The sequence below is a fragment of the Tachypleus tridentatus genome, chromosome 1 (assembly GCF_004210375.1).
Source record: "Tachypleus tridentatus isolate NWPU-2018 chromosome 1, ASM421037v1, whole genome shotgun sequence".
NCBI lineage: Eukaryota > Metazoa > Arthropoda > Merostomata > Xiphosura > Limulidae > Tachypleus > Tachypleus tridentatus.
This window is the reverse complement of record NC_134825.1, coordinates 33,134,800-33,195,379: the sequence shown is the minus strand read 5'-3', so window position 1 is coordinate 33,195,379 and position 60,580 is coordinate 33,134,800. Positions and strand designations below refer to the sequence as shown.

At 33.4% G+C, this 60,580-nt stretch overlaps 4 protein-coding genes across 6 annotated transcripts; all 4 read right to left on the bottom strand.

Moving 5' to 3' along the window:
- Nucleotides 1-790: 790 nt before the first annotated feature.
- Nucleotides 791-6,991, bottom strand: LOC143246303 (glutamate receptor 3-like). The gene is made up of 4 exons (XM_076492841.1): nucleotides 6,759-6,991; nucleotides 5,881-6,095; nucleotides 4,622-4,887; nucleotides 791-1,136 (listed from the first exon to the last, which is right to left on the bottom strand). The coding sequence occupies exons 1-4, from the start codon at nucleotides 6,844-6,846 to the stop codon at nucleotides 854-856; spliced, it is 852 nt and encodes a 283-aa protein (XP_076348956.1). The 5' UTR covers nucleotides 6,847-6,991; the 3' UTR covers nucleotides 791-853.
- Nucleotides 6,992-8,407: 1,416 nt separating this feature from the next.
- On the bottom strand, nucleotides 8,408-11,260 carry LOC143246254 (putative glutamate receptor). Its single transcript, XM_076492712.1, has 3 exons — nucleotides 11,192-11,260; nucleotides 10,791-10,881; nucleotides 8,408-8,805 (listed from the first exon to the last, which is right to left on the bottom strand). Exons 1-3 carry the CDS (start codon nucleotides 11,236-11,238, stop codon nucleotides 8,539-8,541), a joined length of 405 nt encoding a protein of 134 aa, XP_076348827.1. The 5' UTR covers nucleotides 11,239-11,260; the 3' UTR covers nucleotides 8,408-8,538.
- Nucleotides 11,261-19,116: 7,856 nt separating this feature from the next.
- On the bottom strand, nucleotides 19,117-25,322 carry LOC143232329 (glutamate receptor-like). The gene is made up of 4 exons (XM_076467608.1): nucleotides 24,875-25,322; nucleotides 23,995-24,209; nucleotides 22,736-23,001; nucleotides 19,117-19,252 (listed from the first exon to the last, which is right to left on the bottom strand). The coding sequence occupies exons 1-4, from the start codon at nucleotides 24,960-24,962 to the stop codon at nucleotides 19,117-19,119; spliced, it is 705 nt and encodes a 234-aa protein (XP_076323723.1). The 5' UTR covers nucleotides 24,963-25,322.
- A 1,032-nt stretch (nucleotides 25,323-26,354) lies between these two features.
- LOC143246159 (putative glutamate receptor) lies at nucleotides 26,355-50,118 on the bottom strand. Of its 3 annotated transcripts, XM_076492399.1 has the most exons (7): nucleotides 49,500-50,118; nucleotides 46,011-46,198; nucleotides 44,444-44,581; nucleotides 41,283-41,435; nucleotides 29,335-29,408; nucleotides 28,902-28,992; nucleotides 26,522-26,923 (listed from the first exon to the last, which is right to left on the bottom strand). In XM_076492399.1, exons 4-7 carry the CDS (start codon nucleotides 41,361-41,363, stop codon nucleotides 26,657-26,659), a joined length of 513 nt encoding a protein of 170 aa, XP_076348514.1. In that variant the 5' UTR covers nucleotides 41,364-41,435; nucleotides 44,444-44,581; nucleotides 46,011-46,198; nucleotides 49,500-50,118; the 3' UTR covers nucleotides 26,522-26,656. The 3 variants fall into 3 exon arrangements, with proteins under 3 accessions (XP_076348696.1, XP_076348601.1, XP_076348514.1); XM_076492581.1 differs by lacking the exons at nucleotides 44,444-44,581; nucleotides 46,011-46,198; nucleotides 49,500-50,118 and adding an exon at nucleotides 43,331-43,464 and having other exon boundaries at nucleotides 26,355-26,923; XM_076492486.1 differs by lacking the exons at nucleotides 44,444-44,581; nucleotides 46,011-46,198; nucleotides 49,500-50,118 and adding an exon at nucleotides 42,784-42,930 and having other exon boundaries at nucleotides 26,355-26,923.
- Nucleotides 50,119-60,580: the final 10,462 nt, after the last annotated feature.

Sequence of the window (60,580 nt, the reverse complement as noted above, 5' to 3'; positions counted from 1 at the left end):
CCTAATTTAATCTTAATATCCGTGTGCCTTTGAAAGGGAACAAACTATTAGTTTTTATAAAAAAAAATCGTAATTATCTTGATAAAAATCTTTAACTCTAAGCCAAAGGCATTACAAATGAAAGTATATGTTTTACAGATAAAGAACTAGGCATTTGTGATAAGGCAGAAATGAAGCTATATTTTTTTAAACAACCCACTTTCTACTTAAGTATACCTTCCTTTTGTTAAATATATATAAACTCATGGATTGCGTTTCTTTCTTTTGCTATCTCATCAGAAGCATTGACGTTATTTATTTTTTAATCAGTTTGATAGTTCAAACCATTCAATGAAACATAACCCCATCACTTCAGCTTTTTCACATAGCCGTATACAGTATGATCAAGTTATAACTACATACAACAGGAACTTGTATAACTTAAATATTGTAATTACATCACGCTTTTTTGTTGTTTTAACCGTACAGCAGAAGTAGTTTCTAAGTGCATCTATATGAAGTTGTAATCACCGCATAAATACGTTTGAAAAACTGTAAAGTGATGTGGAAATAATACTTGTGAATAACAAAAAGAATATACTTTTGTATAAACAGTTATATAAAACAACAAAACTATGTTCTATGCCAGTTTGTTCATGAAACTACAACCAGATGCTGTTTTACTAGGCTTTGAAGTCAGTATATTAATATTAACATTTTAACAATTTTATCTAACGACTACTTACAAAATATTTTAGTGCAAAAGTTTTGTGTTGAGTGTTCATTTATCTTATTTTAATCAATCCAGGCCTTACTAGTGGTGTTAAACTTGTTACGATTAAAATAAAATAAGTGAGATAAAACGGTTACAAGCCTAAAAGTTAGAAATCTTATTAACAGAATTCTGTGAATATTTCATCCTTTTATTTTTGATTTTGAACAGGCAAGCCTCAACAAACAAACAAAAGAGACCGGTGGCATATCCAATTACTAGGATGATCATAGCGACACCTAGATCATTTAAAGACAACGGCTTGAGCACGTCCCTTTTAGGCTTTCGCATGTCGTTAGGGTTACATGGGCTTGAACGGCTGGTGAAATATAGGAACCGGTTCTGCCAAAACTGAATTAGTCCTCCTTCTTTTAAACGCTCGATTCTGTAATCAATAAATTTTAGTTAATAAACAATCCTTCCAAACTTTTTAAATTCAATATCAAAATCAGAATTTAAACAAGATTCGTGTCCTTACCTTGGCATGGCCAAGCGTGTTAAGGAGTGTGACTCGTAATCTGAGGGTTGCGTGTTCGAATCCTCGTCGCACCAAATGTGCTTGCCCCTTCAGCTGTGGGGGTATTATAATGTTACGGTCAATCCCACTATTCGTTAGTAAAAGAGTAGCCCAAGGGTTGGCGGTGGGTGGTGATGATTAGCTACCTTCTCTCTAGTCTTACATTGCTAAATTGGGGACGGCTAACACAGATAGCCCTCGAGTAGTTTTGTGCGAAATTCAACACAAACAAACCTTACCTGTGAATATCGGTTTTTTTTTGTTATACTTTATCCTACACAGATACATTGTTATTTTTAACATGAATGTACCCGCGGAGATTCTTTACTCTGATGGTTACGCGATCAAACTAATATTTGGTGAAATATGTTTAATTACCAAATTGAAGAAAGATTTTGAAACAGGTTATCTCGTCTTTAAAAAGAAAACAGTAATGAAGATAATTTAATGTTTGGCACGATACTCGTGAAATATAAAATTGTTTAGGTACTTGTAACTGTTACCTGTTAAAATACAGAGTAAAAATGTCAATATGTACTCAAATATTAATCTTTAGTTTGTATTTAAACTTACTTACAAATGTCGTTAAAATATATTTTATAAGCTGGGTATTTGTGAAAAAAAATAGTAATTCTATCAATGAAAGAAGCAGCATTTTGAAGTGTTTTTTTGTGTTCATAAGCAAAGAAAGATGAAAGACATTGCAAAGGGTTGAATGTGGCATACAACAGTTATTTTGAATATGCAAATACGTGAGTCGCGAGACAACCACAGTCAGTATAAAATTATGGCTGAACATAATGCACAATAATTACATTTTTCACGTTGTTTGCTGTTCGTTGTAGGGCTGCGACGGTTATTTATATAATCGAGTCAGAAATCAATTTTAAAAATGTTTGTCGTATCTATTCATCAATAGAAATAATAATTTTGACTGAATACGAAAGTTTATCCTTGAGCATAAAAACAAATTAATCTTAAACAATTACAATAATATTTACATGTCACAATTTACGATATGTATTACTCCTACACACTAGATTGCATTTTAATAATCACGTGTTTTTTTGTTATAACAAAGCCATATTGGGTTATTTGCTTAGTCCACGCAGGGAATCGAACCGCTGATTTTAGAGTTATAAATTCGTAGACTTATCGCTGTACCAACGGGGGATCTTAACTATCATTCACTTAATACAAATTGATTCACTAAATCAATAAAACATTCATACAGAGATATTTATGTAAAAGGGTATATTCTATTTGTGAGCTTCACTTCTCATTTTGACTATGTTTATATTTTCATAATGATTAAAATGTTGGGTACAAAATGGCCAACGATATTTGATTTGATTTTATGAAAACTGTTAAGTGACTTTAACATCGTCACAGTCCTAGCCGTAGATAAGTGTGATGCTACCTCTTTTTGGGAAGGGTATGCTATTATGAAAGAGTATGTGTGTGTTTTCTTATAGCAAAGTCACATCAGGTTATCTGCTGAGCCCACCGAGGGTATCGAATCCCTGATTTTTAGTGTTGTAAATCCGTAGACTTACAGCTGTGCTAGCAAAAGATTACACGTGTTTCTCGGTACTTTGCATTTGACTTCGTTTGTACCCTTTTGTACTTGAGTCTTGTTGTTGTAATTTTCCTGTACTTATCCCATAACTTTATTGACTTTGTCTTCAATCAAATTTGTTTTTATTTTAGTTGTTTTTTTTTGTTTCTTTTCAAAGAAGCTTTATTACAGAGAATATGAAAATTAAAGTTGGGAAAAGACTTCAGCAATGCATTTTTGGACTAAAGGATTGTGTCATGTTGGCCAAAAGAGACAGAGAATTAACCATAGGAACTCACTCTGCATAATCAATGAATTGTGGAAATACGTAAGGATATATCCTAAATTTCCCCAACTAGGTATTGTTTTTAAACATTTCTACATATTACATACATATTATTTTAAAGTTTATTTCCAAATCTTTGGCGAAAATAAAAGATATATGTTTTTATATCGTCTTTTGTAAATGAAACATAACGTTTACTGTTCTTTCACTAAATGTTTTTACTTAATGTTGTGCTTAGACTTGAAAACATTGACAAGAAGAGGTTTATTAGCTTCCATTTATTAAAACAGTTTATTTAAGATATACTAAAAAAAACAAATATTTTTACTCTACAAGTAGACTTATAAAGAAATTGTAGGACTGATACATAAATGTTTTAAATCAATACTTAATTACATTTTAAAGTTATAAAATGTTATTTTGTACTTTATTTACGTACTGTTCGACATTACCTAAGGACTATACCAAAACACTATTTTATACTTTATTTACGTTCTGTTCGACATTACTTAAGCACCATATAAAAACGTTATTTTATACTTTATGTACTGTTCAACATTACTTTAGTACTATATAAAAACTCTATTTTATACTTTATTTACGTACTGTTCAACATTACTTTAGTACTATATAAAAACTCTATTTTATACTTTATTTACGTACTGTTCAACACTACTTAAGTACTATATAAAAACGCTATTTTATACTTTATTTATGTACTGTTCAACATTACTTAAGCACCATATAAAACGTTATTTTATACTTTATGTACTGTTCAACATTACTTTAGTACTATATAAAAAACTCTATTTTATACTTTATTTACGTACTGTTCAACATTACTTAAGTACTATATAAAAACGCTATTTTATACTTTATTTATGTACTGTTCAACATTACCTAAGTACTATATAAAAACGCTATTTTATACTTTATTTATGTACTGTTCAACATTACCTAAGTACTATATAAAAACGTTATTTTATACTTTATTTATGTACTGTTCGACATGACTTAAGTACTATATAAAATCGCTATTTTATGCTTTATTTACATACTGTTTGACACTACTAAAGTACTATATAAAAACGCTATTTTATGCTTTATTTATGCACTGTTCCACATTACTTAAGTACTATATAAAAACGTTATTTTATACTTTATTTACGTACTGTTCGACATTACTTAAGTACTACATATAAACGTTATTTCATATATGCTTTATTTATCTGAAGAAAAAATGAATTTGAAAGAAGAGCTTTTACTGAGAAGAAATCTAATAAATTCAGTATTTAAATTATATCTCTTTCGCTTTCTTTTTTATCTTATTGTACATTTCATAACCTATCTTTAAAATCTTTCTTGTGGTTATACCTTCCTTTTCAATACACTGGAATTTTCTGAGTTTAAGATTTTTTAAAATATTTCAATGCAGTATTTTTTATTATATGCTTAAAATTTAAAACAGATTATAGATAGTTGATTATCTGAAACACTATTGAAACCTACCCTTCACTTAGAGGTACTTCCAAGGGACTTCCTTTACTCAGCCCAAAACATATGTATTCAGGTTTCATACGTTCCGAGGATAGGTGGAAAGAGCAAGTATCTTGTCTTGTTTCTCTTTTCAAAATAGCATATATTAACCACTGAGCCTCACTAATGAACACATTGCCCTCTTTAACTTTGGTGAAATATTCATTGAAAGATATCGGTTTTTCATTAGATTCTATATTTTCCTCGTAGGCTCTTCTGTAAGTCTCAAACGGTGTTTCCTGTAGAAAGGAATATACAGTCAAAACAAAATGTTTACAGTTTAGTTTGATAATTTGTACATAAATTAGATTAGCATAAAATATAAAATCTCCCCTTCAAACAAAAGATCAGTTCTTCCGTTAAAATAAATTCATACGTTGTTGGATCGAAATCAGTGACAGATAAAAAGAAACCCAAACAAGCTTAGACAATGTCACATATGGATCTAGCATCAAAATCAAACGTACATGTGGTTATATACATAGATTTATCTCCAGAGTTATGTGTTAGGTTTCGGACAATGCAGGGGATTCAACAGAAAATAGTTTTTTGGGGATAAATCTCTATTCTCTGCCTTTGACTGAATGCTGAAAATAAATAATCTAGACGCAATGCAAAGTAATGCGAAAATAGTCTTTATTAAAGATAAAAACCAATCAGTTTGCTAATTACTCATTTATGATTCAAAACAATACGGTGCATGGTAATCTTAGGTCATCAGTTTTACAAATGAAAGTAATAATTAGTGTAAATTTCAAATTCAGTTATATATAGGCTTTTAGTGTAAAGTTGGAACAGAATTCTAACCTTAGTGCTTGTTTATTTTTTAATTGGGGTTCGATGCTTTTAATAGTCATATATTTTCTGACGCTCTGTCTTGTCTCTGTCAACTTGATATTTTTAAGAGAGAAAGTGTGTAATGGATATTGTTGCCGTTGTAATCAGATACGTATGAGATTATACCCAGTAGAACATTAAGGACTAGCTTATATCTGTTTCTGAAAGCAAAAATTTATTTGGAGTCTAATATTCGATAATTGACAAGTGACAGAAATGAAACTACTTTGGAAAAGTGTAGCTTGAGTATTGGATGTGTGTCAGAATCATTGGTCTGGTGTAAAACAAGTCAAAATTTCATGGCACAGTGTACTACAATGAGATTTCTTATTTATCCATGACATTCTCTCACTCCATTCACAAAAATATTTTTACTATTTTAAATTACTACTCGCCTTCAAGAAAGCTGCAAGTGGGTGTGATGTGGAAAATAAGATTTCTACACCAGCATCCAAAGCTTCTTTGATTGTGTTCAACGGTTTTTCTGTAACTCTAAAGTTTAAAAACGCCCGGATATTGCTTGAATACACGCTCAGTACAATGAAGGAGACAACGAGCCAAGAAGCCAGAATGATCCGGGTTGCAGATACAGAGGGTATGTTATCTGCTCCTGGAAAAGTGAAATATATATTTTCATATATGTGTGTGTGTGTATTAATATACAGATTTACGTAAAATCGAATTATGAAAATATATTCTAATATTTTAGTAAAATTAAATAATTACATTTTAATGAAGTTAAATAAGTAAACAAAATCATGAGGAAGGACTGCGTTAAAATCAGCAAATCCCAACCTTTGATTAATTATATTATAAACATAAATTTTTAAGTCATAAACAAAACACATTAAAATTTAAAAAAATACGTTGCATGTTTTAAAAAAAATCCTTGGGTACAAATTCCAACGTGGGATTATAAAATGTATTCTAGGTTTTAGAGGTGACTGCAGAAGTAGGACCCACATTGCGGTGGGGATACACCGTTTATCAGTCTTAGTCTCTAATTTGATAGTCTCACATAAGAAGATTAGAAATTTAGGAGAGCAAGATGTGGGTGCTCACACCCACAACGTCTCACATCTATGTCACCTTTAACTGCCTGCAGACAATTATAGGAAGGTGACTGCTCTCCCAATTTAAAATAGAATAAAAAAAAAGGAAAACATAAAACGATGAAAATTAAATAAATAAAATAAAAAATAAGGAAAATGTATAATAAATTTCCTGTGTTTTCGTAACTTTACCTTTTAGTTTTACTATATTTCATACTTGCCTTGCCAAAACGAAGTTTTAACAGCTGACCAAACTGACCAGTTAAAGATGTAGCTTGTAGTAATCTGTGAATGACCTCTTTGTCTCATTTTCACGATTATTCTTTCATAGATCTGCCAGCTAAAAGCAATGGTTAAGCCTGACAGAAAAATAGCCCCAGTATATAGAAGCCATACCTAAAAAGTGAAAATTAAAATAGGTATATTATTTCGAAATATTTTAGTAGTCTTTGCGTTTTTATCAATATCCTTATCATGACTAGTATTACCATTTTATTCTTATATATACATAGGTTTACAGTAAAATGGAAAAATAATTCTCCGATTTGTTTGAAGTTATATAGTGAAATTCATATCACGTTCAACAAATACTCACGTCTAAGCGAAACAAATGAAAATAAGTGTAATTATTAACTGATAACTGGTTTGTCGAGCTCAAATGTAAAAATCACAAATTTTAATTGGTCAAATGCACAACCATAAAACTAATATGTAGATATATTCATGGTCTTTAAATGAACGAGAACGCTAATTCAAAGATTTTTAAATTAACTCAAAATAATTCGTGTGTTAGTTGTGAATGTTTTTGAAATAATTTAGTAAACTAAAGACTGCACAGGAAAGTTTTAATTTGATTATTTGAAGGTAAAATCACGTTCAGTGTGATTCAGTAGTGATTTAATTGTATATCATATCAAAAATGTCAACTACGAAAAAGATTTTGACTTCAAATTATATTCTAATTTGTACTCTTAAAATAAGTAAAGATGTTCGAAAATTTCAAAACAGTGCATCTTTAAATGTTTAAGGACAATGTGTTTGTTCAAAGCTTGATTTTGAAAAGAAAATGCGAGTACAGGATGTTATATTTTTTTCCTATAATTTAAAATATAATGTTTTTTGTATACAAAAAGAATATTTCAATGAATGAAGATCAATTGGCTACTAGTTAGATCGTTTACTTAATCTACCATCTTCGACTGTCTTTTGTATTAAAATGCTTTTGAGCTGTAAGGCTATATAAGACCTGAGTTGGAGTAAAACACGTTCTCACGAAGGTCCCTCAGAAAGCACATTTTGTTTGTTTTTCAAATTTCACGCAAAGCAACACAAGGGTTATCTGCGCTAGCCGTCCTAATTTAACAGCGTAATACAAGAGATAAGGCAGTTAGTTATTGAGTAACACATTCAAGATGTTTTATAATGCGAAGCATATCCAATGATAATTTAGCAATGTAAGACTGGAGGGAAGGCAGCTAGTCATCACCACCCACCGCCAACTCTTGGGCTACTATTTTACCAGTGCCTTAACCACCTGGCCATACCGAGCCTAACTATTTTTTATTATTATAAAACAAATTAATACCAGTATATTTAACAATGAGAAAGCTACTAAAATTGTTCTCTTTAATAGGTTAAAAACAATTATATATCTTACAATGTATAATTAATGTACCGATGGCTGTGTGGTTATTGATCGAAAATTACGAAAACAAGTGTCACAAAACTTCTAATAGAACATCAAAGACAATAATAATAATAACGTAAAAATTCTAGTTAATTTTATATTTTAGTTCTTTGCAGTTCCCCATTTGTAGAATTAACCATCTTTTATTTGTTACATTGTCTTCAAAAATGTGTCTTTCGTACAATGACCTCATTTGGCTATTAACATTTCATTCGTCCATGTATGTGTGATTACTTCTCTGTGTTAAGCATGCTCTGATTTACTTAAACTTACATTGAGTGTAAATGTTCAAGGCAATCTTCGATTAAACTGTGTTAGAATATTTTTGACCTGAGGATATTTTCCTCACGTGGATTTAAACATTTTGAAAGCATAAAATTAATGAACAACTCTATCTGGTAGCAAATATTTTTGTTACTTTCCTCTGGCTGAAAGAGCTGTAAAACAGCACCAAACCGCATGACTTGAGATGGTGCTTTCGCAATGAATGTAATGTAGTCAACTTGCAAAAACGTTGTATAGTCGATAACTTTCTCACGATGTATTGTCCACGATAAAAATGAAGGACAGATATCTTTTTCCTGTAGAATATAAAATAAGTGGTTAGACTCCTCTAACGTTATGATGTAGTTTTATTTTTCCTACATAAAAACTGCAAAACACTTTACTTCAATTTGTTTTTCAATTAATTAACCCATTCCTTTCAGTTTAAGAATATATAACGACAGAAAGAGATAGGAATGAATAAAAACCCTATAACCCGAGCACTTTCGAAAGGTGGACCTTCCTTCTTTGTGTTTTTCTAACATAATAAGGACAAAAGGTTTTGAACTTTAGTTTTATGTAAATAATCTTATGATTTCTCGTGTTTTTTGCACAATGCTTCATACACCCTTGTGCAAATTAATTGTAACAAATGGTCATTTTACAATATTTTCAGCATGGCGACCGGTGTAAGCACGCTGGACCCGCTGATTTCCTTTAATAGTCATTTTTTCACACAGACGGCGTTATTAGCTGTGTTTTGCAGTACGGTCGATCTATTTTTGGGATATATGACGAAATTTTGAGGAATATTACGTCATTCGAAATTGCATTAGAAGAGCAAGGAGACCAGTCAAAAAACAACTTCTTACCAACTCAATGAAGAAAAAACGGAATCAATGGGATCTGAAATACAAGAACTGGACGCAAGAACAATGGAGGAATGTGTTATTCAGTGACGAGACTCATTTCTTCGTACAGGGTCAAAAAAGTCTGCATGTTCGCAGATCTCCAGATGTTTGTTTGTTTGTTTTGAATTTCGCACAAAGCTACTCGAGGACTTGGATGTGTGTTTGGAGTCATTATCTTTATGGTAGTAGAATCCTTTACTAATAATACGCAAACCACTGGATATACCATGACGAATCAATATTTGATAGTATTTGCGTTGGACTTTTGTTCCATCTATTTTGCAAATATACCTTCTCGCTTAAGCAGAAAAACACCCTCAAACAATCACACTGCCTTCCCCATGCTTCATGGTAGGTGCTATGTTATGAAGTGAGTAGCTTTTACCTTTCTTCTGCTGGACGTACAACCTACGCTTTGAATCAAATATTACAAACTTGGACTCACCCTTTTTCATTTATTAACAGCTCAATTTTTGTACTTTTAACAAATGTAATTTTCTCTACGATATTTGTATATCGAAATAAAGGTTTAACTACTAAAGACCAAATATTCCATGTTCATTGAGACTTCTTGATACTATAGATCTGAATAATTTTCTGCCATTTGGCACATGGTTGTTTATCTTATGCTTTAGGTCAGCAGCAGTCTTCCTTTTGTCTCCAGGGGTCCATAAAGTAAGATTCTTAACATCAGTATCATTGAGTTTAAATGTTCTGCCTCTTCCTTTCCTATTTTCAAATTTACCTGTCTCGATCTAACGACCTAGGGTGTACATGACAGTTTTGGAGATAATTTTAAATCTACAGCAGTTTGGTGAAGAGTAAAGCTCTTATACGAACTCCGTTCTACTGACAATTCTCTTCGACTTTAAGCATGACAACAAAACTTATTGTATAGTGTTAAACATTGTTTTTATCAAGGTTTATTTGTGGGGTACTATTAACTTGATTTAGTCTAGCATATACCGGTACCATATGCTAGCTTTTTCTATATAGTGACGACAATGTATGGGGTACCATGAGAGTTTTTTCAGACCCTAAATTTGATCAGTATGTTCATTCAAGAAGAACCCTTATAACATGCTCTTGGTAGAAGCATATAGGAATTCTAAAGAATGATAAGTGCTCTTACACTGTCTCATTTAACTATCAACATGGATCAGTCAAGTATTACCATAGTATTGAAATTTACATTCTGTAATGGCATGGAAGAATTACCCACATAAAGGGGAAATAATGACAAAATATTCTCTTGTTCTAACACCTTTGCACAGTACTGTATATGTATTAATTTATTTCAAAAAGTGTAAACTTATGTGCACACACATATTCATACAGTATAACAAAATGCTTAACTTTTTTAAAACAACTGACAATCTGTAGATACGTACTTTACGAGACAGTTCACCAACAACTCCGGTCCAGTTCCCTGGTGCATCTTGCACACCAAAACTTGAAGGCCAGGGTTTTGAAAATTCGTATCTGAAATTGAAAATACCGTAATGTAAACGTTTCCAGTAAACGTGACAAGAAATTATTCATTATTGTGTAACAAATACAATGAAATGATCAGTAATTTGTAAAAAGTATTATCAAATTACTTCAACGATTGTCTCTCCCTGTTTAATTCTAAAACTAACATTTAAATACAGAATTAAAAATGCGACTAAATTACAAAAACGCCTAAACACATTGTTAAGATTACGAATTAGAAATATACTTAAAACTTCAAAATAAAGTATTTTTTGTTAGTAAGAAAGAAGCAAGTTAACATAATAAAAATAATACTTACGTAAAATCCGCATAGACAGAAAGAGAGTCAAGAACATTCTTAGTCATATACGACAGCGATCCAAAAATATATCCCTAAAATAAAATTATTTTTAATATAAATATTTCACAATCTGAATAATAAAAACATAATCTGGCTGTAAAGAATGGTCGACAAATTATTGAATTGGTTCAGGAGAATAATTAAAAAAATATTCTTAGATTTTTTTCATAAAGGCAAGCAATTAACAAATAACAAAGCGTCCTCTTCATTCAGGGGCCTATTTGGGAAGCATAAAGTACCTCTTATCATATACGAAAATACTAATACTTTTTTATTCTTAGATTTACACTTTAAAGGTAATTGAGCTCCGGTGGTAACTTAAGATTCCAAACAGCCTATTACCTAACACAGCTGTAAAAGTGAGCTAATTTCCATTTGTGCTAATTTTACAGTTACAATCCAGCCTTGGTTGGTATTTACACGTCATAACCAAGGAGTAGTCAGAAGTTTCGCCCCTACTTGGGTTATGTGATAATTAAAACTCAGTTGACATGAATATGATTTTTGCGATTTAAATTTCTTTAATTGGATTACCGAGATCAAGCGAGCGAAGAGTCCTGAAGAAATACAGTCTCCTGTAATGCTAATTTGACATAATGAGCGTATAATGTATAGACAGATTAACCGACTTTTTATTGGACAACGAACTTGATTATGTAACTAAGAAATATAACGTGAATAAAATGAGACTCTCTCGCCACCTCTCATGATTTTGAAATGTAACTCCTGCACAAAAAATACGACTAAAATAGATAAATTTAAAAAAATATTAGCGAAGTAATATTTGAAACATTTATTTTTCGAATAATAAAACTATGCTAGTTACGTTCCTGCGATTTAAAAATGACCCATCTATTGTTGTTAACGGTAGTGACATAATAAATTATGGACAATAGAAGCAACAGTTAATTTGTTATATTTATAGTTACTCGCTTCAAATACGTGTTAACTCTACTACCTTGTCGATGTAATTCTACAGTATTCACTTATTTTCATGTTAATTTAGATTTTATTTGAATACCATATTCCTAAAATGTGAACATCCTACCCACACAAATGCAAAATTTTAATATACTCTTCAAAACAAGAAACGCAAAAGGGATATTTTCTTTATTTTAAAAGAGAAATATATGTAATAACGTTACAAGCTCAGAGTATGTGATGTTACACGTGTTAAGGTACTGATTGTCAGACCAAAATGACAATAAAAGTTGTGCACTTTAAAAACGGAGGAAAACATCGGATTTTTCGCCAAAACGCATACGTGTCCAATAAATTTGTTTGAGAGATCTGCATGTTCAGAAAGTGCAACATGTGCGAAATCCCTATAAAAGTGACGGGTTCTCGGTTTCCATAGCTCAGTGTTAAGCCACCGACACGCAATACAGTTACGCCAAGACTGACAGAAGCACAACGCAACAACGTCATTGGTCGCTTGGAAGCAGGCGAATCTCGATCGTTATAATGTGATGTTCAATCCTAATATTTGTTGTTAAAAGAGTAGCCCATGAGTTGGCGGTGGGTGGTGATGACTAGCTGCCTTCCCTCTAGTCTTACACTGCTAAATTAGGGACAACTAGCACAGATAGCCCTCGAGTAGCTGTGTGCGAAATTCAAAAAACAAATCCTTCCCTTAAGATTACATAATAGAATCTGCACCCTCCACTCTATTGAGCATAAGTTCGTAATTCATATCTTAATTCTTGCACAGTTCACAACTTCCTAAACACATTTGGTAATGTTTTTACTTCGTTATTCCTAATTCATGTATGCATAGTTTAATGAAGTTTGAAAAGTGTCCCAAAAAAGCAGACACACACATATATAACTCTTTCAATTATTCAGATAGTTAGAACCTGTAGTTTTTGAGTATATTAATGAATGTTGTACGTTGTTTAACATTTAAAATAACCTCTTATTCAGTTCTTATTCTCACATTAATTTCCTCAAGATGGTGATCTGTGTGAGAATACTACTGACTACATTCCTGATATATTTGAACAAGTGATATTTATAAAGACTAACTCTCTAAATGTCCCTCTAATGGTTCCTGTAGTATTAATATATATGTTAGAAAATAACATTTACAAAACTGTTGATTGGACAATAAGAATGCCTTTATCAAAAGCTTAAATGATAGTGTACTTATTTTCATTAAGTGATTATTGTTGTTGTATTTATGTATAAATAAACTGCATGTGGAAAAGTTGCTGTAGACCAGTGGTTTTTTCATTTATTACATTTTAATCTGGCAGTCATCGTTTTTTGGCTATATGTGATGTTGGCAGGTCAGTTGGAATTATATAACTGTAATCACGGTTATCAGAATTTTTGGTCAATATTTTATAATTATTGCAGAAGTTGAAATTCATTAAAAACCAACAGGTGCGTTCATGTATATTCTACCAATAGTTAGATGCCTATAAAATATAACTTTCATTTCGATTTGATTACCTTTGAATGTGGTTTTGAAGCCCATCGATGTTCCAAATGCTCTGCTATGAACATTTCTTAGCTATCATAGAGAACACACAAGGCTCCATCTTTTGAAGCATCAGTCCTTTATCTTTACATCATTAAACTATCTTGCCACACGAATATACTTCCTCATCTGTGGTAGAGTTAAATATGAACTAAGTGCTTAGATACTAAACACAATTAATCATCTCAAGATTTATTTTCATGACTACATCTACTACGTTAGCAAACGCAAATTGCTCTTTTAACGTTAAATTAACCTTCTTTATTTGTACATATCAAAGTCCAGTTATATTGCATTTTTAAGTTGCAATAGATACTACTGGTGAGACAGTGACTTGTTACAAATACTATTTAATTGAAACTTTCAGGAATATAGCTAATGGTGTTTGAACATGAAACTTCGACCCTAAAACATTTATATGTGAATAAGAAACGAGTAGGAAGCGTTTTATAGGAAAACATACAACATCTATTAATACCGATGAAATTGCACTCTTCAAAGTTTAAATCAACGCTATTCTGACACTTAAGAATTTTACTGAGATTAAATTTTAACAAGACTTAATGAGCCTAACTTTTAACAACACTCTACTAATGTAACTATACAATAAAGCAATATCAACTAGAACACTTGTTTTGAATTTCGCGTAGAGCTGCACAAGAGATATCTGCGCTATCCGTCCCTAATTTAGGAAAATAAGACAAGAGAGAAGGCAGCTAGTCATCACCATCCACCGCCAACTCTTGGGATACTCGTTTACTAACGAATAGTGGGGTTGATCGTCACATTCTAGCTCTCCCACGGCTGAAAGGGCGAGCATGTTTGGTGTGACGGAGATTCGAACCCGCAATCCTAGGATCTGCTGGGAAGGCAAGACTTGGATTAGTTGAACAGAGGACATGACTGATCGTGTGAATCTATAACTCAGGCTGATTATTACTAAAATCAGGCCGGCTTCTATGCATAACCTGCTTTACTTGTTGGTATGCAGCAAATATACAACATTCACTAAGCAATCAAACTGTGATAAAGGTGCTACACGAGAGCTCTTATTCTCATAACCCAAATAGCTTGAGGTTTACGCATGCCTACAGTTGGATGTTCCTGACTGTAAATGTTCCATTGCAAGGTACTCATTGATGCATTGACTCTGACCTTGTCCCTCAGTGGCACAGAGGTATGTCTGTGGACTCACACTGATAGAAACTGGGTTTAGATACCCGTGATGGGCAGAGCACAGATAGCCCATGTATAGCTTTGTACTTAATTCCAAACAAACAAACCTTAGGTCATCACTTATCTCGTTATTTACTTTAAATTATCTGATTTATTTAACTTAGTTTTCAGATAAACATACATACACCACCTCACTTTTGTACTCCAAAATAGTTTAAAGCATTTAATCTTTCAAGAAAATCTTGGCCTGACATGGCCAGGTGGTTAAGGCACTCCAGTTGTAATCTGAGAGTCTTGGGTTCGAATCTCTGTCACACCAAACATGCTCGCTGTTTCGGCCGTGGGAGCATTATAATGTTACGGTCAATCCCACTATTCGCTGATAAAAGAGTAGCCCAAGATTTGGCGGTAAATGGTGATGACTAGCTGCCTTCCCTCTTGTCTTACACTGCTATATTAGGGACAACTAGCGCAGATAGCCTTCGATTAGCTTTGTGAGAAATTCAAAACAAACAAAAACCAAGAAAATCTTAGCCCTCAAATTTGCTTCACCTGCAGGGGTGCGATTTGTACAATGAAAGCGTATCAGATCATATCACGCAGTAATAAAACGATTTTATATGTTTTGTAAGTAACAACAAAATTATTCTACCTTTCTTTAGCTGGATTCATTATTGTGTAAATTATAACGTTTCAATAATTTATTTGATATTATTATTAATGTTACTGTTGTTTTTACACTCATGCAATTTTAATTTAGTTTACGGATTAATGGTTAACGTACATTTTCAACATTTGCCAAATTTTTAAGTTATTATTTTGTTTATGCCTAAAATATTGTTAACAGTGAGAATTGTTGTTTTAGCGCAAAGCTGCACAATAATATCTGTCAACCGTGGGGAAACGAATCCCGGGAATACCTCATCGTTTCAGGTATTACTAAGATATATCCTCTTGAACTAAAAGTTACAAAAATGCTGAAACAACATTCGATAACTATGATTCGCGCTTGCTTGTTTCAGAATTTTTGCTTAAGACGAGATAAAGAACCGCCCTTAATTTTGATCAAACATCATCTCTATGTAACTGAATAGAGGGAGTTGACCTTCACTCATACATCCTTCTTGATGACGAGAAACCCACTTGAAATAAAAATGTATCTCAGAACGGCTAGTATGGGTATTAACACTTTTATTGATAAAGTTCGTAAGATGATCTAGGAAGATCGAAGCGTTGTTCTCTCCTTATCAATAAAAGTGTTAAAACCCAAACCAGCCGTTCTGAGACACATCACTCATTCAGATCACCCAATGTTATGAAACTGCTTTAATTTATATATCCTTTGCTGGTGATTTGCCGTTGTTAAAAATCCTTGATGTGGTAAGTTGGTTTCTTAACACTTTTGTAATTTTCTTGAATTTTTCAAAATGTTTTAAATGTAAACAAAACAAACTATTCTCTCCATTTCTAAAATTTTAATTTCATATACTCCGTATGATGTTATGTATTTACACATTCACAGTTAAAACTTGTTTTCAACGTAAAAGAAAAAGAATACACGTTTAATTTTTTCAAATGTTTATTTTACAGAATTTTAATATAGTATTGTTTTAGTTAATTTTGAGCACATAAATTGTCTAAAACAATTAATAAATATTCAGGATATTGTAATAATATAGCATTGACAAAATTACTATTATGAATTAATGACAATCATCTTATTGAATCCTTGCTATACCAATTAAACATCTTATGATCATTTGTATGATCTGAAATGCAAATGGCTGATCATTTCACCTAGATGAGGCTCAATACACACTTGCCTCATTTGACTAAAAGTGCTTCAAATCATGGTTAGAAGTGAAATGTGCAAGCGGTTTGGAACTGGTCGTCCGCTTGTGTTATGGATGACCACAGTCGTAGTGCACCTGCTATGAGACTGAGCAAGATAGTTGCAGCTGCAACTTAATTCCGTACAGATGTAACAAGCAGACCTCTCAAAGTACGGCATGTGCCAAGTGATATTCATTCCATTTAAAAAGCAGCTTGCCTGGTATGATGCCAAGAACAAGCCACTGAGTCCAGTGGACTCACGGCATGTAGAGTAATGATTTGTTTAGAGATGTGTTCCACTTAAACGTACGGCCAGTAAATAGACGTATATGCTTTGAGAGGAATCTATAACAGTTCTAACTATATTTTCATACATGAATGGAGACATGAAGAGTATGGCATAAACAGAAATAGGTGTCATAGTTGTGCCGCTTGTAGATAGCTTACTAAACGTTACCATCAATGAAACATATTATGCCACCATATGCAAATGTAATTGGTCCTGATTTCAAGCTGATGAGTGACTGTCCTCCAGTGGCTCAGCAGTAGTTTGTGGACTAACACCGAGGGTTTCAGTACTCGTAGTGGATACAATACAGATAGTCCGTTGTGTAGCTTTGTACTTAAAAACAAACAAATAAACACTGAGTGATAACATCAGCTCCTTCCTACTAATCTATTCTACGCACGCTCACTGAAACTAATTCTCAACGCAAATATTTTTTGTTTGTTATTTCTTCAAATGAACGGCTAAAAGTTCCTCAGGACCTTGTCAACACAATGACTTATTACATCCGTATCAGGTTGCCTTTATTTTTGTGGTGACCGTACTTCATACTAAAGTAAAATACAGAAACTATAAAAATAGAAAGTCACTTCTGCCTCGTGTCCAGTTAGAAGAAAAAACTGAATGACCAATTAATAAGATGTTAGATCACGAGACAGCTCACCAGACTTTGATTTGCATGAACTAAAGAGGTGAACCACAGTGGTTTGCTTTATCAAAGCTAAAAATGTTTTAAATATCGATGATTATTATTACATTGTTTCGTGTAGAGTAACTCAACAGAATTATATTTGTTTGTTGTGAAACACAAAGCTACACAATTTTCTGTGCTAGTGGATACTGGGACCCGATTTTTAGCATTATAAACCCGGAGTTGTACCCTTGACCCACAGCACAACAGCTCAGCGATCAGTTATAGTGCTTCCAAGTTAGATCAAATTGCGTTTTAATTGTTTTAGGAATAAAACAATTTTCTTATTGGCATTATTGGTTATCATTCTTTAATCAGCTAAAGCATCAGCATTTCTTGTTAAAGCAATCAATTTGTCATAAGCTCCAAATTTGTGAAACCTAATTTAATCTTAATATCCGTGTGCCTTTGAAAGGGAACAAACTATTAGTTTTTATAAAAAAAAATCGTAATTATCTTGATAAAAATCTTTAACTCTAAGCCAAAGGCATTACAAATGAAAGTATATGTTTTACAGATAAAGAACTAGGCATTTGTGATAAGGCAGAAATGAAGCTATATTTTTTTAAACAACCCACTTTCTACTTAAGTATACCTTCCTTTTGTTAAATATATATAAACTCATGGATTGCGTTTCTTTCTTTTGCTATCTCATCAGAAGCATTGACGTTATTTATTTTTTAATCAGTTTGATAGTTCAAACCATTCAATGAAACATAACCCCATCACTTCAGCTTTTTCACATAGCCGTATACAGTATGATCAAGTTATAACTACATACAACAGGAACTTGTATAACTTAAATATTGTAATTACATCACGCTTTTTGTTGTTTTAACCGTACAGCAGAAGTAGTTTCTAAGTGCATCTATATGAAGTTGTAATCACCGCATAAATACGTTTGAAAAACTGTAAAGTGATGTGGAAATAATACTTGTGAATAACAAAAAGAATATACTTTTGTATAAACAGTTATGTAAAACAACAAAACTATGTTCTATGCCAGTTTGTTCATGAAACTACAACCAGATGCTGTTTTACTAGGCTTTGAAGTCAGTATATTAATATTAACATTTTAACAATTTTATCTAACGACTACTTACAAAATATTTTAGTGCAAAAGTTTTGTGTTGAGTGTTCATTTATCTTATTTTAATCAATCCAGGCCTTAATCAGTGATGACGAGAAACCCACTTGTTGCAGGCCTCACTAGTGGTGTTAAACTTGTTACGATTAAAATAAAATAAGTGAGATAAAACGGTTACAAGCCTAAAAGTTAGAAATCTTATTAACAGAATTCTGTGAATATTTCATCCTTTTATTTTTGATTTTGAACAGGCAAGCCTCAACAAACAAACAAAAGAGACCGGTGGCATATCCAATTACTAGGATGATCATAGCGACACCTAGATCATTTAAAGACAACGGCTTGAGCACGTCCCTTTAGGCTTTCGCATGTCGTTAGGGTTACATGGGCTTGAACGGCTGGTGAAATATAGGAACCGGTTCTGCCAAAACTGAATTAGTCCTCCTTCTTTTAAACGCTCGATTCTGTAATCAATAAATTTTAGTTAATAAACAATCCTTCCAAACTTTTTAAATTCAATATCAAAATCAGAATTTAAACAAGATTCGTGTCCTTACCTTGGCATGGCCAAGCGTGTTAAGGAGTGTGACTCGTAATCTGAGGGTTGCGTGTTCGAATCCTCGTCGCACCAAATGTGCTTGCCCCTTCAGCTGTGGGGGTATTATAATGTTACGGTCAATCCCACTATTCGTTAGTAAAAGAGTAGCCCAAGGGTTGGCGGTGGGTGGTGATGATTAGCTACCTTCTCTCTAGTCTTACATTGCTAAATTGGGGACGGCTAACACAGATAGCCCTCGAGTAGTTTTGTGCGAAATTCAACACAAACAAACCTTACCTGTGAATATCGGTTTTTTTTTTGTTATACTTTATCCTACACAGATACATTGTTATTTTTAACATGAATGTACCCGCGGAGATTCTTTACTCTGATGGTTACGCGATCAAACTAATATTTGGTGAAATATGTTTAATTACCAAATTGAAGAAAGATTTTGAAACAGGTTATCCCGTCTTTAAAAAGAAAACAGTAATGAAGATAATTTAATGTTTGGCACGATACTCGTGAAATATAAAATTGTTTAGGTACTTGTAACTGTTACCTGTTAAAATACAGAGTAAAAATGTCAATATGTACTCAAATATTAATCTTTAGTTTGTATTTAAACTTACTTACAAATGTCGTTAAAATATATTTTATAAGCTGGGTATTTGTGAAAAAAAAAGTAATTCTATCAATGAAAGAAGCAGCATTTTGAAGTGTTTTTTTGTGTTCATAAGCAAAGAAAGATGAAAGACATTGCAAAGGGTTGAATGTGGCATACAACAGTTATTTTGAATATGCAAATACGTGAGTCGCGAGACAACCACAGTCAGTATAAAATTATGGCTGAACATAATGCACAATAATTACATTTTTCACGTTGTTTGCTGTTCGTTGTAGGGCTGCGACGGTTATTTATATAATCGAGTCAGAAATCAATTTTAAAAATGTTTGTCGTATCTATTCATCAATAGAAATAATAATTTTGACTGAATACGAAAGTTTATCCTTGAGCATAAAAACAAATTAATCTTAAACAATTACAATAATATTTACATGTCACAATTTACGATATGTATTACTCCTACACACTAGATTGCATTTTAATAATCACGTGTTTTTTTTGTTATAACAAAGCCATATTGGGTTATTTGCTTAGTCCACGCAGGGAATCGAACCGCTGATTTTAGAGTTATAAATTCGTAGACTTATCGCTGTACCAACGGGGGATCTTAACTATCATTCACTTAATACAAATTGATTCACTAAATCAATAAAACATTCATACAGAGATATTTATGTAAAAGGGTATATTCTATTTGTGAGCTTCACTTCTCATTTTGACTATGTTTATATTTTCATAATGATTAAAATGTTGGGTACAAAATGGCCAACGATATTTGATTTGATTTTATGAAAACTGTTAAGTGACTTTAACATCGTCACAGTCTTAGCCGTAGATAAGTGTGATGCTACCTCTTTTTGGGAAGGGTATGCTATTATGAAAGAGTATGTGTGTGTTTTCTTATAGCAAAGTCACATCAGGTTATCTGCTGAGCCCACCGAGGGTATCGAATCCCTGATTTTTAGTGTTGTAAATCCGTAGACTTACAGCTGTGCTAGCGAAAGGTTACACGTGTTTCTCGATACTTTGCATTTGACTTCGTTTGTACCCTTTTGTACTTGAGTCTTGTTGTTGTAATTTTCCTGTACTTATCCCATAACTTTATTGACTTTGTCTTCAATCAAATTTGTTTTTATTTTAGTTGTTTTTTTTTTCTTTTCAAAGAAGCTTTATTACAGAGAATATGAAAATTAAAGTTGGGAAAAGACTTCAGCAATGCATTTTTGGACTAAAGGATTGTGTCATGTTGGCCAAAAGAGACAGAGAATTAACCATAGGAACTCACTCTGCATAATCAATGAATTGTGGAAATACGTAAGGATATATCCTAAATTTCCCCAACTAGGTATTGTTTTTAAACATTTCTACATATTACATACATATTATTTTAAAGTTTGTTTCCAAATCTTTGGCGAAAATAAAAGATATATGTTTTTATATCGTTTTTTGTAAATGAAACATAACGTTTACTGTTCTTTCACTAAATGTTTTTACTTAATCTTGTGCTTAGACTTGAAAACATTGACAAGAAGAGGTTTATTAGCTTCCATTTATTAAAACAGTTTATTTAAGATATACTAAAAAAAACAAATATTTTTACTCTACAAGTAGACTTATAAAGAAATTGTAGGACTGATACATAAATGTTTTAAATCAATACTTAATTACATTTTAAAGTTATAAAATGCTATTTTGTACTTTATTTACGTACTGTTCGACATTACCTAAGGACTATACCAAAACACTATTTTATACTTTATTTACGTTCTGTTCGACATTACTTAAGCACCATATAAAAACGTTATTTTATACTTTATGTACTGTTCAACATTACTTTAGTACTATATAAAAACTCTATTTTATACTTTATTTACGTACTGTTCAACATTACTTTAGTACTATATAAAAACTCTATTTTATACTTTATTTACGTACTGTTCAACACTACTTAAGTACTATATAAAAACGCTATTTTATACTTTATTTATGTACTGTTCAACATTACTTAAGCACCATATAAAAACGTTATTTTATACTTTATGTACTGTTCAACATTACTTTAGTACTATATAAAAACTCTATTTTATACTTTATTTACGTACTGTTCAACATTACTTAAGTACTATATAAAAACGCTATTTTATACTTTATTTATGTACTGTTCAACATTACCTAAGTACTATATAAAAACGCTATTTTATACTTTATTTATGTACTGTTCAACATTACCTAAGTACTATATAAAAACGTTATTTTATACTTTATTTATGTACTGTTCGACATGACTTAAGTACTATATAAAATCGCTATTTTATGCTTTATTTACATACTGTTTGACACTACTAAAGTACTATATAAAAACGCTATTTTATGCTTTATTTATGCACTGTTCCACATTACTTAAGTACTATATAAAAACGTTATTTTATACTTTATTTACGTACTGTTCGACATTACTTAAGTACTACATATAAACGTTATTTTATATATGCTTTATTTATCTGAAGAAAAAATGAATTTGAAAGAAGAGCTTTTACTGAGAAGAAATCTAATAAATTCAGTATTTAAATTATATCTCTTTCGCTTTCTTTTTTATCTTATTGTACATTTCATAACCTATCTTTAAAATCTTTCTTGTGGTTATACCTTCCTTTTCAATACACTGGAATTTTCTGAGTTTAAGATTTTTTAAAATATTTCAATACAGTATATTTTATTATATGCTTAAAATTTAAAACAGATTATAGATAGTTGATTATCTGAAACACTATTGAAACCTACCCTTCACTTAGAGGTACTTCCAAGGGACTTCCTTTACTCAGCCCAAAACATATGTATTCAGGTTTCATACGTTCCGAGGAAAGGTGGAAAGAGCAAGTATCTTGTCTTGTTTCTCTTTTCAAAATAGCATATATTAACCACTGAGCCTCACTAATGAACACATTGCCCTCTTTAACTTTGGTGAAATATTCATTGAAAGATATCGGTTTTTCATTAGATTCTATATTTTCCTCGTAGGCTCTTCTGTAAGTCTCAAACGGTGTTTCCTGTAGAAAGGAATATACAGTCAAAACAAAATGTTTACAGTTTAGTTTGATAATTTGTACATAAATTAGATTAGCATAAAATATAAAATCTCCCCTTCAAACAAAAGATCAGTTCTTCCGTTAAAATAAATTCATACGTTGTTGGATCGAAATCAGTGACAGATAAAAAGAAACCCAAACAAGCTTAGACAATGTCACATATGGATCTAGCATCGAAATCAAACGTACATGTGGTTATATACATAGATTTATCTCCATAGTTATGTGTTAGGTTTCGGACAATGCAGGGGATTCAACAGAAAATAGTTTTTTGGGGATAAATCTCTATTCTTTGCCTTTGACTGAATGCTGAAAATAAATAATCTAGACGCAATGCAAAGTAATGCGAAAATAGTCTTTATTAAAGATAAAAACCAATCAGTTTGCTAATTACTCATTTATGATTCAAAACAATACGGTGCATGGTAATCTTAGGTCATCAGTTTTACAAATGAAAGTAATAATTAGTGTAAATTTCAAATTCAGTTATATATAGGCTTTTAGTGTAAAGTTGGAACAGAATTCTAACCTTAGTGCTTGTTTATTTTTTAATTGGGGTTCGATGCTTTTAATAGTCATATATTTTCTGACGCTCTGTCTTGTCTCTGTCAACTTGATATTTTTAAGAGAGAAAGTGTGTAATGGATATTGTTGCCGTTGTAATCAGATACGTATGAGATTATACCCAGTAGAACATTAAGGACTAGCTTATATCTGTTTCTGAAAGTAAAAATTTATTTGGAGTCTAATATTCGATAATTGACAAGTGACAGAAATGAAACTACTTTGGAAAAGTGTAGCTTGAGCATTGGATGTGTGTCAGAATCATTGGTCTGGTGTAAAACAAGTCAAAATTTCATGGCACAGTGTACTACAATGAGACTTCTTATTTATCCATGACATTCTCTCACTCCATTCACAAAAATATTTTTACTATTTTAAATTACTACTCGCCTTCAAGAAAGCTGCAAGTGGGTGTGATGTGGAAAATAAGATTTCTACACCAGCATCCAAAGCTTCTTTGATTGTGTTCAACGGTTTTTCTGTAACTCTAAAGTTTAAAAACGCCCGGATATTGCTTGAATACACGCTCAGTACAATGAAGGAGACAACGAGCCAAGAAGCCAGAATGATCCGGGTTCCAGATACAGAGGGTATATTATCTGCTCCTGGAAAAGTGAAATATATATTTTCATATATATGTGTGTGTGTATTAATATACAGATTTACGTAAAATCGAATTATGAAAATATATTCTAATATTTTAGTAAAATTAAATAATTACATTTGAATGAAGTTAAATAAGTAAACAAAATCATGAGGAAGGACTGCGTTAAAATCAGCAAATCCCAACCTTTGATTAATTATATTATAAACATAAATTTTTAAGTCATAAACAAAACACATTAATATTAAACAAAATACGTTGCATGTTTTAAAAAAAAATCCTTGGGTACAAATTCCAACGTGGGATTATAAAATGTATTCTAGGTTTTGGAGGTGACTGCGGAAATAGAACCCACATTGCGGTGGGGATACACCGTTTATCAGTCTTAGTCTCTAATTTGATAGTCTCACATAAGAAGATTAGAAATTTAGGAGAGCAAGATGTGGGTGCTCACACCCACAACGTCTCACATCTATGTCACCTTTAACTGCCTGCAGACAATTATAGGAAGGTGACTGCTCTCCCAATTTAAAATAGAATAAAAAAAAAAGAAAAACATAAAACGATGAAAATTAAATAAATTAAATAAAAAATAAGGAAAATGTATAATAAATTTCCTGTGTTTTCGTAACTTTACCTTTTAGTTTTACTATATTTCATACTTGCCTTGCCAAAACGAAGTTTTAACAGCTGACCAAACTGACCAGTTATAGATGTAGCTTGTAGTAATCTGTGAATGACCTCTTTGTCTCATTTTCACGATTATTCTTTCATAGATCTGCCAGCTAAAAGCAATGGTTAAGCCTGACAGAAAAATAGCCCCAGTATATAGAAGCCATACCTAAAAAGTGAAAATTAAAATAGGTATATTATTTCGAAATATTTTAGTAGTCTTTGCGTTTTTATCAATATCCTTATCATGACTAGTATTACCATTTTATTCTTATATATACATAGGTTTACAGTAAAATGGAAAAATAATTCTCCGATTTGTTTGAAGTTATATAGTGAAATTCATATCACGTTCAACAAATACTCACGTCTAAGCGAAACAAATGAAAATAAGTGTAATTATTAACTGATAACTGGTTTGTCGAGCTCAAATGTAAAAATCACAAATTTTAATTGGTCAAATGCACAACCATAAAACTAATATGTAGATATATTCATGGTCTTTAAATGAACGAGAACGCTAATTCAAAGATTTTTAAATTAACTCAAAATAATTCGTGTGTTAGTTGTGAATGTTTTTGAAATAATTTAGTAAACTAAAGACTGCACAGGAAAGTTTTAATTTGATTATTTGAAGGTAAAATCACGTTCAGTGTGATTCAGTAGTGATTTAATTGTATATCATATCAAAAATGTCAACTACGAAAAAGATTTTCACTTCAAATTATATTCTAATTTGTACTCTTAAAATAAGTGAAGATGTTCGAAAATTTCAAAACAGTACATCTTTAAATATTTAAGGACAATGTGTTTGTTCAAAGCTTGATTTTGAAAAGAAAATGTGAGTACAGGATGTTATATTTTTTTCCTATAATTTAAAATCTAATGTTTTTTGTATACAAAAAGAATCTTTCAATGAATGAAGATCAATTGGCTACTAGTTAGATCGTTTACTTAATCTACCATCTTCGACTGTCTTTTGTATTAAAATGATTTTGAGCTGTAAGGCTATATAAGACCTGAGTTGGAGTAAAACACGTTCTCACGAAGGTCCCTCAGAAAGCACATTTTGTTTGTTTTTCAAATTTCACGCAAAGCAACACAAGGGTTATCTGCGCTAGCCGTCCTAATTTAACAGTGTAATACAAGAGATAAGGCAGTTAGTTATTGAGTAACACATTCAAGATGTTTTACAATGCGAAGCATATCCAATGATAATTTAGCAATGTAAGACTAGAGGGAAGGCAGCTAGTCATCACCACCCACCGCCAACTCTTGGGCTACTCTTTTACCAGTGCCTTAACCACCTGGCCATACCGAGCCTAACTATTTTTTTATTATTATAAAAACAAATTAATACCAGTATATTTAACAATGAGAAAGCTACTAAAATTGTTCTCTTTAATAGGTTAAAAACAATTATATATCTTACAATGTATAATTAATGTACCGATGGCTGTGTGGTTATTGATCGAAAATTACGAAAACAAGTGTCACAAAACTTCTAATAGAACATCAAAGACAATAATAATAATAACGTAAAAATTCTAGTTAATTTTATATTTTAGTTCTTTGCAGTTCCCCATTTGTAGAATTAACCATCTTTTATTTGTTACATTGTCTTCAAAAATGTGTCTTTCGTACAATGACCTCATTTGGCTATTAACATTTCATTCGTCCATGTATGTGTGATTACTTCTCTGTGTTGAGCATGCTCTGATTTACTTAAACTTACATTGAGTGTAAATGTTCAAGGCAATCTTCGATTAAACTGTGTTAGAATATTTTTGACCTGAGGATATTTTCCTCACGTGGATTTAAACATTTTGAAAGCATAAAATTAATGAACAACTCTATCTGGTAGCAAATATTTTTGTTACTTTCCTCTGGCTGAAAGAGCTGTAAAACAGCACCAAACCGCATGACTTGAGATGGTGCTTTCGCAATGAATGTAATGTAGTCAACTTGCAAAAACGTTGTATAGTCGATAACTTTCTCACGATGTGTTGTCCACGATAAAAATGAAGGACAGATATCTTTTTCCTGTAAAATATAAAATAAGTGGTTAGACTCCTCTAACGTTATGATGTAGTTTTATTTTTCCTACATAAAAACTGCAAAACATTTTACTTCAATTTGTTTTTCAATTAATTAACCCATTTCTTTCAGTTTAAGAATATATAACGACAGAAAGAGATAGGAATGAATAAAAACCCTATAACCCGAGCACTTTCGAAAGGTGGACCTTCCTTCTTTGTGTTTTTCTAACATAATAAGGACAAAAGGTTTTGAACTTTAGTTTTATGTAAATATTCTTATGATTTCTTGTGTTTTTTGCACAATGCTTCATACACCCTTGTACAAATTAATTGAAACAAATGGTCATTTTACAATATTTTCAGCATGGCGGCCGGTGTAGGGTCGCTGGACCCGCTGATTTCCTTTAATAGTCATTTTTTCACAAAGACGGCGTCATTAGCTGTGTTTTGCAGTACGGTCGATCTATTTAAGAGATATATGATGAAATTTTGAGGAATATTACGAAATTGCGTTAGAAGGGCAAGGAGACCAGTCAAAAAACAACTTCTTACCAACTCAATGAAGAAAAAACGGAATCAATGGGATCTGAAATACAAGAACTGGACGCAAGAACAATGGAGAAATGTGTTATTCAGTGACGAGACTCATTTCTTCGTACAGGGTCAAAGAAGTCTGCATGTTCGCAGATCTCCAGGTGTTTGTTTGTTTGCTTTGAATTTCGCACAAAGCTACTCGAGAACTTGGATGTGTGTTTGGAGTCATTATCTTCATGGTAGTAGAATCCTTTACTAATAATACGCAAACCACTGGATATACCATGACGAATCAATATCTGATAGTATTTGCGTTGGACTTTTGTTTCATCTATTTTGCAAATATACCTTCTCGCATAAGCAGAAAAACACCCCCAAACAATCACACTGCCTTCCCCATGCTTCATGGTAGGTGCTATGTTATGAAGCGAGTAGCTTTTACCTTTCTTCTGCTGGACGTACAACCTACGCTTTGAATCAAATATTACAAACTTGGACTCACCCTTTTTCATTTATTAACAGCTCAATTTTTGTACTTTTAACAAATGTAATTTTCTCTACGATATTTGTATATCGAAATAAAGGTTTAACTACTAAAGACCAAATATTCCATGTTCATTGAGACTTCTTGATACTATAGATCTGAATAATTTTCTGCCATTTGGCACATGGTTGTTTATCTTATGCTTTAGGTCAGTGGCAGTCTTCCTTTTGTCTCCAGGGGTCCATAAAGTAAGATTCTTAACATCAGTATCATTGAGTTTAAATGTTCTGCCTCTTCCTTTCCTATTTTCAAATTTACCTGTCTCGATCTAACGACCTAGGGTGTACATGACAGTTTTGGAGATAATTTTAAATCTACAGCAGTTTGGTGAAGAGTAAAGCTCTTATACGAACTCCGTTCTACTGACAATTCTCTTCGACTTTAGGCATGACAACAAAACTTATTGTATAGTGTTAAACATTGTTTTTATCAAGGTTTATTTGTGGGGTACTATTAACTTGATTTATTCTAGCATATACCGGTACCATATGCTAGCTTCTTCTATATAGTGACGACAATGTATGGGGTACCATGAGAGTTTTTTCAGACCCTAAATTTGATCAGTATGTTCATTCAAGAAGAACCCTTATAACATGCTCTTGGTAGAAGCATATAGGAATTCTAAAGAATCATAAGTGCTCTTACACTGTCTCATTTAACTATCAACATGGATCAGTGAAGTATTACCATAGTATTGAAATTTACATTATGTAATGGCATGGAAGAATTAACCACATAAAAGGGAAATAATGACAAAATATTCTCTTGTTCTAACACCTTTGCACAGTACTGTATATGTATTAATTTATTTCAAAAAGTGTAAACTTATGTGCACACACATATTCATACAGTATAACAAAATGCTTAACTTTTTTAAAACAACTGACAATCTGTAGATACGTACTTTACGAGACAGTTCACCAACAACTCCGGTCCAGTTCCCTGGTGCATCTTGCACACCAAAACTTGAAGGCCAAGGTTTTGAAAATTCGTATCTGAAATTGAAAATACCGTAATGTAAACGTTTCCAGTAAACGTGACAAGAAATTATTCATTATTGTGTAACAAATACAATTCGAGTACCTTCTGTACAACAGTAACGCTAATGAAATGATCAGTAATTTGTAAAAAGTATTATCAAATTACTTCAACGATTGTCTCTCCCTGTTTAATTCTAAAACTAACATTTAAATACATAATTAAAAATGCGACTAAATTACAAAAACGCCTAAACACATTGTTAAGATTACGAATTAGAAATACACTTAAAACTTCAAAATAAAGTATTTTTTGTTAGTAAGAAAGAAGCAAGTTAACATAATAAAAATAATACTTACGTAAAATCCGCATAGACAGAAAGAGAGTCAAGAACATTCTTAGTCATATACGACAGCGATCCAAAAATATATCCCTAAAATGAAATAATTTTTAATATAAATATTTCACAATCTGAATAATAAAAACATAATCTGGCTGTAAAGAATGGTCGACAAATTATTGAATTGGTTCAGGAGAATAATTAAAAAAATATTCTTAGATTTTTTCATAAAGGCAAGCAATTAACATATAACAAAGCGTCCTCTTCATTCAGGGGGCTATTTGGGAAGCATCAAGTACCTCTTATCATATACGAAAATATTAATACTTTTTTATTCTTAGATTTACACTTTAAAGGTAATTGAGCTCCGGTGGTAACTTAGGATTCCAAACAGCCTATTACCTAACACAGCTGTAAAAGTGAGCTAATTTCCATTTGTGCTAATTTTACAGTTACAATCCAGCCTCGGTTGGTATTTACACGTCATAACCAAGGAGTAGTCAGAAGTTTGTTTAATTTTTATTTGCCCCTTTCTTAGGTTATGTGATAATTAAAACTCAGTTGACATGAATATGATTTTTGCGATTTAAATTTCTTTAATTGGATTACCGAGATCAAGCGAGCGAAGAGTCCTGAAGAAATACAGTCTCCTGTAATGCTAATTTGACATAATGAGCGTATAATGTATAGACAGATTAACCGACTTTTTCTTGGACAACGAACTTGATTATGTAACTAAGAAATATAACGTGAATAAAATGAGACTCTCTCGCCACCTCTCATGATTTTGAAATGTAACTCCTGCACAAAAAATACGACTAAAATAGATAAATTTAAAAAAAATATTTGCAAAGTAATATTTGAAACATTTATTTTTCGAATAATAAAACTATGCTAGTTACGTTCCTGCAATTTAAAAATGACCCATCTATTGTTGTTAACGGTAGCGACATAATAAACTATGGACAATAGAAGCAACACTTAATTTGTTATATTTATAGTCACTCGCTTCAAATACGTGTTAACTCTACCACCTTGTCGATGTAATTCTACAGTATTCACTTATTTTCATGTTAATTTAGATTTTATTTGAATACCATATTCCTAAAATGTGAACATCCTACCCACACAAATGCAAAATTTCAATATACTCTTCAAAACAAGAAACGCAAAAGGGATATTTTCTTTATTTTAAAGAGAAATATATGTAATAACGTTACAAGCTCAGAGTATGTGATGTTACAGGTGCTAAGGCACTGATTGTCAGACCAAAATGACAATAAAAGTTGTGCACTTTGAAAACGGAGGAAAACATCGGATTTTTCGCCAAAACGCATACGTGTCCAATAAATTTGTTTGAGAGATCTGCATGTTCAGAAAGTGTAACATGTGCAAAATCCCTATAAAAGTGACGGGTTATCGGTTTCCATAGCTCAGTGTTAAGCCACCGACACGCAATACAGTTACGCCAAGACTGACAGAAGCACAACGCAACAACGTCATTGGTCGCTTGGAAGCAGGCGAATCTCGATCAGATGTTGCCAGAGCTGTGAATGTCCACCCAAGTACCATCACAAGGCTATGGAATTGTCACCAACAACGTGGATCAACTCGTGACCGTCCACGATCTGGCAGACCTCGTGTGACCACGCCCGCACAAGATCGCTACATCCGGTTACGTCACCCTCGGGATAGGACCACTACTGCGACGTCTACTGCCTCAACCATACCAGGGCTGCGTAGGATTTCCGATCAGACCGTACGCAACCGTCTACGAGATGTAGGAATCCGACCTCGACGTCCAGTCAGAGGCGTCATCCTCACCCAGCAAAATCGTCAAGCACGGCTGCAGTGGACTCGGGCACATCGGGTATGGCCTCATCGACGATAGAGGCATGTTTGGTTCAGCGATGAATCATGTTTTATGCTTCGTAGGCAGGATGGAAGGACCCGTGTTTACCGTCGCCGAGGTGAACGTTTTGCAGCAAACTGTGTGCAGGAAGTTGACAGATTTGGTGGTGGCAGCGTCATGATGTGGGCTGCCATCGCCTACAATGCCAGAACAGACCTTTTGCACATTCAAGGGAATCTTACGGCTCAACGATACGTCGACGAGATTCCTAGGCCCCAGGTGCAACCAATCATGATGAGCGTCAATGACGTTTTTCAACATGACAAAGCCCGTCCTCACACAGCCCGACTCACCACTGTCTTCTTGAGACACCACAACATCAACGTTCTTCCCTGGCCCTCCAGATTACCAGATTTAAACCCCATCGAACATCTTTGGGACGAGTTGGACCGACGTCTGCGACGGCGACAACCTCAACCGCAAACTCTACCTCAGCTTGCAGCAGCTTTGCAGGCTGAGTGGACAGCCATTCCACAGGATGTGATTCGTCATCTCATCGCTTCCATGGGCAGGAGATGCCAAGCAGTTATTGATGTTCACGGGGGCATACTCGTTATTGATGTTGAGTGACGTTAAACGTCAACTAGTGAGCGTGGACTTTGCCTTTGCAGTGAATGTGCAAAGTTTTACATATGTCATACAGAACTAACCGGAATAAACTTGTTAACAATTTGTCTCAAATTTTGCCTTTTGCGTTTCTTTTTTTGAAGAGTTTATGTTGCTCATAAACTATATTAAATCGAAGAGTACTCATAGTAAACGGACTTGTTCAATTACAAGAAATAAGTCATGACTCATGTTTAATAATAATGTCGAATACAAACCTTTTAAAGAAGATAATTTACTACGTAGTACTAGTTAAAAAGGAACCTTTTTACAAAAAAAAAAGAGCACAGAGCATCCACTGCAGGTTTACACACTGACTACGATTATGTTCTCTACGAAAAAACCTGTCACTGGTTGTCACTTCCTCATTTTACTGTTAGTGATCTGATGCTGTTTCAACCTTATGATGTAGCTACTTTCTCATTCCACTGTTAGTGATCTGATGCTGTTTTAACCTTATGATGTAGCTACTTTCTCATTCCACTGTTAGTGATCTGATGCTGTTTCAACCTTATGATGTAGCTACTTTCTCATTCCACTGTTAGTGATCTGATGTTGTTTCATCCTTATGATGTAGTTAACGCTTTTCAAGCAATTACACATCTGCTGAGTCCACTTGTTGCTAATGTTTATTTTACTGTTCTCAAGTTTTAACATCTATATTTTCAGCAACATCGCTGGCAAGATCTCAGCCATCATCTGTCTCGTATGGATCACCCCCTGAGACATTTAACATTACTTTTGGACAGATATGGTTTTCTGTCTCAACCGCTACTTTTACAAATAGTATTAATTTTAACATCCCCTACTCAGAGACTTGAATACAGCCCCACTATTGAATGGCAACCAATTACAATGTAAAGTATCAAACGTGTCTCTAATTTAGTACATTTCATAAGATAAAGAGGTGACATTGCAGTGGTATTTATTTGGTTTTCTATAACTATTTCCAATAATGAAAATCAGTAATAATCATAAAATGTATGGCTATCGTCTCGATACTGATAGCTCAAAAATTAGGGACTATAGCATCATTTCGGATGTTACGCTTTTTGTTCAACTTGATATTTTAACAGTTCAATAATCGAGCGATTTTCGTGTGGCGTTCTGTAGAAATCTTACTCTGAAACATCGCTCAGAAAATATGACATTTCAGATAACTTCATTTATGATTTTTCAATCAGATATATGCACTAACATTTGATTCCAGCCAGTAATCATGAAGTTTTCAGTGGCGTCTCAGCTGAGCATCAGAGCAAACAGAATGTTCCTCCACCAGTGCTACCTCATCTGGCTCCTTGTAAATAATGAAATATGTACTCCCAGATGAGATCAGGTGACGTTATCGTCCTCAGAGTCAACCTGCTCATCATTCTCTTAGAGCAGGGTGGCGACTCTTTGTAAGGCTGTGACGATTACACGATGAACCGGTTACGGTTTGGTTACTGCTCTTAACCGATTACGGATTTCCTAACCGGTTAATCTAAGATTTTTTCCGAGAAAAATAAACGAGGGAAAACAATACGATTATCGGCATTTGCGTGTAAATATTCCATTATTTGACTTTGACATTGGTATGTTTGCCTATCGCGATTTTACGAACTGCTTGCCTTTTTGTTTGGTTGAATTTTCGTTGTTGTTGTTGAAAGCCTTTGGAGTTTTTGTTAACGTTCGGTGCGGCCGTCACGCGCAAATTCCTAGGGCTGTGACGATTACAACGATTAACCGGTTACGGTTCGGTTGCGAGGCAAAGATTAACTGGTTACAAAAGTCCGTAATCGTCGCAGCCCTAACTTTTTGGCATATAATGTGCGGCTCGCATCATAATTAATATAAAAGGTAAATAAAAATTTTCAAGCTTTATAATTATTTACCGGGTATAAACTGAGAGTCCACTGGATTAAAATGTAAGTTTAATGTTTATGGTGAGTAAATATATTTAATAATTTAAATACTAATTTTAATGTTAGATTTAAGTCAGGGATTAAAAAAATTTCGGATCAACAAGGATTAGAAGAAATTTCTGGATAAGTAATCATCAACAAGGATTACAGAGGAATTGTACTGGAGAATCAGTAATCATACAAGCAAGGATTACAGATGAAATGTACTGGAGAATCAGTAATCATACAAGCAAGGATTACAGAGGAATTGTACTGGAAAATCAGTAATTGTACAAGCCGGTGCTGACAGTGTTAGTTTTAGTGGGTGTGGCTTGCGATCGCGTGATTGTGGCGTGTGTGGCTGTGTTGTGGGCAGTGAAAATAGTGGGGGTGTTAGTGTGATACTGGGTGCTGTAGGGTTTGGTTGAATTGCGCGTATTGGCGCTTATTGTTTCTTTTCACTTTAATTTTTTAGAAGTGTCTGTGAATATTTTGTGAATGAAGATGGCGTCATCAAATTGTAAGAATCGAAAGTATGAAGATGAAAACAAAAATTTTAAGCCAAGGTAGGAGGAAAAGTTTGCCTTCACCGTTAAAGAAGATAAACCTTTGTGTCTTATATGCAACGTGCTACTCAGTCATCACAAAGCCAGTAACTTGAAACGCCACTATGAAACAAATCACAAAATATTTTCGTCTGATTATCCACCAAAATTAGAATTACGGAAAAACAGTTAACTGTGTTAAAATCATCACTAAATAGCCGGCAGACACTGTTTGCAACGTTCAGTAAGGAAGTTGATACTACGACTGAAGGTAATTTTGTTATATCATGGAATATTGCTCGTGCTAAATACCCATCTTCTGATGGTGAATGTTTTAAGAAGAATATAGCTGAAGTTGTTGCAGTGTTAGATCCAAATGACACAAAACTTCAACGACTGATAACTCAAACACAAGCTTCATGCCACATTACAGAGACGTATCTACCAGATCAGTGCTAATGTTACAGACAAAATGCAAAATGATTTAAAGAAATCCATTATATTCAGCTTAACCCTTGAAGAATCTACAAACAAACAAGACAACCCACAACTGGCGGTATTTGTTCGTTATGTTTCCTCTGATGTAACTGTGAAAGAAGAGATGTTGAACTTAGTGGCACTAAAAGAAACAACTCGTGGTGTTGACATTAGAAACACGCTTGACAGAGCCTTAACAAATGCTGATATTCCACTGGATACATTCGTCAGTGTTGCAACAGATGGAATACCTACAACGGTGTGGAAAAATGCAAGATTAATTGCACTTATAAAAAGCGATCCCAGCTTTCCAGAGTTTCTCCTTGTTCATTGCATTATTCACTGTGAACACCTGGCAGCCAGATACTTCAAGTATGAATATGTTATGAAATTTGTTCTTGAAATTGTCAGTTTCATACGCTTAAATGAGAAGACCCTTCGACAGTTCAAAAATTTTATTGAGGAACTGGAGCTTGAAAATAAACCCAGTGATGTCTCTTTCTACTGAATTGTGAGGTGGCTGTCAACCAGAAATGTCTTAAATAGGTTTGTGAATATGTTGGAGCCTATTATTACTTTTCTTGAGGAATTGAAAAGATTCTATCATCAACTGGGAAATGATGAATGAATGCGAGATTTAATGTTCCTTGCTGATATAATGAATCATCTACAAACTCTCAACTTGGCTCTCCAAAGGAAGTATAAGATTATTTCTAATCTTACTCAGACAATGTTCAGCTTTCAGAATAAAATAAGACTTTTTCAAAGAGACATATTGTCAAGAAACTTCGATTACTTTCCCAATTTCAAAAGGGGAGTAAATACATTCCCTGATATTGAAATAAAAGGCCACAAACTGGAAGAATACAAACATAAATTACAAGGACTGCTCGATAATTTCCTAGCCAGGTTTGAGGACTTACAAAAAGCTAAATCCCTGCTTCGCCATTCTTGTAAATCCATTCACCGTTGTTGTGATCAATTATGGTTGTCCATTTCTCGAACCTCTGATTACAGAATCATCAGCTGTGGAAATGGAGCTAATAGAACTACAAGAGGACTTGGGAGTAAAGATAATCCATAAATCCCATTTTACAATTGAGTTCTGCAAGCATTGTTTGTTTGTTTTTGAATTTCGCACAAAGGGCTATCTGTGCTAGCCGTCCCTAATTTAGCAGTGGAGATAAACTGACAACCCACTGTTACACTAGAGGGAAGGCAGCTAGTCATCACCACCCACCGCCAACTCTTGGGCTACTCTTTTACCAACGAATAGTGGGATTGACCGTCACCTTATAACGCCCCCACGGCTGAATGGGCGAGCATGTTTGGCGCGACAGGGATGCGAACCCGCGACCCTCAGATTATGAGTCGCACGCCTTGACACGTTTGGTCATGCGGGGCCGCTCTGGAAGCAAGTTCCAGAAATAAAATATCCTGAACTTAAGAAAACCAGAGTGCGACTCATCTCAATTTTAAGCACAACATACTGCTGTGAATCACTGTACTCTGCAATGAAGTTTATGAAGTCGAAACATTGTGTAATCCTTACAAATCAACACCTGATCAAGTTAATTTGTACAGCCTTGACAACATATCAGCCGGAATTTCAAGGACTCACAGCCAAGATGGAAACTCACAAGACCTCTACTGGTAGTAAATAGCCTGATAATTGTATCAATGTCTGTTTGTGTCAAAAAATATTATGCTAAGACTAAAATTTTGTATGGTGGTATCTGATTAAAATATCTCTAATTTTATTGTTTTACGTATTTTTCTTCATGTTTTGACCAAATATTTACTAAAATAAATAAATATCATTAAAAGTATCTGTTTTTACCCCTTTTAGTTTTATATTTGGCTGTCTCATTTAATGTTAATGAAATGCAAATTTGCATATTTTTCTTAGATGTTTCCGAAGTTCATTACCACATTAAATATGCTCAATATAGTTAAAACAATAATCAGCCAGGATTTTGAACACATTTGGTATATATATATGTATTTTATGGTTATTGAAATTAATACAAATTAACAATTTAAAAAGTACATACATGAATAAATGTTATTACGTACGTATATTTCTTAATATTTATATAAAATTTACGTCGCAGAATGTACATGTAACAATAAAAACGTGTGTGTAAAACTTGTTCATGTTTTGCGGCTCTCAGGCATCTGAAGTTTATTGTATGTGGCTCTTACGTTAAGCACGTTTTGCCACCCTTGTTAGTGATCTCGAGTTTGAGTTTGTCGATGTGTTCCCCACGCGGAGGCACTCCACATAATTGCAGTGTCTCATAGCTATACCTTCCTTCACTATTCATAGACAAGAAATAGACTGGTTAAGTTAGAATCAAGATGTTGATAAAAAATTAGTTACTTACACTGGTACTTTTTTTTTTACTTTCGCGCAAAGCTACACGAGGGCTATCCGCGCTAGCTGTCCCTAATTTTGCAGTTTAAGACTAGAGGGAAGGCAGCCAGTCATCACCACCCACCGCCAACTCTTGGCCTACTCTTTTACCAACGAATAGTGGGATTGGCTGTTACTATATAATACCATCACGACTGAAAGGGCGAGCATGTTTGGTGTGACGGGGATTAAAACCCGCAACCCTTCGATTACGAGTCAAATGCCTTAACCACCTGGCCATGCTGGGACTACTTGCGCTATTGTTTTGGTGTGTTTTAATCTTACGGTGCTCAATGTGTTATATTTCTTTTCTTTTCAATAACAACAGTTATTTTTTTATGAAATGAATGTGTGGTGTCGATCTGTTACATGTTTTTCCTCTTTCTTCTAGATGGATAACCAATAGCTCTAAATAGGTTAATTTTTATTAAATAGTTTCTTTCGTATTGTTACAATATATATATATATATATATATTTGCTAAGTGATTTCATTTGTCTTTGTGTATGTGCCGGGAATAAATTTTATATTGTAACTTAATTACTTCATTGTTAAAGGATTTCGAGATTGTGTTGTGATGCTCTGTAATTTTTATTGTGAAAGGTCTCTTTTTAACTTGTACTTTGTAGTAAATTATATTTCTCAAAAGGTTTATATTCGACGTGTGTTATCAATTGAACCGTATTATGACGTATTTCTCGTAATTGAACAAATACATTTATTCTATAATAAAGGGTATTTTGATTATATGTTATAAAGTTGAAATTGTATTATTGTTAAATGGTTAAGTTCTCTGATAAGTATACATTTAGTGTTACGTAATAGTTTTACTAGTGTGAGAGCAAATTAAACAAATTTCACGACTCATGCGCAGATTTGTTTTTTTCCACTGGTCTTTGCAACTAAAAATGATGTCCAAGAGATAAAGGAGGTTGGAATTATTATGTTACACAAAACATAGTTAGTGTTTCTTATATACTTGAGTTCAACAAAGTGAACATTACACATTGGCCAAGAATTTTCATACGCATTTTTAGCCTTATATGGACTTTTCACTATAAACCATTGGTTAAAGACTGTAGCTAAATGCCTTCGATACAGCAACCTATGGCCAACATTGACACAGTTAGTGCATAGAGGGATGAAATCTTAACGGTTTTATTTATAATTCTGTGTATTCTCTTAGTCTGAGACAAACTGCAGAATTTAATTGATTAGTTTGGATTAAGGTCTAAGCCGGTTTAAGCGCCATTTATTTTCCAGTCAACAGGTTACTTTAATTGATTTGTTTGTAAACGAGTGTGTGTGGGTTTTTCTTATAGCAAAGCCACATCGCGCTATCTGCTGAGCCCGCCGAGTGAAATCGAACTGCTGATTTTAGCGTTGTAAATCCGTAGAGTTACCACTGTACTAGCGGGGAGCTGTTTGTAAACGAAGCTTAATTTAACTTTGATTTAAAATAGTGTGTGGTCTTTTTCTTCAAATTCTTTGAGAGAACATAAATTAACTTCCTCATAGATTTTCTGATAATTTTCTAGTTGAACGTGAAAACAGTTTACCTGAAAGTACAACGCTCTATGTTGTTTTATTTTCTACGGTTTATTTTTATCCGGGACCAGTCGCAGGTTCGAATCCCCTTCGCATCAAACATCTTCGCTCTTTCAGCCACGGAGCGTTATAATGTGACAATTTGTTGGTAAAAGAGTATTTAACGGTGGTTGGTGATGACTAGTTGCCTTCTCTCTGCTAAATTAGGGAAAGCTAGATTTGCGCGAAATTCAAAAACAAACAAACCAACGAACTTTTATCCGTGTTTAATATTTTAACAGCGTTAAAAATCAAAAAATAATGTTTGAAGCTATGTTCAAGAAAAAGCAACCTATATAATAATAACATAGAATACGCTTTGTAGATAAAAAAGGTAAGAAAGCATGAGCAGTCCTTTACAAACTATGATCCTGTACAGCTCGCCATGTAATCTGAAATGTTATCTATTAGTAAAGAATAAACAACTCATGTGAAATCTTCATTGTTTGTTTACACACTGTCTTTGGAGAAACTTTTCCATATCTAAAGGAAACGGTAAACTATCCACTAACTGATAAAAAGAGAAAATGGTTTTGTTTGTTTATAGGAAATGGTTTTAGGTATTTTAGAAGAGCTTCGTGTCTCTCCTACTTCATGAGTACATCTCTTCCACAATAATTTCACATGTCAGTTGAAAACAAACACAATCATAAGAGTACAACTGCGTCTTTTGTTCTACAGATTGCGGTGTTCAGTATATGTACTTGTTTTCTATAATAACAGCTAGTTTTGAGCTGAATGAGGCATGGTATGTCATACGGAAAACAATTTAATAGTATTTGATTTTATGTTACAATGTATTAATACCTGCGATTCGTTTATTGAAAATGATCTATTATTAACAATAGATCCAGTGACATGAATAACTCAGTTGTCAAAATCACTTTATACATTTTCGAAACTAAAAAGCAGAGAATTTCAAGTATGGTCATGTAAAAATAATTTTTAGGCTAGTAGGCTTTCATTATATAGGGTTTAATGTTCATGTGATATTTCATAACCGAAACAGTGCACCTTTTATATTCAGATTTCATACATATCTCTACCAAAAGCAGTTAACATACGGCGAATTCCGGTTTATTATTTAACTGATTTAAAACTAAAAAAAATATGGGTCAACAAGTTTTATCTGATTATGAAATTATGCACTGTAAGACCATCTTCATACAAGTTTGTTCGGAGTGTAGTCTGGCCCGGTGGATTAAGGCGTTCGACTCGTAATCTGAGGGTCACGGGTTCAAATCCCCGTCGCACCAAACATGCTCGCTCTTTCAGCCGTGGGTGCGTTATAATTTGACGGGCGATCCCACTCTTCGTTGGTAAAAGAATAGCGCAAGAGTTGGCGGTGGGTGGTGATGACTAGCCGTCTTCCCTCTAGTCTTACACTGCTAAATTAGGGACGGCTAGGACAGATAGCCCTCGAGTAGCTTTGTGCGAAATTCAAAAACAAACAAACAAACACTCTTCGTTGGTAAAAGAATAGCGCAAGAGTTGGCGGTGGGTGATGATGACTAGCTGTCTTCCCTCTAATCTTAAACTGCTAAATTAGGTACGGCTAGAGCAGATAGCTAGCACAAATAGCAAACAAACAGAGTTAGTCTTTAAGTGCGAAAATAAAGACACAAGTAAAAACATTGATCCACTATTTGTTCAACAAATAAAGACACAAGTAAAACAAAGTTTTCTATTTGTTCAACAAATAAAGACACAAGTAAAGTTACATTGATCCAGTTTTCTATTTGTTCAACAAATAAAGACACAAGTAAAGTTACATTGATCCAGTTTTCTATTTGTTCAACAAATAAAGACACAAGTGAAGTGACATTGATCCAGTTTTCTATTTGTTCAACAAATAAAGACACAAGTAAAGTTCATTGATCCAGTTTTCTATTTGTTCAACAAATAAAGACATAAGTAAAGTTACATTGATCCAGTTTTCTATTTGTTCAACAAATAAAGACACAAGTGAAGTGACATTGATCCAGTTTTCTATTTGTTCAACAAATAAAGACACAAGTAAAGTTACATTGATCCAGTTTTCTATTTGTTCAACAAATAAAGACACAAGTGAAGTGACATTGATCCAGTTTTCTATTTGTTCAACAAATAGAGACACAAGTAAAGTTACATTGATCCAGTTTTCTATTTGTTCAACAAATAAAGACACAAGTAAAGTTACATTGATCCAGTTTTCTATTTGTTCAACAAATGACATTGATCCAGTTTTCTAAGTTCAACAAATAAAGACACAAGTAAAGTTACATTGATCCAGTTTTCTATTTGTTCAACAAATAAAGACACAAGTAAAGTTACATTGACCCAAGTTAAGTGACATTGATCCAGTTTTCTATTTGTTCAACAAATAAAGACACAAGTAAAGTTACATTGATCCAGTTTTCTATTTGTTCAACAAATAAAGACACAAGTTAAGTGACATTGACAAGTAAAGACACAAGTAAAGTTACATTGATCCAGTTTTCTATTTGTTCAACAAATTTAAAGTTACATTGATCCAGTTTTCTATTTGTTCAACTTTACTTACCGGTTGTGTTGCTTTAAACTTCCTTCCTTTGTACTTCCTGATAGTTGGTGAAAATATGTGTTCTTCACACTTTATACTCATGCCAACAGAAATACACACCGGCTTCACATAACCTGTTCCGTTTGGATTCCAGAATATTGAGTCAACTTTTGCCTTCAGAAAAATTGCAAGAAATTAAAAATATATAAAAAACTTGTTCCTAACGGTTTTACAAAAGTTCGATAATACACGCTATTCTATAAGATTATTAGTGCATAAAGTGATTTTAAGTGAGGCTACCCGACGTCCCAGAAAAACCAGAATCATTCTAATACTTAGCCTTATTTTTGTTCTAATGAAAAACAGTAAAAGTATTAAATTGTCCTAGTTTCTCACTGTCTCAGTGTGAACTTGATATGTACGGTTTCTCATTATACATAAATCTTGTACATTTGCGTTGGTGAATCACCTGACAAACATAAATCACACAGCACAGTATTCTTTCTCTCTTCCTCTGCTAAGTTTCCTTCACCTGACTTGTCATTTAACAGCTACAGGAATATCTGTTCAGCCTAGAAGAGGGAAACGAAGATATGTTTCCACCGGGTAGGCTTAAAACAGCTTAGGCACGTTTTAAACTACATTTATCAATTTTAACACATAAACTTGGAATGATTGTTTTCGTCTGTGGTTCTAAAACGGGACGAAATAAACATTGTGTTATCTAACAAGTGCAAAAAGTGATTTCAACTGTTTCAGGGCTGTTCTATAAGTATAGAAAGTTTATTTTTGTTTTTTGAATTTCACGCAAAGTTACACGAGGGCTATCTGCACTAGCCGTCCCTAATTTAGCAGTATAAGACTAGAGGGAAGGCAACTAGTCATCACCACCCACTGCCAACTCTTGGACTACTTTTTTCCCAGCGAATAGTGCGATTGATCATCAAATTATAACGCCCCTACAGCTAAAGGACGAGCATGTTTGGTGCGACTGGGATTCGAACCCGCGACTCTCAGATTACGATAGAACGCCTTAACCCACCTGGCCATGCCGGGCCAAGTATAGAAAGAAAGTCTCTATTTTCACTCGGAAAATCTAGCAATCCCAGTCTTCAGTTTATACACTAGTATTCAATTTATATAAGTCAAAGCTTTCTAATTGGAGACGATAGTTTCAAAAAGTGTAAATTATATAAAAACCTTAATCAAACATTAAAACTTCCCCTTTAAAATACTGTTTATCTTTTGTTAAATATTTTGTAAGGCTCATTGATGATTCAAGTTTCATTGGTAGAAATAAATAAAAGCATTTTATAAATTGTGTTAGAGTGGTGTAAAGGTTTACGGTGCTCCGACGATGAATATGAGGATTCATGGTTTTCGTCCCGTTACCGTAAATACTCGCTTCGCACTTTTTAGATGGTATGTGATGAAAACACATTTCAAAATTGCATATAAGACGTTGCATATAAGACACAAAGGTTTATCTCCTTTAACGGCGAAGGCAAAATTTTCCTCCTACCTTGGCTTAAAATTTTTGTTTTCATCTTCATACTTTCGATTCTTACAATTTGATGACGCCATCTTCATTCACAAAATATTCACAGACACTTCTAAAAAATTAAAGTGAAAAGAAACAATAAGCGCCAATACACGCAACTCAACCAAACCCTACAGCACTCAGTATGACACTAACACCCCCACTATTTTCACTGCCCACAACACAGCCACACACGCCACAATCACGCGATCGCAAGCCACACCCACTAAAACTAACACTGTCAGCACCGGCTTGTACAATTACCGATTTTCCAGTACAATTCCTCTGTAATTCTTGCTTGTATGATTACTGATTCCCCAGTACAATTCATCTGTAATCCTTGCTTGTACGATTACTGATTCTCCAGTACAATTTCTCTGTAATCTTTGCTTGTATGATTGCTTATTTAGTACAATTCCTCTGTAATCCTTGTTGATTCGAAATTTCTTTAATCCCTAACCCACTTCTAACATTAAAATTAGTATTTAAATTATTAAATATATTTACTCACCATGAACATTAGACTTACATTTTAATCCAGTGGACTCTCAGTTTATACCCGGTAAATAATTATAAAGTTTGAAAAATTTTGTTTACCTTTTATATTAATTATGATGCGAGCCGCACATTATATGTCAAAGAGTCGCCACCCTGCTCTAAGAGAATGATGAGCAGGTTGACTCTGAGGACGATAATGTCACCTGATTTCATCAGGTTTATACACTAGTGTTCATTTTATATAAGTCAAAGGTTTCTAATTGGAGATGATAGTTTCAAAAGTGTAAATTATATAAAAACCTTAATCAAACATTAAAACTTCCCCTTTAAAATACTGTTTATCTTTCGTTAAATATTTTGTAAGGCTCATTGATGATTCAAGTTTCATTGGTAGAAATAAATAAAAGCATTTTATAAATTGTGTTAGAGTGGAGTAAAGGTTTACGGTGCTCCGACGATGAATATGAGGATTCATGGTTTTCGTCCCGTTACCGTAAATACTCGCTTCGCACTTTTTAGATGGTACGTGATGAAAACACATTTCAAAATTAAGAACATCTACGTAGAGATAGCCCTCTGTAGTGCTTTGCGCAGAAAATACTAAACAAATAAATATTTTATAAGCTATTTCAAATATATATTTTAACTAGGTTTCTATTTTTAGAACTTTTAAATCTTAAATATAACACCACTTCAAAATACTACAATATATGATAATTTAAGTTTAATAAATTTTCAAGGCTAAAAGGATTAAGCTATCATTAAAAACAAAAATAAAATAAATTTTGAGTACATGTAAACTTCACTAATAAAGTGAAAATTATATTTTACAACATGATTAGTTTTAATTATTTAATTATTTAAGTTGTGTTTCGTTAAACATTGGTAGTTTTATTGTCGGTATTAAATGTATTTCCAGAAGAATTACTAGAGTGACAAAGTAATACAATTTATTGCCCACCAGTTTCGCTAAATTACGGTTTACAAAACCACGAATCTATTTCATTCTATAACAGATGTTAAAAAAAATTACTTAAAGTATTCAGGCAGAGTTCGCCGAGGAAAACGAAAACATCGTAATGATTCTACAGTGTAGTTTATAAAACATAATACTTTTCTTAGTATTGTTGGATTGTTTTCCTACCTTTAATTTCGAGCGATAAGAATGGATTAGGACTATATTATCACCTTCTACAGCTAATTCCAGTACTTTTGCTCTGATGTCTTCTGTTGACACAATGATGACTTTTGTTTTGAAGGATATTACCAAGTCTTTTTTCAACTGTTGAAACAAGTATTATAAATATATGTTCAAAATTTCAATTACAAACTTTCAAGGTTATAAACAATACTAGCAGATTTTCATGTTTAGTTCTACGCTGCTACTACCATCTGGCACTTAAATCAAGCAGTTATGTTAACTATTGTAATGTCATGAAGTTTAATGTCAAAAAAAAAAAAATACGTTTTCTTTTTCAAATATACAGAAATGGTAGTTACAAATGTTTATCACATTAAGAAATCTAAAAATGTATGTTAAAAGAATTAGAAATAGGAAATGGTTTTGATATTACTGTGTTTACAATGAATGGAGAGCTCGTACGAACACTAAACTAGATATGTATCAGTTTAAAAAGTCGATGACACGATGTAAGCTAACGTTTCTTATATCAGTTCAGTAGTAGTGGTAAGTACCACGATTTTGGTTCATTTTGAATTTCGTGCAAAGCTACACGAGGGCTATTTGCGCTAGCCGTCCCTAATATAGCAGCTTAAGACTAGAGGAAAGGCAGCTAGTCATCACCACCCACCGCCAACTCTTGGGCTACTCTTCTACCAACGAATAATGGGATTGCCGTCGCATTATAACGCTCTCACGGTTGAAAGGGCGAGCATGTTTAGTGCGACGGGAATTCGAACCTGTGAAGCTCAGATTACGAATCGAGTGCTTTAACCACCTGACCATGCAGAGTCACAAGTACCACGATACGTGAACAGTAAACTTACGGACTCGGGGTTCAGTTCCCCAAAGTGAAAAGAGCACAGCTAACCCATTTTGCGCTAAAACATTAACATCCTGGTGGGAAAAATCTAGCATTCGTAATAAATTGAGCTATTAGATTTTTATAACTGTGCTTTATTCTTTCCTTTGCTTAATTTGAACTGTTATTTGTATATAATTTTTCAACACTACTGGTACTTACTATACCTAGAATTAAAATAGTACATTTATTTCATGCTTTAAGTCATTAAGTATTTGAATTAGTACGTTCTAAATAACGAAAAGAGAAAATATGGTTCGGGTATCGTAAACGAAAGTACATGTTTAACATAAGGTTTGTTTTAGGTAACAGTTTTTTTGATGTGCTACGAAAGTGTAAAAAAGTTTTACTTTCACAATTGCATTTTTGTGACCAGATTTTCAAAGTTTGAATGTCATTGAAACATATTTTGCTTTAAATTGAAACAACAATTCGATTCTCGTTTAATTGCACGAAATAATTAAGTTTTCCGTTTATGTTGTTGTTAATGTTTCTAAATTACTTTTTTTATAATTTGTATCAGATAAATATATTACATTAAAGTATAAATATCGAGAATCATTCCAGCACACAAAAACTGCGTGAACGTTCAATGTTATATACACTTTTATGTTTAGTTGTGTACGTAATTTATATAAATGTACTAAAAAAAAAAAAAGAATATTGTACTTTTTCAAAAACTGATTTCAAAGATGACTTTTCTGAAAACCATGCAAGAATATTCCTGTTCGGTCGATAGAGGGCAGTGTGGTCCGATGGTTTTAAGATTATTGATTCATCTTCACTAAAAACAGTAGTTGACAGTCCAAACTTGTGAATTGTTTTCAACAATATTTCTTTCCAATAGTACCCTTGTCCTAAAATGTAAAAAAGTGAAAATGAAAAACTGATTAAAAGATACACATTTGTTATAAAATGTAATTATAATAAAAAACAAAGAAAGATTAAAGTGACACTTTAGTACTTTGGTCTCCTCGAAAGAAGACAAAAAGTGAGAAACTTTGGGCTTATAATATTTGACTTGAATAACCAAATTTGTTGTGGTAGAAATGTTCATATGATTTAAAAATAACCAAAAAATTCATAACTGAAACTACAATGTACTATTTTCAAATTTTCTTTGAAAGTTGAATGAATTATATATTTTACTTCAACTTATGGAAATAATTGTTCACGTTTATATATACCAATTAGACTTACAGAAAAAACAAGGAGAGAAAACCCTGCGTTATTTGTAATTTATGTTTGTCTTGATTGTTTTATTAAATATACCCTATATATATTTAATAGATCAAAGTGTCACTCACGAGATCAGTTGTAGGTTTTATACACTTACGGCTTTAAAATCCAAAGTTTTATTCATAATGATGGACAGAGCACAGAGAGCTATTGTGTAGCTTTACGCTAAAAGCACAAGACGTGTGTAAAACATAACTAGCAGCAATCCACCAGCTAAAGAATGAAGCAAATATTTTAAGATATAGAAACAAAACAAAATCAAAAGGCATATGATTTATAACACTTGTGTTCGGCAGAACTGTTTCTTTTATTGGAGTAAGCATTGCATTTACACATATGAAATATATTTTACTTAGTCTTATGTTACTTATAAGTGTCTCAACAATCTTTCAGAACCGGTTTAAGTGTGCGTTTGAAAATATTTGAAAATTTTAAAAATTAACGACATTGCAAGCTACAGGTGATACACGCCGAAGAAAATTAAAAGAGATATAACGGTGGATGATAAACAAGAAGGACTGTAATGATTTCTTTCATATCAAGCAAGATAGAAAGCGATATAATGGTAAGTACAGAACACGACGAACTGTAATAATATTAGTAAAATAATAGATATGAAACAAGATAGAAAACGAAATAACGGTATATACATTGAACACGAAGGACTATGATGACTTAGCTGATACCAAACAAGGTTGCAAGTGATATAATGGTAGACATTGAACACGAGAGACTGTGTTAATATGGTAGATACTAAACAATACAAATAAAGAAAAAACCTTTTCAACAGAGGAAGAACTTGTAAAATTGGCTTTCATCAAAATTTCAAAATCAACGTAAACAAGATAATATGGATAACATTTGTATCATTCCTTACAAGAGAATAAGCACACAGTGTTGTAGAATGTTAATAAACAAAAATGATATAAATTAAACTTAATTGCGATTTAATAGTTGTATCTATTGCTATATGTTAACTCTCCTGTGCTATTATGTATGAATGATGCAAATGCCATATCAGTTATCTTGTTTCCATGGTTTTTGAGAGGTCGTTATTAGCCATTTCTCCATTTACTTCCTTTATTTGAAAAGTTTGTTCTTTAATTGTTTGCTTGTTTGTTTTAATACAGTAATTCAATAAACATATGATGGTTGTATTTATAACCAAGTTATAAATATAATGAAGTTACAACTTTTATATTTATTGTTTATCTATTATTTGCTAGTAATTCATGTTTTACCTTGTACTTAAGCTATAATAGGAATACCAACTTTCTGTAAGAAAGCGAACTTCAAGAGGTAGTGATAACACCGTTTATATTAGAATTAAGTGTTTTTTAAAATAACCTTTATTAGTATTAATAACACTTATAAGATTGGATACTACTTTCAAAGTAGAAAGATTGGATACTATGTTACCTCAGTAAAATTGGTTGGCACCACTGTTTTGGACTTATGATCAATTAAAAAAAAAAGCAGATGAAATAAGACCAAGAAATTCAAGGTTTTTGCTCTGATATTTACAGATATTCCCAGAACTTGTGACTCAGTCATTACATAATTATTGTTTTAAAATGAAGCACTGTATAGTGTTGTAAAGTTCTGATGGCCTATTGAAGAGATATTTAAAATACCATTTTCATGAACAATCCGAGTCATCCCTACATGAGCGGTGCCACCGTTTGTCTGATATAAAGTGATATGATACTAGATACCAAATATGAAGGACTGAATTGGTTTCGTTGATACCTAACAAGATAGAGAGTGACGTAATGTTAATAATGAACTCGATGGACTGTGATGTCCTAGTTGATTTCAAAAAAGATAGAAAGCGATATAAGAGTAGATACTGAATACGAGGGAAACTGAACAGGATTGAAAGTGACTTTGTTTGTCACGTTCGTTGCATACAGTCGTTTTTTTCTGCTTTTTCTATTGCAGTGTCTTATATTTTTATGTTTCTTATTAATGTGTTCATAAGACTAAATTATTCCTTTTCTTCATTAAAACCACGTAAGATATCGTCAACATATCTTCACCAGGAAAACAGAAAGTTGTTGTGGAAGGCCCAGTTGGAATATGGAAATAAATAACTTATTTTTGAAAATTATCACGAAAGTTTGCTATTTAATAGCTTTTAATTGCAGATATCAGAAAGTCCTTTGTATTTTGAAAGTATTAAAATAAAGTCCTTTAAAATGGTTTATTATAACATCTACAGTCTTTCTAAGTTGACGAAAAATAGAGTAATTGGAGAATGCATGGATGTACATCCCATGTTTATTTTCTCGACTCAAAAGTTAAGAACAGTATTGTGAGTTTAAACATTCTAAAACTTTCTCGTATAATGAAATAAATCTCGCAAGATTTTATCTTTAGTATCCGACGATTTGTCAACGGAAAGAAATGTGAATGAACAAATGAGTTTTCCTTTAATATACATCTTCATCTTTCGGAACGGAATTACAAAAAAAATAAGTTACTGAATAAAAATCACATAACAACAGAAGAAACTGTTTTAAAGAAACATTAAAGACTTTTCTAATCAGCACAAAGTTAACAGTCACTGGCTGACAGAAATATATTGTGAAAAACAAAACCAGTCACCGGCTGACAGAAATATATTGTGAAAAACAAAACCAGTCACCGGCTAACAGAAATATACTGTGAAAAAGAAAAACAACAAAAGAAGAAAAAGTGAGTTGAAAATTTCAATTTTCACGAAATATATAATTTATACACGTATTAGGAACAAGTGATTTCGAAAATGTCCTGATGGTAATTGGAACCGCACGAAACAAATTATTAGTAAATTATCTTGTGGAATTCATATAAACAGAGTGAAGACAGAATTTGATAGTAAACTTATCACAAAATAGATAAACAGAGAGGAAGGTGTAATAATTAAACCTTTCTTACGTAATCACTCTCCTCGGTAGCTCAGCATGGCCGGATGGCTAGAGCGCTTAACACACGCTCGGGAGTTCGAATCCCCTCCCATCAAACATGCTTGTCCTTTCAGCTGTGGGGACGTTATAACTTGACGGTCATTATCACTGTTCGTTGGTAAAAGAGTAGCCAAAGATTTGGCGGTAGATAGTGATGACTAGCTCTAACTTTACACTGCTAAATTAGGAATGACTGGCGCAGTATCCTTGTTTAGCTTTACGCGTAATTCAAACTAAACCACACCCATCGATAAAATAGCTAACAGTTTTTCTGAACTATATCACAACTTTATATATATGAAACATCATTCAGAAACATATTACAGTTATTATCGGATTTTGGTATACGTTTCTTAAAATCTTATGATCTATAATGTCGAAATTATTTTCGATTCCAACATTACATGAAACAATGTACAAAAAACACAAGTTCATTGCCGAGATAAAAAACTACTGTTAAAGACTTATCACTTCTAATTCATATAAATCTAATAACTTTGTCTGTTGTCTGTTCATGCAAATTCTTCAAATGTTGTGATGAATTTTCACCAGAACTAGTATGGAGGTTAATTAAGTCCATGCGGGGTTATCTACAAATTTTCAGTTTTGCGTTTTGTGGTTTATGTGGGTGTTTTCGCATTTTTTTTTACCGCTACTTTGTATCCTGTTGATAAGACAACCTTTTATTAATCATAAATTTACATAACTTCCGTTCAAAGAATGGGTATTTCAAGTAGTAGGTAATAATATTTTAATGTTATCAAATAAAAAACCGGTGTTAATCTATTCTTTATCATTGGTAATTCCAATGAATATAAAGAGAAAATTAAAAGCTTTGAGGCTGACAGCGAGGGTAACTAACTGATGGAATACTGCTTTGCAATCTTTAAAGAAATAATGCAAGAGCAATATGTTTAATTAGCTAAACGCATTACTGTGTTTATTTTTAATAGTTATCTACATAAAATAACTTGTTTTGATTAGGAGTCACTGTTATCAGACATATTTTTGAGCTTCTGAAAGAACTTGCAAATTAACCACGTTAACAATAATACATATGGCAGTTTTTAAATGCTAACGGTTACCATGACAGAAGACAATTATAATTTATGATCGAATGTTGTACAACTCTAAAAAACTAACTCGAATAACATTATAAAGATCTGGCATTTTATTATAGCACTAGTAATAAACGACTTTATAACACCAAATTCGTTATTTTTCTGTAATTGGACCCTCAACGTTGCGCTTTACAGCTTTATTCAGAAGCATTTCATTAAACCATAAACTGGTTTGTTTTCTAACGGAACACTTCTAAAGAAGCTGTAATGCGAAACTCTGAGGGTCCATTTAAATAAATATAACGAAGTGGGTGTTATAAAGTCGTTTATTACTAATATTAAAATATCGTTTATACACTAACGTGCATGCACCACAAAAATTAAATAACGTGTATTATCATAATGTATCTGTTTGTTTTCGAATTTCGCGCAAAGCTACTCGAGGGCTATCTGCGCTAGCCGTCCCTAATTTAACAGTGTAAGACTATAGGAAAGGCAGCTAGTCATTACCACACACCGCCAACTCTTGGACTAGTATGTTACCAACGAATAGTGGGATTGACTGCACATTATAACGCCCCCACTGCTGAAAGGGCAAGCATGTTTGGTGCGACAGGGGTTTGAACTCATGACCCTCTGATTACGACTCGAACGCCTTAACCCACCTGGCCATACCGGGCGTCATCATAATGTAAAGATAGAAACTTACTCGGCTGACACCACCAATAATCGTTCCAATTCGTTTCCACTGTGTACATATTTCTCCGTGAATTTTACTTAATTATAACGAAACAGTATTACTTAGAGATAATTCGCGTTATTCTTACCATAATTTTGTAAAACATAAAGATGCCTGACCCGAAGTTCCTTGGCTAAGTTTCCTAACGTTTGCCCGAGAGTTATTATTTGATTATATTTCAAGACATTATTCCTGCTACAAATTAAAATTTGAGGTATTAGCAACAAGTAAGTAAAGAAAACCACAAAGTAATACATGAATAAGAGAAAGAATTTCACGTGCACTTTTTAATAGAGTTATTTATAAACAATATGGGTTCTAACTATGCGTCATACATTATATAGTAAGTGTTGTTTTATTATGTTTATTTTTGCTTCTTGGATAATGACGTCAAAAGTCGTTCTAACTTTATTTATCCATCGAGAATGGGACCAATCTCGAATGGTAACAGGCTGGCCGTAAAATCACCAAATGTCTTCTTTTGAGAAAACAAGATCTAGATGACAGTAATTAGGCATAATTAACTGATATTTATGTATCTAAAAATGTGTAAATTTCAAATAATTTATCAAATGGAACAATGTTTTTCTTACATATCAATTCGATATAGTTCTCGAATAAACTGTGTTATGGCATAATTTCCTGTGGTACTTTATTCCACCAATCTGAAAAACCAAACTTGATTTATTTCATAGGATAAAACATTTAAATATATATAGTATATTTCTGTGCCTAATAATTGCTATCGTCTTTTATATATCCTACACACAACAGCGACAAAAAAAAATACGTAAATACTAGTTCTAGATAATTTAATAGGCCAAATACAAGGTTATTGGACATTCGATTTTCGAATTTAGTAACGATATTATTGTTTACTCATATTTAGAATAACCAGTTAGATGATGGTTTATCGGATTATAGATACACGTGTTTAACTTGGAAACTGCCACTGAAATTACTGTTTGTGTTTAGGGAGTGACGACTCAGTAAAGTGCCAACTCTGTTTGCTCAGAATGCAGAAAATTGTCAAATGATTTTCTAAAAACGAATCACAGTAGACCCAACTGTCGCATAGAAAGTTGAAATTGAATTGCAAGAGACTTTGTTAGAAAAAAAACGTAAAGAGTTTCGCATCATAATACGTTTATTATAAATACATTTATTTTGATGTGTTTCGTTGGAAATGTGAGGTTAACATACGTAACAAAACTATGATCACAAAGTTTATACGAATATATTTATTGGTACTCTAATTTTTGAGTTTCATGTGTCTCAGAACAAGAATACAAGTTTGCATTTGAAATTTTTTCCCGTGTTTTCTTAATATAACATGTTGCTAATTTTTAGGTTTCAAGTTGACTAGTGTACATTACAAACTATATAATACCATAAAGGATATGTTTAGTTCATGGATAATTTAGTTTCACCTCACTGGTGTCGTTGTGGCGACTTTTATATATGATAATTCTTCTAATAAAATTTTTAAATAATTTTAACAGAAAACTGTCGCACGTCCCTAATGCGCGTTACAATGCGCTTCACTTGGTTTCCTTCATATTTAAAGCCGACACAGTGTGTCTGCGGAATTACAACGCTTGAAACCGTGTAACTTTGTGGTTAACTACAAACAAGCAAAGCATATTTATTTTTTACTTAAACACTAATGTGAAGCCATCTTTTAGTAGGTCAGATATAACGCTCGAACAAGGACGTACGTTCATGATAAATAATAACATTAGACGTTTGCACCATCGTATTTTTGTATATTTGAACAAGTACGATAAACGATGTCAAGGTGAAAATGTTAATATACTGCATACCAGGTTAAGCTTCGTAAACGAGCTACAGTCTGTGTACTGTTTGTTTTGAAATGGAAAGTCTGATGCAAGGAAGAGGATTAAAAATGGTAAGAGGGGATTATTTTTACATTACTTTCCAATTTGGATAAGGAAAAGAGAGAGACTCGAGAAGAAAAAACTGAGAGGGCGCTGTGTTTGATACGTCATAACTTCTAATACATATTAGTACTTACTAGTCAAACACTTCACAACCCATTTCTTACTGGTACAGCGGTCTGTAGGTTTGAACGCTAAAACCAGATTTCAATACTTGTGGTGGGCAGGGCACAGGTAACTCATTATGTAGCTTTGCGCCCAGGTACAAAGTCAGTTTTCGCGCCCACTCGTGACAAAATGTAAGCCATAACTCCTAATTATGTAACATCAATTTGGCGCCCCCACCCCAGTGCTGCGGCGGGGACAGATGCACACCTTGCCACCACCCCCCCCTAGCTACACAACTGTTTGCGCCTAGCAACAAACAATTTACACCTTAAACTAAACAATTTCATCTTACAACCGAAGGTTCATTGCATCTGTTATCCCTCTTAGGATCCAATTCACAAAAATAAATTTAAAAGTAATGTAGTTATTCGGCTATCACTCATCCATACTAGAAGCCGTTAACAGGAAAATGTTCACCGAATTAAGGCTGATTTACATAGTGTTAAAAAAATTAGAAAATCTTTTGACGTGTCTGTGGCTCATTAAGAATTTTTCAGGTTCGTTTTGGTTACGGGCCTGGCATAGTCTAACGCGTTAAGGCGTGCACTTCGTAATCTGAGGGTCGCGGGTTCGCGCCCGAGTCGCGCCAAAATATACTCGCCCTCCGAGCCGTGGGGGTGTTATAATGTGACGGTCAATCCCATTTTTCGTTGGTAAAAGAGTAGCCCAAGAGTTGGCGGTGGGTGGTGATGACTAGCTGTCTTACACTACTAAATTAGGGATGGCTAGCACACATAGCCCTCGAGTAGATTTGTGCGAAATTCCAAACAAACAAAACCTTTTGGCCAATTCGCTTCTGGATTTAAGTGTGTAAAAAAGTAATATATCTAATTCTGGTTCTTCCGGAACACCAGAGTTGAGTTGTATGGGAGTTTTCTTCCTATCAGAACAACTGTATATATACCAATATTTTTTCTCGAGTAATTTCTTATAAAGTTCTTCGCGTAAAATTAATTTGTGCTTCGAGTTCCGTGAGCACAACGTAAAAATAAACTATGTTGAGTTTTTGTGAAATCACATATGCATTCAGTACGAAAATTAAAATAAAGACCCATTATTTCATTTTTTCATTACAGCGTTTGTGTTAAAATGCCCCATCAATATTTTGTTACCATGTTTACGTAAACTTTTCAAACAATAACAAAAAAGAAAGTCGTCGCGTATATTTTCTACGTTCCTAAGCCCATACATTTATCTTTCAGCATATTCTTCAATCTTTGGTGAGTTTCAATAGGTCAGAAGAAAAAACTCATTCGATATCATGCGTGTCTAAGAAACGACGTTGAAGTAAAATGTCACAAATATTAATCAAATTATTTTACATCATTCAAATACACCGTACAATCAGGGGTTCGATTCCCCAGGTGGACTCAGCAGATAGTCCGATGTGGCTTTGCTTAAGAAACACACACACACTCATACAAATATAATTCATTAAATAACATTTAAAATGCGTGTCAAGAAACGACGATGAAGTAAGTGAAATCTAACACTACGGAACAACATTTTTACTTTTTCTTGTTCCTGGGCAGAAAATGTTATTTCCCAATTGCTTATGCCTAAAGTAAATGGAAAAGACCTATTTTTCTCTTCAAACTCTGCTTTTGTGACATGGGAGCATATAACGAAAACACGATGGGAGGCAATACTTGGGGGCTGATACGTGAAAGTGATTTACATTACAGTCACAAATCTCGAAAAACTACTCACCTCTAAACATTTTTGTATAACTTTAGCATAAATACATGTAAATCTTGATTCATATGTTGTTTTATTCAGACCTTATGTAAATGAAAATGTGCAAATTTGCCCGTTTTTACATAGAAAATAGGTTAATTTCTAAATTTCATTATCCAGGTCACAAAAGCAAAGTTTGAAGGGAATAATTACCATTTTCTGTACTTTTACAAGATAATCAATTAAGAAATAACACATCCTATCCAGGAACAAAATGTGTGTTACGTAGTGTTATGAATGTTGAGCAAATTAATTTATTTTATTCAAATTTAATTTAAAGGTAAAAACATGTACATAAGTATCATTGTGCTAAATATTCAAATCCACCTGAACACTAAGTATATATTCTGTCCATCACCGAGAATCAAACGCTGAATTTTAACGTTTAAAGTCTCGAATCGCACCATTTACCCACCAGAATACTTCAAGTAGGCAGTTACACAATGCAGAATAAGTTAAGAATCTGTGGAAATCCTATTGTTTGTCAATAGCTGCAAAACATTTTTTCTGTGTATCACAAGTAACAATGCACGATTTTTAGAGTTATAAGACCTTTGTTTTATAGGTATATTTTTAAAGTTAAGTAAGTATGTCCGATTTACATTACTTTTAATTGGGTTTTGATATTGTGGTGGGCAGTGCGCAACAGCTCTTTATGTTTAACTACAAACAAACTCTTATACGTTTAGAATAGTAGCTTATATATAATTTATAACAATGTTTCATTAAAAGTTTTGTGGGCTTGGCATGGCCTAGCGCGTTAAGGCGTGCACTTCGTAATCTGAGGGTCGCGGGTTCGCGCCCGACTCGCGCCAAAACATGCTCGCCCTCCGAGCCGTGGGGGTGTTATAATGTGACGGTCAATCCCATTTTTCGTTGGTAAAAGAGTAGCCCAAGAGTTGGCGGTGGGTGGTGATAACTAGCTGTCTTACACTACTAAATTAGGGATGGCTAGCACACATAGCCCTCGAGTAGATTTGTGCGAAATTCCAAACAAACAAAACCTTTTGGCCAATTCGCTTCTGGCTTTAAGTGTGTAAAAAAGTAATATATCTAATTCTGGTTCTTCCGGAACACCAGAGTTTAGTTGTATGGGAGTTTTCTTCCTATCAGAACAACTGTATATATACCAATATTTTTTCTCGAGTAATTTCTTATAAAGTTCTTCGCGTAAAATTAATTTGTGCTTCGAGTTCCGTGAGCACAACGTAAAAATAAACTATGTTGAGTTTTTGTGAAATCACATATGCATTCAGTACGAAAATTAAAATAAAGACCCATTATTTCATTTTTTCATTACAGCGTTTGTGTTAAAATGCCCCATCAATATTTTGTTACCATGTTTACGTAAACTTTTCAAACAATAACAAAAAAGAAAGTCGTCGCGTATATTTTCTACGTTCCTAAGCCCATACATTTATCTTTCAGCATATTCTTCAATCTTTGGTGAGTTTCAATAGGTCAGAAGAAAAACTCATTCGATATCATGCGTGTCTAAGAAACGACGTTGAAGTAAAATGTCACAAATATTAATCAAATTATTTTACATCATTCAAATACACCGTACAATCAGGGGTTCGATTCCCCAGGTGGACTCAGCAGATAGTCCGATGTGGCTTTGCTTAAGAAACACACACACACTCATACAAATATAATTCATTAAATAACATTTAAAATGCGTGTCAAGAAACGACGATGAAGTAAGTGAAATCTAACACTACGGAACAACATTTTTACTTTTTCTTGTTCCTGGGCAGAAAATGTTATTTCCCAATTGCTTATGCCTAAAGTAAATGGAAAAGACCTATTTTTCTCTTCAAACTCTGCTTTTGTGACATGGGAGCATATAACGAAAACACGATGGGAGGCAATACTTGGGGGCTGATACGTGAAAGTGATTTACATTACAGTCACAAATCTCGAAAAACTACTCACCTCTAAACATTTTTGTATAACTTTAGCATAAATACATGTAAATCTTGATTCATATGTTGTTTTATTCAGACCTTATGTAAATGAAAATGTGCAAATTTGCCCGTTTTTACATAGAAAATAGGTTAATTTCTAAATTTCATTATCCAGGTCACAAAAGCAAAGTTTGAAGGGAATAATTACCATTTTCTGTACTTTTACAAGATAATCAATTAAGAAATAACACATCCTATCCAGGAACAAAATGTGTGTTACGTAGTGTTATGAATGTTGAGCAAATTAATTTATTTTATTCAAATTTAATTTAAAGGTAAAAACATGTACATAAGTATCATTGTGCTAAATATTCAAATCCACCTGAACACTAAGTATATATTCTGTCCATCACCGAGAATCAAACGCTGAATTTTAACGTTTAAAGTCTCGAATCGCACCATTTACCCACCAGAATACTTCAAGTAGGCAGTTACACAATGCAGAATAAGTTAAGAATCTGTGGAAATCCTATTGTTTGTCAATAGCTGCAAAACATTTTTTCTGTGTATCACAAGTAACAATGCACGATTTTTAGAGTTATAAGACCTTTGTTTTATAGGTATATTTTTAAAGTTAAGTAAGTATGTCCGATTTACATTACTTTTAATTGGGTTTTGATATTGTGGTGGGCAGTGCGCAACAGCTCTTTATGTTTAACTACAAACAAACTCTTATACGTTTAGAATAGTAGCTTATATATAATTTATAACAATGTTTCATTAAAAGTTTTGTGGGCTTGGCATGGCCTAGCGCGTTAAGGCGTGCACTTCGTAATCTGAGGGTCGCGGGTTCGCGCCCGACTCGCGCCAAAACATGCTCGCCCTCCCAGCCGTGGGGGCGTTATAATGTGACGGTTAATCCCACTTTTCGTTGGTAAAAGAGTAGCCCAAGAGTTTGTGGTGGGTGGTGATGACTAGCTGCCTTCCCTCTAGTCTTTCACTACTAAATTAGGGACGGCTAGCACAGATAGCCCTCGAGTAGCTTTGTGCGAAATTCCAAAACAAACAAAAGTTTTGTATATTTTAAAAACTGTAGTATTCCCTTTTGCGATGTACTAGTTTTTGTTCTTATGTTGCACAATAAAGCTGATTTATTTATATCATGTCTCTTGATAGGACAGTAGTAAGTCTAGGGACTTGCAACACCAACATTCAAGGTTCGATTTTCTGCGGTAAACACAATAAATAGACCAATGTTGCTTTGCTCTAAAAAACAAATGGTGATAATTTACGTCCATATTTTCAGCAATTATAAAGATAAAAAGACAAACTTAACGTCAAATGGTGACATTTCACTTCCTCTTTCGGATAAATAAAACATTTATGCAAAATAAGTAATTAAAATATCTTCTGCGCGCACCACACGCACTATCTTTACAGAAGAAGTTAACAGGCTGAGACGTTTCTCTGGTGCATAACATTAGTTCAATATGGTTTCCTTCTGCGAGACGTCAATTTTTCCTGATAGGACTACACCATGAAGGTTTAGGAGTGTGAGTTTTTACATCAAATTACTTTGAAACGTGGCTCGGTTTTTTATGTTGTTTGAAATCATCCTCTGGCAGAAGATGGTTTGTTTGTTTAAAGTTAAGTACAGAACAACACAATGAGCTATCTGTGCTGTGCTCACCACGGATGTCGAAACCCGTATTCTAACGTTATCCGTCCGCAAACATATCGCTGTGCCACTGGGGTAAAAACGGTAGGTAGTGGGTGTGATTTGTTTGCAGTTAGAGTCCGTCCAAAGTTTCACGTGCAACGTGCCTAGTACCATACAGAGAAATGATTAATGATCAAACAGTAAAGCCTTTTGGAGTTGTTGGCGTTACCTTCACATGGTCGATAGGTTTTGTATAAATGCTGCGTTTACCAGTTTTCAGGAAACCATTACTATTGCCACACCCAGTACTTGTGTGAGTACTGGTGACAAAGTTTTATACAAATTTCATTCTAATACAAATGGACAAAAACTGGAGCAAGCATGGCTTTTTCTCATACAGTACAAAAGTAGCAGTTATGTATCAGTATCATCACGCCTCAATATAATTTGCTCGAATGTACGTTGATGAAAAATCTATTTAATGCAATACCTCTCTGGAGGACGTTTCTTCGTGAGTGGAGTATATGGCAAACATATCTCTGGTACTAATCTTGCGAACCATTTTTGCAAGAAGACTGTCAGAGAAGCCTCCAGAAAGAACGATGTTCTTGCTACCTTACAAAATGTTAACACCAACTCACACAGTGTGTTTCGAAACAAACGCTTTCAATGCCGATTTGTTTACAGAAGTCTTCGTGTAATTTTTGTAATTTGGTATAGTACATTAACCTCTAACCACAGGCCTAACCACTGATTGATCAAATCGTTTTGTCTTTTCTGATTCTTAAAGAATTTCAGGCCGTTATCCCTGCGAAGTGTTGTTGGAATAATTCCAACAGCAACGTCAATTTCCAAAAGGCTTTGTATGAATTTAGTGATGTTGAATGAAGGGAAATAAAATGAGTTAAAATATGTTTTGGAAAAAAGCCATGCCATCAACGCTTTCGGTATTTTCAGATACAGAATTTGAATTTTTTCTTATGTAGATTCCAGTCTGTTTGTCAGTTCAAATTGGGTAACTTTCTTCATTGTCGTGAAAGAGAGAACATAGGGATGTAGCAAGTTCATCTTTAAGATCTGAGTTCAGATTCATATCTCTCTATTTTGACATGACAAGCAGGCCACACAACACCTTCAGATTACAAAATCATTCCTCAAACCTTTTTGGTGTCAGTGTTTCGGCTCGAGAAGCTATTTCAAAAGCTTTCGCATTTCGTTATTTCTAAAAGCCATTTTTTGACAGAATCTGCTTGTTGACTAGAACCACTTGTAAACCAATAATATAAAATTTTTCTGATCTCTAATGATTCCACTTGCCACCTCGCAATGTTTATCAGCTCTGATGGAACTGCTGCAGAATCAAAAGGGTTTTGTTTTGTAACGCCATTTTCACTATCTTCACGAGATTACATTCATTTTCCATCAGCCTTTAGCTTTCATATTCAGAAGTCTGTTTGTTTTATTTGAAGTATTGCAAAGAGTCGTGAAGTTTCCACATACTCAGAAGTAACGTGTCTTGTCTCAAATCAGCATGTAAGTGCTCCATTTCTCAGTTCAACCCAATAACAACTCTTTTGCTCTTGTCGTCTTTAGTTTGTTCTAGGACTTGATTATTAGCAAAACAGTTAAATCTGTGGCTGGAGGAACGCTAAAGCCACCATTACAAAGAAGCGAGTATCTCACCAAATATGATGGCCACATAAAATAGTTTGTTTGTTTGTTTTGTTTTTAAAATTTCGCGCAAAGCTACTTGAGAGATATCTGCGCTAGCCTTCCCTAATTTAGCAGTGTAAGACTAGAGGGAAGGCAGCTAGTCATCACCAACCACCGCCAACTCTTGGGCTATTCTTTTACCAACGAATAATTGGATTGACCGTAACGT

Excerpts from the sequence above, each read along its gene's own strand:
- LOC143246159 (XM_076492399.1), bottom strand. The coding sequence starts at position 41,363 with ATGAGTATAAAGTGTGAAGAACACATATTTTCACCAACTATCAGGAAG. Across the intron at positions 29,409-41,282 it reads AGTTTAAAGCAACACAACCG|GGATATATTTTTGGATCGCT; the intron begins GTAAGTAAAGTT and ends ATTTCATTTTAG. Across the intron at positions 26,924-28,901 it reads TTGGTGAACTGTCTCGTAAA|GAAAAAGATATCTGTCCTTC; the intron begins GTACGTATCTAC and ends TATATTTTACAG.
- LOC143246303 (XM_076492841.1), bottom strand. The coding sequence starts at position 6,846 with ATGAGACAAAGAGGTCATTCACAGATTACTACAAGCTACATCTTTAAC. Across the intron at positions 6,096-6,758 it reads TAAAACTTCGTTTTGGCAAG|GAGCAGATAACATACCCTCT; the intron begins GCAAGTATGAAA and ends TCACTTTTCCAG. Across the intron at positions 1,137-4,621 it reads GAAGTACCTCTAAGTGAAGG|AATCGAGCGTTTAAAAGAAG; the intron begins GTAGGTTTCAAT and ends TATTGATTACAG.
- LOC143246254 (XM_076492712.1), bottom strand. The coding sequence starts at position 11,238 with ATGACTAAGAATGTTCTTGACTCTCTTTCTGTCTATGCGGATTTTAC. Across the intron at positions 10,882-11,191 it reads TCTGTCTATGCGGATTTTAC|ATACGAATTTTCAAAACCCT; the intron begins GTAAGTATTATT and ends TTTCAATTTCAG. Across the intron at positions 8,806-10,790 it reads TTGGTGAACTGTCTCGTAAA|GAAAAAGATATCTGTCCTTC; the intron begins GTACGTATCTAC and ends TATATTCTACAG.
- LOC143232329 (XM_076467608.1), bottom strand. The coding sequence starts at position 24,962 with ATGAGACAAAGAGGTCATTCACAGATTACTACAAGCTACATCTATAAC. Across the intron at positions 23,002-23,994 it reads CACTTGCAGCTTTCTTGAAG|GAAACACCGTTTGAGACTTA; the intron begins GCGAGTAGTAAT and ends TCCTTTCTACAG. Across the intron at positions 19,253-22,735 it reads GAAGTACCTCTAAGTGAAGG|AATCGAGCGTTTAAAAGAAG; the intron begins GTAGGTTTCAAT and ends TATTGATTACAG.